Genomic DNA, 71,774 nt, shown 5'->3' with positions numbered 1-71,774 from the left:
GGCAACTACGCTTGGACCTTAGGGAAGCCAGGGTGGCAGCCACCTCAGCCACCACCTGGGATGGAGGCCGGGCTGTTCAAGGATGAAACCCCTCATGGATGAGTCTCTGGAAGGCTCCATGACTCAAACTTCCACCCACAGCTGGAAGCCTGGCCATCTTTGTTTTGTTTAACTGAGCAGGAATACTCCACTAGCTGAGTGCTTACCACGACAAACACAAATGTCTCTCCCGAGCCCTGGCTGTCCGAGGGGTGCCTGCAGCCCCACGCAGGCCGGTTCATGGCCAAAAGCACATGCAGGGAAATAGTTTCCAAACCCCAAAAGCAAACCTGAAACTGGATCCGTACAGACAGGCTCCTGGAGCTCAGATAGCAAACCTCCTCCTCCGGGTCTGATTGCAAGCCCAGGGCTATCGTGGGCTATCGGCTCGGTTTTTTACCTCAGCCAAATCCGAAACGTGGACTGATGGAGGGGGCTTAAATAAATGTATTAAATAATTTTTTTAAAACCCCAAACAAACAAAAATCTTACGAACACATGCATTAGCATACATAGATTAAAGTACCCTTCTATGAACGCGCCTACAGCTCGCACGGCAGGCCCCTAGCACTGGAGCTCTGTGAGGGCTGCAGCTCGGCAGCAAAAGGCGCGGGGACGCGGCGGCCCAGCGGCCGCCATGCAGCGGCTGCGCCACTTGCGCAGGCCCCGATGTCCTGCGCGGCGTCGCCGGCAGCCCCTAGCGTAGCAGCGTTCGTGAATACCGGTGCTGCACTGCGGCGGTGGCACGGCGCAACCAAACCTCCTCCCTCCACCGCCCACCCCGGCCCTGGCACCGCCCCCTTCCTCGGCTGTGATTGGCAGGACGGGTGGAGCGGTCGGTGGCGATTGGCGGGTGCCGGCGGGAGGTGGGGTAGGTTGCGTGAAGGGTGATAAAGTTAGTGGGGCTGCCGGGGAGCGCCCGAGACGCGGCGGCGGCGGTCGGCGCTCTATGGAGGTGGCGGGGGGAGGCGTCGGGTCGGTGCTGCTGCTGCTGTGGTGACTCGGAGACTCGCCCTGTCCCGCGCGCTCCCCCCTTCCCCTCCCCAGCCCCGGTCCCCGGCTCCCTTCCCCTCCCCCCCCTTCTCTTGCCTTTTCCCCTGCCCTTGGTAGCCGCCGGGACCCGGGGAAGCTGACAAGGCCTTAGGGAAGGTGAGAAATGCGGGAGCGGCGGAAAAAGCGCGGATCTGGGGCCGGGAGTGAGCGGGTAGTGCTGCAGCTGCAGCCTAAAATGGCGGCTGCCCGGAGTGGCCGCCATTTTCTTGTCAGTTGCTTGTCTGTTTCTCCCGCACAAAATGGCGGCCCGGGCCGGCGGTCACTCCCGCTACCGGCTTTGCTAGCCTCGCCGCTCCTGAGCGAAGGGGTGGAGGAGCTCGGCAGCCCCCGCCGGGCGCGGGGGGGGAGGCTGAGCAGCAGCCTTTCAGGTTAGAGCGAGGGAGACGGGATCGGGCAGTGCCTGTCCGTACGGGCCATGCCTTTAGTGGCCTCGGCTCGGCTCCGGCATGGTGGTCTAGCCGCAGTCTGCGGGCTCCCGCACTGCCCCCCAGATTTCCCTTGGAGGGAGAAGCCGCGGCACACATAGCGGGCTGCGGTCTGAGGATCCACATTGCTGGTGGGGAGGCGACGAGAGGATTTCCTAATTTTTTTTTTTTTACTATTGTTCATTGTTTTTTTTTCTTGCGAGTGGAGAGCGGGCTGCCGAAGCGCCTCGTAAGCCGCCTCGCCCTTGTTTCCTGTTTGGGGGCTCGGGCGCCGCGGTGCGGGGCGATACCACCTGCTTCCCCCTCGCGTCTCCCGGGGCTGCCGCCGTGGTGCGGGGGAGCGGGTCCCGCCCGGCGCCCTGGCGGAGAACAAAGAGCCGGGCGGGCGCGGGCAGCGGGCGGCGCCCGCCGGGTGGGGCGGGGGGGCGGCGGCGCCGCGCGGCGCCTGCGGGGGGCGCCCTCCGCGGCCGAGCCTTTTGTTCGCCGCCGCCATGTTGTCCCCGCTCCGCGTGCCCGCGCCGGGCGGGCGGGGGACACTCGCCGCCCTCGGCTCTGGGAGGGCTCCGAGCGCATCCGGGACACCTCCAGGCGTCCCTCCCCCGGGCGTTTCTGTCCCTGTGCTCGCCGTTCTGCTACGTGAGCGATGCAGTGAGGTTCTTTAGGCAAGCTGAAAGTTGAGGTGGTGGGTGGACGGTGCCTTTTTCTCGTTATTTGGTGGCTTAGTACGTCATTTGGACGCAGAATACACGCCTTTTACTGCATTAAGCGTGCGTTTTGTTGTTGATGCTTTTAACTTGAGAATATGGCTGTTTTGTCATTATAAATCATAGTTTCTAAATCACGTCAGTAAAGGACTCGCTGTGCTGTTTAAAAGAAAAATAACTTGCGTTCTTTCCTGGGGGTTACTCTTGGCTTTGGATAAACGTAAGGGTTTTGCTCAGTCCATGATTCCTTGTCTCTTTGCCCTCAGCCCCGCTAGAAAACATGGCTATTATGATGAAATCTGCCTTTCTGTGACCGTCCCAAAGTATTGCGGGAATGAAAGTTTTCTTAATTTTTGTAAAGTTCAGTGTTGGAGGGTTCTCATTGTTAAGAAAACATTTGTACTTTTTAAAATTAGATGCTGTGGTTGATAGTAAACAAGTATAATATGAATGCTTGGTTTGTCTTTCTAGGTTTTGTTTTTCCCTACCCCGTCAATTTAATTTTATTCTTTTGAAGATTCTTCGTTGTCAAGCCGCCAAAGTGGAGAGTGCGATTGCAGAAGGGGGTGCTTCTCGTTTCAGGTACCATTTGTTTGTTTGATGAGTAGTTAGCAATGGAAAATCTCCTTGGAGGGCATCCTTAATTAGTGTAATGTTTATACCAAAACTGAGATGTTTGGACTTACCCAGGATTCCATGGTTGTTTTTAACAGTGCTTCTTCAGGCGGAGGAGGTGGTAGGGGTGCACCTCAGCACTATCCCAAGACTGCCAGCAACAGGTATGTCATCTTGCTCTTTGATTTGCATGATTTCAAAGTCAGAGCGTGCTTGATAATGAATGTAGAACTGAAAATAGACTAGCTTTAAAGTTGTACCAGAAATACCTACTGAGTTAAAGACCTTTAAACGTTCTCCAGTCTGTGCCCTTTAAAGTGTACCTCTTGGTTGATAGGCAGTGCATGGGGTTGTTCATGTACTTACCTTAAAAAGTGTGGAGTGTATTTTTGGGTGCCAGGTGTTGTTGTTGAGTACTTTTCCATGCAGCATATGTTGCGGTGTTGGTAGGGGTAATTGTGTGCTCTTAACAAAGGAAGTAATGGAATTGGTTTGAGTAAGGCATCACTGAAAGATTTAAAGGGCAGTTCTTTAAATCACTTGCTTCTGTTTTAACAACTGTATTCTTCAAAATTTTGCAGCGAGTTCCTGGGGAAAACCCCAGGGCAAAACGCTCAGAAATGGATTCCTTCACGAAGCACTAGACGAGATGACGACTCCGCAAACGACAAAGAACGACATGATGCAATCTTCAGGAAAGTAAGAGGGTAAGTTCCTTACTGAATTACTTCTTTCCTTACTGTTTTTGTTCGCAGTGTGTACCTAAGAAATGGGCTGGAGAAAATGACGATGTGGGCCTTGAATTTGGGGGAGGTGTGTCCTTTAGCAAGGAACCAGCCTCATAATCTAGCAGCAGAAAACACTGAAAGTAATTCTTGTAAGCAGATTAGTATTTTCAGTGGTACTTCACAATCTGAAGATACAAAAAAAAAAAACCAAAAACAAACCAAAAACAGTTGAGTGGAAAATTGCACTTTTCAATTGTTAATAGACCTCAAAAATGAGTGGAGTCTAAAGTGACATGTAGCATGCTTACAGTATCTGTATATTCTGATTTTGATTTTTGTTCCTCTTTAGCATACTAAATAAGCTTACTCCTGAAAAGTTTGACAAGCTATGCCTTGAGCTCCTCAATGTGGGTGTAGAATCTAAGCTCATCCTAAAAGGGGTCATACTGCTGGTAAGCTGGTTGCATTTATTTTAACTAAAATTTTCTTGCATGCTAAAAAGCAGAGAGTTGGTTTGTTTTCATGGGATACAGAAGTAGTGTGAATAATGCTTTTGTGTATTGGGATTATCATACACCATGTCCCACCCATGCTTTCTGTGTAAAAAAGGATCTACTGGGGAGGAAGTAGGTTTAATGGTTTGGGCTTCTCATTTAGAAGTCTCCACAAAGACTAAATGTGATTTGGGTTCTATGATTATCTTTTAAAATCTGAGGTGTGAGTTAGCCATTTTATTTGCTTGACGTCCCCTTCCTCTTTTCCTGAGGAGCAAGCCACTTGCTTTTGGAAAGGCCACCACTGGTGACCTCTGGAGACACTGATGCAACTGTTACATCAGTTTTTTTAAACCAGATCAGATTCATCATATTAACGTAGGTGTTGGCATAATAAACTTGAGGTTTGGTGGCCAAGGATTACAGAGCCTTTTCAGTAGAAAGCAATGGCTTTTTGTCCTTTGCTTCAGCATTAAGATTGGTGTTGGACTATACTTCCTGTGTTTGGTTAAGCAGAAAACAGGATGTTGTAAATGAGAGTGATAGTAATCCATTCTGTGTCTTGTAACTCAGTCTCCTAATAACATTTGCACCCTCCTGCTGCTTGCTGCCTTACTCAACCTGACTCTCTGTAGATCGTAGACAAAGCCCTTGAAGAGCCCAAGTATAGCTCACTGTACGCTCAACTATGTCTGCGACTGGCAGAAGATGCACCCAACTTTGATGGCCCATCAGCAGAGAGTCATCCAGGACAGAAGCAAAGCACAGTGAGTCCATCTCTCAATCTGGAATGGTAAATTTTGCATGCATTTGTAGCTGCCCTGATTAGCTTAATTGTTTCCTTTGTTCTCTTTTTGTAGACATTCAGACGCCTCCTAATATCTAAACTTCAAGATGAATTTGAAAACCGAACCAGAAATGTTGATAGTAAGTTTTAAAACCACTTTAATACAGAATCTATTTGTCATTTTTCCCACAGCCGTGTAAAACAGGCTTCTTTGTTTTCCAGTCTATGATAAGCATGATGGTCCCCTCCTCCCTGAGGAGGAGGAACAGAGAGCCATTGCCAAGATCAAGATGCTGGGGAACATCAAATTCATTGGAGAACTTGGCAAGCTTGATCTTATTCATGAATCTATCCTTCATAAGTGCATCAAAACAGTGAGTATTCAGATTGGGAGGAAGCTAGGAGCAAACCAGAACTTTCAAACAAACAAAAAAAATCCCACACACAAATGTTGATACTGCTTTGTACTGCTTTGATAGTCTTGGAGCAGGAGCATAATGTGACACAAAAATGTTTCCTGATAATTACCCATCCCCTACTATTGCCTTTTGGCATGATTTAAAAGTAAAATCAGCTTTGTTCAAAGCCATAGGAATTGTCTCCAAGGGAAAATAATAGTTTTGCCCAGATAGAAGACATGTGCCATAGGTGCTTCAAAGTGCACACAATTAATAATTGGCAGATCTTAATTTTAATTTTTAAGTCTATTTGCCTTCAGAACAAAACAGTGTTTTCCTATGAGTCAGTGTACAAAGTTTGTTGTGATTATGAATTGTCATTTATAAAATTTTAAGTCCTAAATTTCCCTTTTAATTTTTCAGCTTTTGGAAAAGAAGAAGAGAGTTCAACTCAAAGATATGGGGGAGGATTTGGAGTGCCTCTGTCAGATAATGAGGACAGTGGGACCTAGATTAGATCACGCGAAAGCCAAGGTATGTGCCTATCTAGTTCAGTCATTAACCTAATTAAATTATGTGGCTAAGACTTTTGATTGCTTGAGCCTTCGTATTCGGTATTCATAAGTACAAAGCAGAGGGTTTGTGGTTCTTTTTTTTTTTTTTTTTTTTTTTTTGCAGAGAAAAGGATGGCTTCTAGACCAATTCTCTTGATAGAAAAAGCCAACCTTTGAAATAGTTTTAAGCATCTCACCAGGATGTAGTTAGGGTCATCAGGAAATCATATAAGTGAGATTATTGTTTTTCTAAACGCTGCTTGAAAAGATGTGCCAAGGAACTATTCTTAACACAGCTAGGTGATTGGAGAGATTGGAGTTCGGAATGTAAGCTTAAAATGAAGAGAATTTTGGCTGTGTTGCTTATCTTTGATTCCAGTGTCTTGATGCATTAGATGTTTAAACTCTGTCATCAAGAAGCTGGAGATGGCAGGAAAGGACAGCTTGTTGTATTTATTTCATCTTGAATGTCTTGAGTGAAAATACTCAAGGCGCTGATAGAATTATTCTCACTTGTAACTTTTGTTCCCCCAGTCCTTAATGGATCAGTACTTTGCCCGTATGCGCTCCTTGATGTCAAGTAAGGAATTGCCAGCAAGGATTCGTTTCCTGCTGCAGGTATGATGATTAAATGGCTCCCTGCTGCTTTTTTTTCTTGCAAAATGGTCTTGAATTCTTTCCTAATACCCTGTTCTGTTCCAAGGATACTGTGGAGTTGAGAGAACACAACTGGGTTCCTCGCAAAGCTTTTCTTGACAATGGACCAAAGACTATCAATCAAATCCGTCAAGATGCAGTAAAAGTGAGTGTTGCATGTGAGATCCAGAGCCTGCTTTGGTGCTGTGCTCTTGGGAGTAGTTCTCGCACAGTGTCACAGTTGGCTTAAAGGTTAAAACCAGATGGACTTCTGTAGTTGGGGGCTAAAAACTTCACTTTCTTGGGACTGTTACTTGAAACTGACCAAAACTGTAATTCCTGTTTTAAAGGATCTGGGAGTTTTTATTCCTGCTCCTATGTCTCAAGGGATGCGAAGCGACTTCTTTCTGGAGGGACCCTTCATGCCACCCAGGATGAAACTTGACAGGGACCCACTTGGAGGGCTTGCTGATATGTTTGGACAAATGCCAGGTACCCTGACACCACAGGGGTAATGGGGTGGCTGTGGCTCTGCTGTGCTGAATAAGAACTAAAACTGTCATTTATCTCCTTGCTGATCCAGGTAGCGGAATTGGTACTGGTCCAGGGGTTATTCAGGATAGATTCTCACCCACCATGGGACGCCATCGTTCAAACCAACTCTTCAATGGCCATGGGGGTCACCTCATGCCTTCTGCTCAATCCCAGTTTGGAGACCTAGGCAAATCTTTTCTGAAAAGTCAGGTAAGGAAGCTGTTCGCACGGTGACTTCAGCTTATTTAGAAGCCCTTCCTGAGATGCGTATGTTATGGATTAAAGTCTGCTTATGTTGAAAGACCTATTCATATTTGATTCTGATAACTGATGCTCAGCTGATACAAAAATTCTAAACCACTTTTTAAATAGCACAAAAGATGCAAGAAAGTACACTTTTTAACTGCAAGAAAAGGTGCATGTGGCTTTGGTGGGTCAGAATGGTGTGTTTTATTTAAAAGATGGCCCTGTTTTTAGGGATAGATGCTACTCTCCCACCACCCCTGCTCCTTCTTTCTCCCTTCCTGGCAAATAGAATCTTTGTTCCTCTGGTCCCTCTGGTACTACTTACCAAATGATGTACGCCACTCCATCATCTGCACTTCTTTCTCTATATCTCCCTTTCTGAAATAGGGGCAAAGCCAACTCTACCATACCCAGAATCAGGGACTCTTATCCCAGCAACAAGGACAGTCGAAGGATATGCCACCTCGGTTTTCTAAGAAAGGACAGCTTAATGCAGATGAGGTACATGACATGCCTACATTATTTAAAGCCTATTCTAAATATTGCCCAATGATTATAGCAAGACGCGTTATTATGAGGACTAATGCTGGAACTCTTTCTCCTCCTCCTCATTCTTCTCCTTCTTTGTCCCTTCCTCTTTCACCTTTTACCCCCCTCACTTTCCTTAGGGTATCCAGCGTCCTATGAGCAAGACTGAGATATGAGGGCAATTTTTTGGGGTGTCCTTTCCTTCCCACACACTTCCAAGAACACTACTCTGACATCAGTTCCCATGCATCCTATTGATAACAAAACATTTAATTAAAACTTCAGAAAATCCTGAACTTTAGAAACCCTGAAGTGCTGGACCAGGTTAATTTTTTTTTGTTTTCTTTTGTTTAGAACTGGCTAATAGGCAAAATTTCAAATGCAGAGTAAACTGCATTGTGATTTTGAGTGTTAACCAGACTTGTATCCTGATTTCTGAGCAATTTGGTAGAGTTTGATTTTGGCTGTAAAATACATCAGCAAGCATGCTGATTATCTTCTTGGGTCTCTAACATACTGCATCTAAAAGGAGCATTTCCAGATTTTTATACTAGTTGAATTAAATGCCAGTAACTTGCTTTTGGGGGAGTTTTAGAGCACATGTGACTTAATCTGTATTTGAGTATTAATATTGTAGAAATGGAGTCATGCTTCAGTGAGATCAGTTGGAGTGAGTCCATGGCTGTGTATTGTTGGTCAGAATACTTGAAACAGTTTGAGTTTTTCTTTGACTTACTGTTTACAGATTAGCCTGAGACCTGCTCAGTCTTTCCTGATGAATAAAAACCAAGTGCCAAAGCTTCAGCCCCAGATAACAATGATTCCTCCCAGTGCTCAACCACCACGCACTCAGACACCGCCTTTGGGACAGGTAAACACAAAAAACTCCTGCATGTTTTTGGCTATACTTTCCTGTTTGTGCTTGGAAAACTTAATTTCAAATGTGGGGAGAGAGAAGTCTTTGCACAGAGCAGGACTTGGGAAAAGAATGTATGAAAGCAAACTAATTTGAGCTCCATCTGCTTTTTTGTGTCTTGTATTGTAAAACTTGATATAAGCAAAGGTAGATGTACTACAAAGAAACCAATTCTGGTGTCTTTTTCAGCCGCCTCAACTTGGTCTTAAAACAAATCCACCACTTATACAAGAGAAGCCTGCAAAGACCACCAAGAAACCACCTCCTTCTAAGGAAGAGCTGCTTAAACAAACTGTAAGTTCATGTGCAGTAGTGAATCTTAGTGCTTTGGATGTGATCTTCAAAAGAATGTTTAACTGTGCTTCTTTCCTCTCCAGGAGGCTGTTGTGACTGAGTATCTGAACAATGGAAATGCTAATGATGCTGTCAATACTGTGAGAGAAATGAGAGCTCCGAAACACTTCATTCCTGAGATGCTGAGCAAAGTAATCCTTCAATCTCTAGATCGATCAGATGAGGACAAAGAGAAAGCAAGTACTTTGATCAGCTTGCTCAAGCAGGAGGGAATAGCCACCAGTGACAACTTCATGCAGGTATTGTGGTCTGATAATCTTGCAGTTCTTGTTTCTTGGCTCTTCATGGTGTTAAGCTGCTGTAAAGGCAGTGTGCAAGTATTTTTTAAGTCCTGCTAATCTGAGGAGGTAAAAATAGTACATGAACCTGTGAGGGGCACAAGAAGCAGTGAAAGGAAGACACGCAGTATTTAGGCATTCAGAACCTGGAATCCTCTTTGCAAGTGATTACAGTATGAGTATTGTGTTGCACAGGAACAGAATTACTTAGGAATTTCATCTTGTGTGTTTACTCTTTCTTAGGCATTCCTGAATGTATTGGACCAGTGCCCCAAACTGGAGGTGGACATCCCATTGGTGAAATCCTACTTAGCACAGTTTGCAGCCCGTGCCATTATTTCAGACCTGGTGAGCATTTCCGAACTGGCTCAACCACTGGAAAGTGGCACCCATTTCCCTCTCTTCCTGCTCTGTCTTCAGCAGTTAGCTAAGTTACAAGACCGTGAATGGCTAACAGAATTGTTCCAACAAAGCAAAGTGAATATGCAGAAAATGTTACCAGGTAAGATTTGCCACAGAGTTCTTCTGTTAACTGATCTAGAGCAAGCAAGATGTTCTAGTTAAGCCAGAGTAAATAACATGCAGGGTTCTCTTGGTGGCATTAGCTGCCATTATTTTTAGGAATGATGTGTCTTAAGGGGTGGCTGGAGCATGAACCATCACTTGGAGCTCTTGAGAAGCACTTAACACGTGTCTTTATTTCCTTGTCAGAAATTGACCAGAACAAGGACCGCATGCTGGAGATCTTGGAAGGGAAGGGGCTTAGCTTCTTGTTCCCGCTTCTGAAACTGGAGAAGGAACTGCTAAAGCAAATAAAATCGGATCCATCCCCTCAAGCCATCTATAAGTGGATTAAAGATAACATTTCACCCAAGCTTCATGTAGATAAGGGATTTGTGAATATATTGATGACCAGGTGGGTTGCTGTTTTGATGTAGTTTAGGTATTTGTTTGGTTAAGCTACCAGTAAGGCACTCATTCTGTAAAGGCTCAAATGTGGCTCTGCAGAAATCGGAGATGCAGTACGTGGGGAGACAGTTTGTTCTGAATGAACCTTCTCTAGTAAAATGTCATTGTATTTGAGAAGAAAGGCGAGTCTCCAGGCTTGCATCAGTATGTGAAGTGTTTTCTTGGGGAGGAAGTCAAGACCCATGTGTTTTTCTAAAATGTAGAGCTGTAACAAAGGTGGAACAAGGTGCACTGTCAACCACAGTACAAGTCCCTGTGCTTGCTCCTGACTGCAGGTGGAAGCAGGAGGATAGATGCACTGATAGCTATCTGAACTTTATATATGTCAAGTGCTTTGATCTCTTATTTCATAGAACTTAGTTTGGCTTGCTTTCTGTCCAGTTTCTTGCAGTATATTTCTAGTGAAGTAAACCCACCCAGTGACGAATCGGATTCTTCATCTGCTCCATCTAAAGAGCAGCTCGAGCAGGAAAAACAGCTGCTTCTTTCCTTCAAGCCGGTGATGCAGAAGTTCCTCCATGACCATGTTGATCTGCAAGTGAGTGCTTTATATGCACTCCAGGTGCACTGCTACAACAATAATTTTCCAAAAGGCAAGTACATCAAGGTCATGCTTGAATTGGCATGTCCCTACATTTCTTAAAATTCAGCAAGTGGTTGAGAAGGTTATAAAGCTAACAGAGTATAAATTGACTTTCATAGGCATGTTACTGCGCTTCTTTGTTCATTTCTATGACATGGAGATCATTGAAGAAGAAGCCTTCTTGGCATGGAAAGAAGACATTACTCAAGAGTTTCCAGGGAAAGGCAAAGCTTTATTCCAGGTAGACTTGGTTTTTGTTATTTCTGCTGCACTGGGGTGTTCGAGAACTTTTGAAGTGTCTGAGACTTGTAAATATCTAGGAACTGCATGGAATATTTCACTAGAAAGGAGTTACAAACAAGATGACGTAAATATCTCCTCTTTTCCAGAGGCCTGTGTGTAGTGCAAATGTGACTGAAAGGTTTTTTTTAAAATGAGTTGGGGGGAGGAAGATGAGTGTTCTATATAAGTACCTAATGGGGAAACAATTCCTGCTCCCTTAAACCAATTTTGTGTAACTGCAGGTAAACCAGTGGTTAACCTGGCTGGAAACTGCTGAAGAAGAAGAATCTGAAGAAGAAGCTGACTAAAGAACCAGCCAAAGCCTTAAATTGTGCAAACATACTGTTGCTATGATGTAACTGCATTTGACCTAACCACTGCGAAAATTCATTCCGCTGTAATGTTTCACAATATTTAAAGCAGAAGTATGTCAGTAGGATATTCTCTGCAAAAGGTTTTTGTAGTATGTCTTAATAGTCTACAATAAAAAATATTTTAGAGTATCTTCAATGTTTAGATAACAGTGTATTAGCAGCATGCAATAATTACATCATAAGTTCTCGAGCAGAAGCAGTCTGTTGCAAGGGTCTTCTTTGCTGCCAGTTATCATAGGCTGTTTTTAAGTTAGAAACTGAATAGCAACACTGAATACTGTAGAAATGCACTTTGCTCAGTGTAATACTTGAGTTGTTGCAATATTTGATTATCCATTTGGTTGTTACAGAGAATCCTTAACTGTAATCGATGGTTGTTGCCGTAATAGTATATTTGCCTGTATTTCTACCTCTAGTAATGGGCTTTATGTGCTAGGTTTTAATATCCTTGAGCCTGGGCAAGTGCACAAGTCTTTTTTTTTAAAGGAACAGTTTACTTGCACAAAAACTGATTGGCTGAAGAGATGGTTTAATGCCCTTTGGAAGAGGTTTTTGTGGGTGTGAAACATGACATGGTGAGAAATTTGAATTGGTCCCTCTTACAGTACTGAAATTAAGTCTATTAATTTATCAAGACATGTTCATGCCCTGATTTTATATACTTGTATCTATCAATAAACATTGTGATACTTGACTGGTTTCTGAATGTCTCCCAGTAGAAAAGCTTTGGCTGATGACTTGTTCACTTAAAAATGAAACATAAGTGGGAATTGCCTTAGGTTGCAACCATCCGGAAATTATTTTTACACTCCTTGTCTGGATATGCAGATGAATTCTAAATAAGGTGACAGACAAGATGAGACACTACAGATGTGTTGTGACAGGAGGAGAATGATGGAATTCTGCTGAAGACATGGTAGGGGTTTGCCTTGTGGTCCAATGTATGCTTTATCAGTGAGTATGTGCTTTTGACTTGGTTAATGCTTTGAGCTTCCCCCCAGGCCACATGCATGTTTCTGAATCAAGTGGCACTGTCTAATAGCTGCCTGTTTCTTAAATTGGCAAAAAAAATGCCTACAAAAGAGTTGAATGAAGTTGCATTGTACAGGCTTGAAATGTCATCTATTAAATACTCAAAACACCTTACTTCCTAGAACCTTGTCCCCAGTGAGTTTTTTTGTCCTCATTGATACTCAAGACTTAACTTCTTCAAAGGTGCTGTATTTGTAGTGGCTCCTGGACTCTGGAGCTTTGTTTGCCAGTGGTGTGAGTGCTGTAGTCTGTAAACTGTTACACAGCACAGGAGGTGAAGAAGTGGAGCCCAAGAAAAGGACTAGAGCTGCTGCTAACTAGGCTTGCTTTGAGGAAAGGGGGAGTTGGAGTTTGCAGTGGAGCACCTTGTAACACTGCAGCTGGGAAAGCCGTGGTTTGCTTTGAAGGGCTCCAGTCACAGCTCCTCTTGAGTGTTCATTAGCCATGGTCTGTCAGGGAGTTCTGCTACTGCCTGGAGAGCTTCTGTGCATTGTGGAGCCCAGGAAAGCCAGGGACTGTGCTCTGCAAGCCAAATGACATAACGGCTATTGAACCTGAATTGCTGGCAGGATTCATGGCACTGTCCCTGCATTTCAGAAATGGGGTGTATTCAGCAGTTCAAGGAAGAGCAGGGGATACTTGGTGTGGGTGGGGTCCAGTTAAGGGACAGGAATGCTTCAAATGCAGTGCAGTGGCTCGATGTGATGGAGCTGCAACTCCTGGGTGGCAGTGGTGAGCACTGACATCCTGGGGCTTCCCAGAACACTTAGTGATATGATGTTCCTCTGAAACTCATGACTCTTCCCTATCTATGGAGTGACGTAGTCACTGCTAGAACTAGACTGGTGCAGACTTCACTCCTCACTCTCATGCAGACTCAGGTGCATGTGTGCTATAGGCACTGAAGTTCTGCAGTTCAATCCTCGTTTAACAGGATGGACAAATAAAAGTACAGTTACAGGGTTCATTTAATCCTAACTATTTCAATATTCTGTTCTAGAATTGCTTTTTGAAGTCTAATAAGGTGCTGTGAAGTGAATTTTGCCATTGTTTCACTAATAGTGTTGTGTTTTCCCAAGTTTGTCAGTTTCTCCTTGAACTTTGCTGTTACTGCTGGTTGGTTTGGTGTTGTGTGGTGCTATAATACTTCCTGTGTACATGGTAATCTGTACGTGGAGCATGTGATGCACTTTGCTCCTGTGCATTGCAGAGGAAAGATGGGGAGGAACCACAAGGCAGGAAAGAGTGGTTTCCAACTCAAGTTATATCAGAGGTGAGAGGAGAAGGTAAAAGGATGTGCAAGTAAAATTTTGAGAACAGATCCAGAATCTGCAGCTAAGCTTTTCTGCCACATTTTGGAGAAGGCTGAGCTGGCAGCTCTGGGCTCCTTGACAGAGTAACTAAGCCTTGTACTCTTGCCCAGTCTGACATGTCCTTACTACAACCTTATGTACCTGTGCATGGAGGCTTTGCTGCTTGGCTTGTTTCTAACTGACCACTGAGTTAGGAACTCTGGTAGAGAAAACTATAGAAAGAACAACTGAAAATGCAGAATAGAACATAAACAGCAGAAAATGCCACAAAAAGGTGAAATTAACATCACATGACTTGGAGAATCCTCATGCAGTGTGAACAGCTTTGGGTTCTTCAAACTGGTGTAAAAATGGTGCTTACTGCAGTGTGCACAGCAAAGTGGTCTCTCCATAGATGAGGAGAGGTGGTAGCATCTTCACAATCTTTACTGCTGCTGAAGTTTTTAAGTGCTCAAGTGCAAAACTTGTGGCTAATCTGGAACAGGGATGGCTGTTGGTTGGTCTCACTTCTGTGTTCCTGTTGACTATGAGTGGCATTGTACTTGAAATGTAAACAGAGTGTTTAATTCTACACAGTAAAGTCACAGTCAAAATTAAACCACTGTAACTGATGAATTATAATGGCTTCTATTAATATTATTTTTGTTAAGGGTTGGGTATAATTATACTGGAGAATTATACTGCCAGGAGCATTGGGAGAAACTACGTATTATATGTACTTCCTACCACTTATAGCAACTCACTTGATCCTCTGAAATTCTGAATTAGGTTGTATTCAGGAGCCCTCATCCTGTCAGATGTGGGTTGGATTTTGAGAAGGACCTGTCATGGTGAATTCTCACCTGCTCCTAGAGAGTGTCACAGTTGGACAGCTGCTGCCTTGTCACTGATCATAGCAGTAGGCCATCATCTGTCCAAGCTGCAGTGGTACTTAGGTATGAAATCTGAGAATTCCAGGAATGTGTTCTGATCATTGAATCCTGGAAAATCATCTAATTCCAGCCCCCCTGTGATGTGCAGGGACACCTCCCTAAGAGACCAACTTGCTCAAAGTTTCATAAGCCTGGCCTTGAACAGTTACAGGGATGGGGCGGCTACAGGTTCTCTGGGCAGCCTGTTCAGTGTCCACCACCTTCATAGTAAAGAATTTCTTCCTTTTACCTCACCTAAACTCTTTTAGAAGCCATTCCCTTTTGTCCTGCCAATACCCGCCCTTGTCAAAAGTCCCTCTCCAGCTCTCTTGTAGGAGAACCTTACACAAACTCAACAACCCCAACTTCAGCCTCTCCCCCTGGGAGGGGTGTTCCAAATCACCTAAACAGGTCCTAAAAGTCAAAACACCTTCATGCAGTTCTGTTTCTTGGGGAACAGTGCAGGAAGAAGCCTTACAGTTTGTGGGAAAAGGAGGCGGCTTGGGTCCAGAAAAAATTTTTTAGGAGTGGCTTATCTGGCCTGCTTTTTTAGTAGATGGAATCTTCCCTCTGAATGCTATTTGGACTTCGAGTGTTTTTTCCCCAGAGCAGTGTGTAAATCCAAACAATTGGATCATTTCAGTGCACTCCTGAACTGTAAAAATTTAGAACACATCTGAACCATGAATTATCGTGGCTTATGTTGCAACCCAGGCAAGGAGCTGCAGAGACTGATTAAAAAAGAGTCTCTTGCCAATTCATGCTTATTCTCAAAAGTGAATTCCCAGGGAGCTGGTACCAGCAGCATGAAGGGTGGTGGGCTTGTACTCACAGGTACCTGAGAAACTCCCATTTATCAACTGTGGTTACCACAGTGTTTGCTTCAAATGCTGCTCAGCTGCAGCCTTGTCTGGGGGGTGTGCAAGGGCTTGGGCTATGTGGGACTACTGATGTCACAAGGATTCCCCTAAATTTGGGAGGAGATCCATACTTGGAAGCTGATAAATAGCCATGGTGTATCTCCTATATCAAATGATTTAAATGAACATGAGAAGGGACAAGAGTGTGAGTCTAGTGGCAGAATGGGTCAAAGTGTCACACAAAGGTAGTGGCTTTTTCCCTCACCTCACATAATTCTCCTGTAAATTGATCACTGCTCCACTTTTATCTCCAATGGTGTTGGCCAGAGAACCAGAGCACACAGCAAGTCTTGCCCAGCAGGCAAGGATGGGCTCAGTTCAGGGGGCAAGGTCCTGTAAGCACAGCTCTAGCCTGGCATAATTGTATCTCCACACATTGCATCTGGAAAAGCAAAACAGAAACAGCAGCTGGGCTGGGATCTGTGCACTGCGACAGCAGAGGGAAAAACTGCACAGCTACAGTTGCAGGCATCAGGGTGTAACAGTAATTTAAAGGAGACTGTATCAACATGGCTTTGAGGTTTTTTTGTGCCAGGGGTGTTCTACATACAACACAAGATATACCCCAAAAAAGCTTGTCAGTCCTTCAAATGTCGCTGTATTTGTTATCCAGCAAGATACAAGCTGGTTACAGTATCTCCCTGGATACTGGCATTTCAGAATAAGCTTCACTTCTGAAAGAACAAGAATTCTCTCAAACAGGTTCAGGCCTCTCCCTCTGACAGTCAGGGACTAAGATTCTTCAGGCAGGAGTTCCTTGAATAATGTGCCTTTTAAGTGGTGCTGTAAAGGCACACAGGCTTGTCTGGGTTTGATTTAGGGAGGCCACATCCCTTTCCTTTAAGGGAGGGTAGTTGGAGAGGAGCGAACTGTTATTTTTAATGAGTTGATGAAGCAGCCATGGCAACAGTTACACTTGGCATGGATACATGGCTGGAGCGAGGAAAGCAGCCAGCTGAGGGGATTTTTATCTTCAAATATTTTGCAGTTTAGAACAATGTCAATCTTGCATTTAGTTTTTGTTTATGTTAGCAGTAGAAGTGCTTGAAGGATCTGATGTGTGAAGTATTCCCAGAATTATATTATCTAAGAAGCTGTGTAAAACCACTTAACTTTGTGAAAGGAAAAGGGATCTTTAACTGGTTTGATAGTGTGGAGGAGCTTATAGTTTGTTCTGTTACAAAATGGATGCTTCTCTTTTTGGTAGGACAAAGTGAAATTTGAGAAGTGGAAGTATATAGAGTTAAAACTGAAAGACAGGTGAAGGCTTGGTCTGCCTTTCTTTAGGGATTTTGTTTAACCCTTTAAGAAATGATTGCATGTTCTTTCAGAGACAGCTGCCTCCACAGCAGAGTAACAAACAAGGCTCCAGGCACATGCAGCAGGCCAGCTTTGTGTTCCTTTCCAGTTCCTTCCAGAGCCATAAAGCAGGGGAAGGATTAAAGCCTTGGGTTTTTCTATTTGTAGAGATATACACGCATACATATTATGAATATCCCCATTTATCTTTATTCCTTTTATTCCTCTTGGAGAAATGCCATTCAGTTACTTGATTATTTTAAGCTTAGGTTGTTAATATTTCTGAGTAACAGTAGAAGCATTAGTCCTAATCCCTCTTCCCAATATTGACAACAAAACAGGAACTGGCCTGGGCTTCAGCTGCCATGTTAACCTTAAACAGCCCCGTGAGCTGAGCTCAGAAAGGCAGGGCTCCCTCAGTTCCATACAAAGAACATTTTTAAAGTCAAGAGAGCCCCAGCCAGGCCGTGGGGAAGAGGCCCAGCACGACACAGCCATGAGAGGCAGGGTAGGTGCACTGCACTGCTTTTAGGCTGTACATAACTGATTACTCACTTCATCAACACAGCAGTTTCATTTCCTGCTCCAGTGAAGGTTTCCATGGTGACCTCCAATTTCCCTTCTATAGGATTGATGTAATTTAATTGGCAAGACCATGAAGTATTTAGCAGTGATGAAAGGCCCTTCATAAATTCAATTAGATAGATATCTCAGTAGATGCACCATGCAGGTAGGGACCATAATGCAGTAAAACCCCAGCATGTACCTGCAACAGGTGAAACCTGTCAGTGGGAGCACACTGACTGTGCCAGTCCAGGGGCTGGAATGGCTCTGATAAAACACATCAGTTAGAAATACAGAATGTGCTATCCTATCCTTGTGGAATTCTTGCCAGTGCAAATTCCATAATAATCTTCATGAAGGACTGAAGTGCATATCAATTCAAGAATAATTTCATATTTTACATAATCTCCTCAGACTCTACACACTTTAACTGGTTTGTGAGGGGAAATGTCATTGATTCAAACTCTTCCTTCCCCTCTTGCTTTAGGAACGTGCTGCTCTTTGGATTGAACAATATAAATCCAGGTAATCCTGTTATTTCTGACATCACATGAGCTTTGGATTTCATCCTTCAATAAGGAACATCAAAAGACACTATAAACTGAGTTGAATCCTGGTACTACACCTGTTACCTGTGCAGTAAGACATAGAACCAACAACTAAATTAGACACTAGCACCTGGAAAGATGGGAATGGGCTTCCTACAGAACATGGCTCAGGCTGAGAGCTCTGGTTCCCAGCACAGGCACCACAGAGGAAGAGTCTCCCTGCACTGCAACACCACAAACACTGTGCTGTCTCTGTGTACTCACCCCAGCACCTCCAGGAGCTCCCAATTCCCAGATGCTGTTTGCCAGGCACTTTCACAGCTCCACAAGAAGTAATCCTTAGTTTGCCTGACAATCTGAATAAAGCTTGCTGTTGGCATTTGCTGAAATGGCAGACATAAAGCACAATTTTGGGAGAAAAACCCCTAAATGTAACAAAAAAAACCTTGTAAGAGCACAATTAAGAAGGGAACTGATAGATGGATGCCAGCTGTATTTATGCCTGCTCTGGGAAATCTCCCTTTCAGTTACTCAGTGTGATAAAGGTTCATGTAAACTTGATCCTACTGGATTGGTCTAGGGAGGAAAGATTACATCTAAATGGGAAACTAATTCAAGTGAATAACAAAGGAAACATCTGAGCTCCTGCAGTGCTGGGTGGGATTCCTCTTACTTAACTATCCAAATGCTGGGTGTCTAGACATCCACACACTCCGGAGGCAGCAGACAGAAACAGGTTCCTCAGAGTGACTCAATCCTCCTACCTTACACAATTACCTTGGGATGGGATGATTTGCCCCCTGGGGATGCCAGGCCATGGGTGTCTCTCTGCAAGGTGTCTAGACTGCTAATTTTTAGATGTCTGAAGATAAATAAAATTCACTTAAATCACCTGGCCCCATAACACTGTAATAAAACATGTCATTGTTGCTAGAGGAAAATTTAAGAATGTGATTGATCCAGCCCTTTCTTTTTTTTTTTTCTTTTTTTTTTTCTGATGACAGTATGAGATTGATGCAATTTGGAAATCAACGCAGTAATTTTCTCTATACAGCCCTTGCAGCAACCCATTTAATTAGAATTGCAAATTTAGATATAAAACCTGTAGGATCAGGTACAGGAAATGCATACAGCTCTATGGGAAAAAACAAATCCAGCAATAAACATAATGAAAATCTTGGCCATAATATCTCTCAAGGTCTCTGAAATTATTATTTTTTTAATACTGCCTTTGAAATGCCCATTTTATCAAATTGGTAATCGTTATTTACAGAATTATTTTGTCTTTTTGTTTTTCCTTTTTGATTTTTTTGCTTCTGGAGACTTCAGGAGTTTCCCTAAACACTGGATCTCTGCACCTCTAACCCACATTCCTTCCCCTTCTCTCTTTGCCCTGCTGAAGGGTGTCAGCCCCATTTCCCTACAGCCTCTTCAGCTGCTGCAGCTCTGAATTGCTGAGACAGCTCTCTCTGAGCCCAGGGGAGACAATTATGGAATTCAGAAGCAGCACAAAGGAAAATAAATGCACACGTGCTTCTCCTCACATCACCCTGTGCTATCTCCTCCTCATTTCCCACCCTAACCATTCAAGGATGTGAGATGAGTCCACCAAAACCTAAATCCAGAATGTTTGAATTAGAAATCTTGACAAAGTAAATTCTGGGTTGTTTTTCCTTGCTTATCCAGTTTTGTATCCCCGGGGCACTTCCCTTCAGACATCCAAGCTTTTCGCTGCAGCCACAAAGGCTGAACATTTAAAACAACAAACAGCCAAACAAAAAAACCCAACCAAGACAATAAAATAAAGCAAAAAATCCTAAAACACTGAGGAGTGTTTAGTTCTCATTTTTCTTGCAGGTGAGGCTCAGAGAAAGCAGCAGGTAAAACAAGAATCAGGATCAAACAAGGTGGCAATACTGAATGCAGAACTTGATGCTCTGCTGCTCAGGGACAACTGCATAAATCAAAAGGAACTCCTGGGAAGCAGACAGGAGGTAAAGAAGCCCTGTAATCTGACAAAACTCCCTAGATTTATTAATGTATCAATACCTTTTATTTAAGAAGCTTGCTTTGCTTTAAATTTAGATTTGTCCTCCCCTGATTCTCTCAGCTGGATTTTTAGCTTATTCTTTTCATGTTCCACATGAGTGTTCGCCAAGATAACTCTTCATTATTCTGTGCAGTCCCAGCTTGCTTTCAAAATAATCCTTTTCACTTGACACTAATCATGGCTGTAATTTCCTTTAACTGAAGTGACAAGAACATTCCCTTCTACATCTCTCAACTTCACAAGGTCAATCTGAAATTATAGAGCAGCATTTTAGTTGTGAGATTAATGTTACCAACTGCTTTTGTTACAAAATGAAAATTAAAAAATCACCAAATAACAAATTCCTGAACATTATTCCCAAGAATGGGTGTGGATTTAGCACATTTGTTACCAGGGGCTAGAGCAGCCCCCGTTGCCTCTCAAGACACAGCAGTTGACAGGGAAAGGAAGAAGCACAGCCAGGACACGGCTTCCCCTGCCCTTTCCTGCCCACACTCTCAGCTGAATTCTGCTCACACTGTTGATTTTTAGGCTGACTTTGTTTTCTGGTCTCATGAACCACTTAGAGCATCCACAAGGAAGTGTATTCCATGTGTTGACCCAAATGGCCATCTCCCTCAGAGAGATGAAAATCAGAAGGATTTTTGCTTCAGGAAAAGAAATTCTTGGCTATGGAATAACCAGCCCTGCTGTAGCTTTTCTCCTGTACCCCAAAGTTATACCATTGGTTCACTTTAGTCATGTCAGATTTACTAATTCTTAAAAAGAAATCACAGAAATGCATCCTCTTCACTATTAATAGAAGCAATGTCTGCATTTGTAGCAGTTAATAGTTGAGAAAGCTGACCAGGGAGTTCACAGCAAAGACCATCACACCCGGGCATTAAATTAAACCCACATGCAAGACAGGAGGAAGGATGCTAAATATTAGGACAGGACCAGAAGTCTAGGGAGACACAATCACTGGACTGTACCTAAAGCAGCTCTGATTCTCTGACTGGGACATCTCTGAGCCTGCACGTTTGTCTAGTGACATTTTTCCAGAAAATCCACATAATATCTGGACTTTGAGAGGGTTTTTCATGGCTTTTTGGTTGTGCACTCACCCCCCACTGCCACCCCCAGTGATTGGTCTATGGTAGTTTTGGGTTTGTTTTTTTAAACAAATCATCACATGAAGTTTTCCCAAACAAAACAAATGCATGTGATTATTTGGCAATCTCAGTGATTGAGCAACTACGACCACAGCCTCTGCTGAAGCTCTCCAGGAGATATTGATTAATTGCCTACAAAAAGTACTCTGTGAAAGCAAAGCAGCTTCATAGCAGTCTAATTTGGACAGGAATTGAATCAAGCCTGGCCAAACCCCAGCTCTTCAATGTGATCAACAAGGATGCATCAACAAGGATGGTCAGCTTTTAGGCAATAAAGGTTTAATTCCGTAAGACAATTCTGGCCATAATTTGTTTTCAAGTCACACTCTTGGCCAGCACTTCAACCTTTCTAATAGCAAAATTATGTGTTTATAGTTTTCTTTATTTAAATTAAATCATTCAAAACCAAAGACAGATCTTTTTTGCTGGACTTGATCTTATGAAGAAGGAGAAAGAGGCTATGGTTCTATTACTAATCAAGCAACACTGTTTGTAATTTTTTTAATCAAGGTACAATTTATGCTCCAAAAACCTTGCAGATCAGCCAAAATTCAGTAGAGCTCAGTAAGGAATCATCCTTACCCTGCCCCAAAGCAGCTTCATGTCAGTACTACATGAAATGTGGTCTTGATGTACAATCTGGATCCCACAGGTTCACCCACCACCCTGCCCACCGTGTTTTCTTACACATTTCTCAAAAGCAACATCAAAGACAAAAATGTATGAAAGCCCTAAGAAATACAACATCACTTCAGCTGGGATACAGCAATAGGACATTCTGCAAAAGTACAGCTGAACGGAACTGCTGCTGTTTTGGGGCAATTTAGGCCAGGATGGAGAACAATTTAAAACTTGCAATTCTTTTTCACAGAGAATCATTTCTATGCAAATATTATAGATATCATCAACCTCTCCCTTATGTAGAGCTTGCACTGCTGCCAGCTGAGGTGAATCTTGGGTTCTTCTGGGATCACAGCACAGTCTGGAATGGACAAATCCCTTTAGATCCTTGTGTCTTTTATGTTACATTTTTCCTATTTTTAATGTATACTTCACTTGATTCTACTGTTACAACTTACACTCTCTGGTTTTACAGTTGGATAGATCAATAGTTCTTGCACATGCAGTGAATAAAATATCCTTTCCCTGCACTGTTTAAAGGCAACAGAAATTGAAACACTCATGGCAAGGCAAGTGTCTCTTGGGGCATTAATTATAGACAAGCGAGTGCAGAGCAAAAAAACCAACAGAGAAGATCCAAAATAGAAATATAGAGACCCAAGTAATTAAGGATCAAGACTATAAATAATATCTATCTAAGCACTGATCTGACACATTATTGATTTTCTTTCCTTCCTTGCCCCTTCCAGTAATACCATTCTGTTTATATGGCAACCCCTAATTACCTCACAGCCATACCTTGACTACTGCCTGGACAAACCTTGAGCAGCCCAGACTGCAGCAGAAATGAGGAAAACTCCAAGAGTTATGGGTTCAATCTCCTGCAGTCTGTGCCAGTGCCCCTGATGCACTGACCATAAAACAAAACAGCTGCATGAAGATGGAACTGTCTGTATGAATATTTGACTAAAATCACCACCTCAAATTTGTGCATGAATGTGCTTTATTCTGCAAACCCAAATGGGACCCAATTTTTCTTTCCTTTTTAGTGTTAGTAAATAGCTGCTGACGATGATTCTTCCTCTCCAGCTGGTCTGGGACAGCTTCCCAAAATTAAAAAGAATGTTACCTTTTGGTTAGACAGATTCCCATGAGAATGGAACACACACTGGAATAATTTAGCACAGCATAACAGATACAGACAGTTTAGAGCAGTTCAAACTCTGTTGAAAGCTGGAACAAAGCAGTTATCTATCTTTAGAGTAGAGATGGATGAAGAAATATTTCATCTTCTCTGAGGCATCTTCAGAATTGGTAGTTTATTGTCACCAGCTCAGAGCAAGACTGGTATTTATTAGTATTTATCAGATTAGCTCTGCTTAAAGGAGTCTGTGGTTCAGCAGTGTCTGTACAGCCAGAACCTTCAGGTGCAAAAGTGAGAAGACTCCAAAACCAGTTTTCTCTAATAGAGTTGTGGAACCAGACAGAGGGAATATAGCATTACATGAGATTCTTCTTAAATCACAACCTCCTCTGTCCTATAGAATGAGCAGCCACCAAAGATGAGCTCTCTTCTACTACCTGTGTGCCCTATATCAGAAAGTCACTTTTGAATGAGCAGATACAGTCTGGAACATTCTGGCTGAGACCTATCTGTCACTGAAGATAGACTGTGCAACCAACTCACCTGCACCTTTGACAGGTGGCCCTAAGAACCAGAGTGGGCCCACAATGCTCCTCAAAATGTCCAAGAATGTTTTAGGTATTCCTCAGTGTGTCCAAGAATGCTTTAGCTGTTGCAGTTAGCATGTGGGATTTGCATATGAGAGAGGCAAGAGAGGAGATTAAAGTGCTAAGAACTCTGAAGGGTTCAAAAACATTTAAAGAGCCAGAGCATTGCTTGGAGCCTTCCAATGCAAAAGAAAACACCCCAGAAGTCACTGCCACAAACTCACTCTCAGGTGCTAAACCCCCCTGTTTTCCCCAGCTAAACTGGGCATTTGTATTTTAATCAGCAAAGGCTGGGTGGGAAGATATGAAATTCTTGAATGCTGTTGAGCCAAACAGCACTGCTGGAGTTCAGGCAATAGCACAACAATGTTGGGGGCATCTCCAAACAGGGAGATAAAGGGACATGCATTGTGACAGTGATTGCAGGGGTCCCAGGATGAGGGAAGAGACGAGAATCTTGACTCCATGTTCAGAAGGTGCTTAGCTAAGAATAGAAAAAGAATGAATAACAAAGGCTTGGACAGCTAGACTGTGATTGGCCATTAATTAGAAACAACCACATGAGACCAATCACAGATGCACCTGTTGCATTCCACAGCAGCAAACAATCAGATATTGTTTACATTTTGTTCCTGAGGCTTCTCAGCTTCTCAGGAGGAAAAATCCTAAGGAAAGGATTTTTCATAAAACATGCCCATGACAATGCATAAAATAGGGATGACACATATTTAGAAGCAGCAATAGGGACTCTTTAGCATTTATCATTTCAAATGGAGGTAAACTCAATCAAGTCTGCCAGCCCCAAATACTTCACCAGCCCCAAGCTCTAGAAGCTGCAGTGAAAGAAGTTTTTGCCTCAGGGCAAAGGAAGAATTAAAAACAGGAAGAAAACAACCCAGAGGCACTTAAAGAACAACATAGCTATGATGAGCATTCTTAATCTCTCCAATAGTTATGAACCACAGGTAAAAAGACATTACAAGCTGCATGACTACACATGAACTGTACCTTCTACAGTGCAGCCAAGACCAAAAAATCCTGAAGTTCTAAGTATTTCTAGTATAAAATATGAAGCTTGAGCAGATGTGGGCCAAAAGTCACAGACAGGATGGAAATAGTACTCATTTTCCAGTATACTGACTTTGAATTTCTCTCCTAGGTATTCCCATATCTGCTATTCCCTTAGATTCTCTCTCCAAATCAAATCCTCTTCTGCAAAGCAATTAGTGTTTAGATAAATAACAAAATACTATTATTGGAGTAAGTACTTCTAGCTATGAGAAAAATGAGCATTCAGTTACACACCTTTTTTCACATCCATTTTGCCAACTTTTTTTGTTACTCACATTAATACTGAATTTGTCCCTGCTGACTGCTGCTCCAGCTGTAGGAATTTTTCCAAGTTATTTCTGAGCTCCAGATTTATTGACTGTAAGGCAACTACCAATATTTAACAACGGAGTCTAAAAAAACTGCAAAACAAAGTAAGGAGGAAAAAAATAAGGAGCAAACTTGTTCCAGAAAGCCTGAAAGCCTTAAAAGAAGATGCCATCAGGAATGTAAGTTTAAAACTTTGCTGCAACAAACACTGCTGTAAACAGTGAAATATTTAATGTGGAAAGCAACTTAGACCCAGGAAGTGGCATTTCCTTATATAAAGAACCGATATAATTTTAGCTGTTGTACTCCTACCATAGGTCTTGCCTTGTCCAAACCCTTCCTTGGCAGCACATTCCCAGATATATTCCTTGTTTCTGTGTAGACAGAGCACTGTGGTTTTCTGAGTTAAATGAGGAGAAGTGGACATTTGCAAAGAGAATGATCGATTTACACAGAGATGCTTTGTCATTCAGCAATGACAGCTACTCCTTCCCACCAAGTACTGACCTGGAAAAGCTTCTGAAAGAGAAAATTGAGTAAGTGGATTAAAAAACCCAAGAATTTACAAACACACGCCCCAACCAACTCTCCTCTTCTGCCCCTCCTCCAAAATCGCCCCAAAACTGAAATGCCCAATCCAGCAACCTTTTTTTTTTTTTTTTTTTTTGGTCAAGTTACACTTGAAATGTTCTATGACAGGCCAAATCTACAAATTTCAGGAATGAGAGCAAATTCTACATGCCTCTTTCCTCTTGTATTCTGGAGATTATGTGTTGCTCACGTGTCAGGACAGCAAAATGCTGATCAGCAACAGAGCTCACCAGGAAACACTTCCTGCAGCCATGGAACTGTGGATTGAATGGATGCAATCCACATCACGCAACTGTGGATGCAAAACACAAACTAGGAATAAAGCACTTCTCTAGCAAGGCAGTGTTACACTTCTAACTTGCTATATTTCATCCAGGAATAGATTACTGCTAAAAATAAAGGAATTTAATAGCTGCAAGCCAACCACCTACTTCAGAAGGCAAGGAATGCTGCCAAGTGAGAATTACGGCAATGTTATTCCACCACAGCACTTTCAAAAAACAAGCATTAGAAAATATGAATTAAGCTAAAACACAGCTTTCTCTCCAATTACAGCAGCACATGACTTTTTATATAATCTTAATCTTCCCATTAACTTTCCTCCTCAAAGGGAAGAAAAAAAAAAAAGACTTCTGGTTTTTGGCGGCTTTTTGATTCCTCTTTTGCTACATAAAAGCAGAGGAATAGTGAAGCAAAAGCATCCCTTGTCCCCTTTCTGTCCCTGTTGATTGGCCTCTCATACATCACACAGTTCAAGCTGTATTAAGTCGTAACCTCTCCTTACACAACTCCTTTCTGTGGAGAGACAAAAAATACCTCTCACAAGAGATGTCTGAAAATCCCTGTTATTTTATGCTTCCAGAAAGCATTTCTCTCCAGCTGGATGTTAGGTCTGAAGATCCACATAGCACTTCTTCATCTAGAGCTATCTTTAGCCAACACAAAATGTATTTTCTGTACATACAGCATCAAACAAAATCTGCAGACTTTTCACAAGGAAGACAGAATTAGGAACATGATAAAGCTATGACAGCAGAGGTGTATTTGAGGCGGAGAAAAGTTTCTAAGATCCCATAGTAAGTGCTGTACATCTTTTTCCTTCCTATTGTTAAGAGCTGGCTATTCTCACACCTGCCACTGCTGTCTGTGCTCCATTTGTTTCACCTTGCATGTATCAGCTTTCCTTAGTTGCACCAATTTCCTCACACTTTCCACAGCCTGGTAAATGAAGCCATGTGACATCAAGTATTCCCACCTCAGCTATCCACTGGTTCCCTGTGCTTCTGGGTCATGATTCAGCTTTGCTCTGACCCAGCAAACATGAGGGTTGTTCTTCTACTCTGATGCTAAATTTTAGGTAAGAACACAGATAGAAACTGATATCAAACTTAGCCACAAGGAGAGACTTCTCGAGTGTTCTGCATTCTGCTGTCTGCTATAGTTACCAACAGCCCATAAACACATGAACAAACCCATCCACAATGAGAACAGCTCATGCTCACAACAAACCAGAAATAGCAGCATGGGAAACTTCACTTTCACTTAGTGCTTCAAGTGAACTATCAGTAGTGACAATCCAGGCCTACTAAAAACAAGGCCATACAGTCTATTAGAACTGGTAGCAATACACTATCCAGACCTACAGAATCTTCTCTTAGCAAATGCTTGACATAGGAATTAAGGACCAATGAAAAAAAGGAAAACATTTCCTTGGACTGGTACAACTGATTTTTTTCAGAACCACAGAGAGAAATCCAATTTAGTCTACAGCACAGCAATTTTTCATTGTTATTCCTGAACACATTATGCGAAAGGACTTAGTTCCAAAGCCATGTACTTAGAATACAGGGAGGACCACTTCCTCCAAATTCAACTTTTTCAGGTATTCTGCTTATACCTTCTAAGGAGTAAAATAAATCACTCCAAGCAAATAAGCAAGAACATTTTATTGTGACACTTGCAGCTTTACCTTTCTCAAGTAGTACAGAATTCTCCCAAATGTCTTTACCAGCCAATTTAAATATTTCATCTAAATCTGCATCACTAGTTTATAAAATTTCTCTAAGATCTGCACATTTTCAACTGATTTAACACAAAAACAGAAGTAAAAGAACAAACCCTTGAAAACATAAAAACTGCATTGTGGCACATTTATTCTTTAATAGAAAGTAAGAAAAACTTCCCTACTGACCTTTATTCCGAGTGAGGAAAAAGATAAATATCCATAGCTCTTTGTTGCATCTGGTAGGATTTTAAGATCCATCTATGCATCTTTAATCACAGAACAAAGTTTCAGCCACACTGAACCACCTAAGGAGATTTTATGTTCCATAGTTTTTACATGCATTCCATCCTCGGTGTGCTGACTACAGGACAGAGATTCTGTGTACCTACAGTGGTTTAAATTTAAAAATACACCATAAGCCAACTTAGAGAAACATCCATTAGTAACTAATAGAAAGAATCACAAGAAGGTCTCACAACAGTTTACTAAAACATTAAGGTTCTTTAAATCACAGTTTTGAAATATAAAAATTCTATCTCCCCTGTAACTGAGATGTATTTACATGAACTTTTTAAAAATACGGTCTGTAATTCAGCTCTAATCGCTGTCATCCGAGCCCCCTTCAGAGCCCTCATCATTAGATGCCTCTGGCTCAGACTCGTTCCCAGAAGCTCTGGCAGACCCCTCGTGGTCAGAGCCCCTCTCGGAGTCCCTGTCGGACTCGGCGCTGCGCGAAGCCGGGCGCGATTCGTTCTCGGAGCCGCCGGAGGCGCGGCTCCTCCCCGACTGCACGGACTCATTGTCCGACTGCTCCGACTCCGAGCGCCGCCTCTTCCTCGGGGACCTGTCACTGTCAGACTCCTCCTCGGAGGCGCGGGCGCTGGACCTGCGGGGACTGCCGGCCTCGCTGCCAGACTTGTTCCTGTTATCGGAATCGCTGTCGGAAACAATGCGCTTGCTGTGCTGCTGCTCCCCCTCCTCAGAATCACTGTTGCTGTTTCTAGCGTGCCTGTGGGGAAAAGCAGAGGGGAAAAAATGGTATTAAAAGGTGCTCTCTTTAGCTGATAAATAAACCAAGACACTAGGATTTGGGTAATGCTAGTTTCAAAAGAATAAGTGGAATTATTTTGCACTGGGAAGGGATGTTGCAAAACTACTCATTATCTTCATGTTATCTCATTAACACTGCATTTTCTCTGGAAGGCATGCATTGAAACTCTAAGTTCATACAAAGTTAATTAATGTTCTTACCCATCATCAGCAATTTTGAGTTTGTCCTCATCAGAAGAATCATCACTTGATGAAATGATGGCTTTTGATTTGATCTTTCCTTTCATTGAAGGAGGCAGACGCTCTGGTTTGGGCTGTATAGGGGGAAAACAAAGGGCTGCTTGTTCATGTGGCACAGGGCCCAAATATAGAAACATGTCCAGAAAACCAGACAAGCTTTAAAAAAAATTTTCCATTTACTATCACTTAATTCTAGATGGCTTTGGAAATATCCTTTTCATCCTTGAAGCAGCAATAGCAACAGGGAAGGAGGATAAAAATAAGCTCTAAGACCAGCTGGCTTCAGGAGGTTTTGCCGAAATTTTCAACACTAATAAATCTCTCTTGACCAGGGTAATGCTGAACTCCAAATGCATATTTAGAGAGTGATGCAGTTATTCAGGGTTTAACTTACAGCCTTCTTTTTCTCTGCTTTGGGTGGACGTCGCTTCTTAGGCCGCGGGCCATTTTCGTGTTCTTCATCATCACTCCCCTCCTCTGCCTTCTGGGGTCTTGAACAGAAACACATTTTATATGGCATAAAGCATAATGTTGCAAAAAACCCTTTAAAATACAAAAATACCAGTTTCAAGAAATGTCCAGTTAATCAGGTGTTACTTCTTTTGCAGAGTGGTTGCTGAAGTCTTATAAAGTGTAATGTGTTAATAAAACATAACCATGCGACATCTTGATAAGAGTTTGCTTTTAAACTTACAAAAGACTGCAGAGAATTTACTTAAAAGCCCTACTATTGCTCAGGGAAGTCTAGTATTAAATTGACATTAATAAATAAATAATTAATTAAAGTATCAGCTACCTCCTCCTCTTCTTCTTCTTTCTCTCACCCTCCTCTTCTTCCCCATCCTGTTCACTGCCACTGCCCTTCCTCTTCTTTTTCTTTCTAGAGATGGGCAGATCTTCATCACTGTCATCATTGACAAACTCATCAAACTCCCCTGCTCCTTTTTTGGAACGCTGTAAGAAACACAGACAACACAACCTATTATTCACATCCCAGTTACAAAGCTACCAGGAAACACTTCAAAATGGAAATTTAGCTGAACATGTTCTGGAAGAAATGAAAATACAAACCTTCTAGAGACTATGGCAAAGTTGGCACTAGAGAGGTATAATTTAGAAACTGATTCAGAATTGGCACATAAGATAATCTTCAGTTATTTTAACAATTGAACACATTTTAGTGAGGCCACCACGCTCAGAACTTTTAAGTATTAGTTTCTAATTTTGACATTTTAGTATTAAACCTGTGCAATTTTGCTCAGTAGAACCTAGGAGTTTGAAATTAAAAACCTGTCCTCCTGCAGGAGACTATATATCAGAAGGGGAAAATTAAGGAGGTTTAAAAGAAATAAAAAACAAAAAAAGAGATTAAAACATTCTGTTCTACCCTGCCTCCACCGCCACCACGTTTTTTCTCCTTTGATCCTTCTACTTCACCAGTGAACATCAGAATATTCTTGGTCTTTTCCACATATTGAGCTCTTTGTTCCAGAAGTTTCTTCTGCTCTTCTTTTTCTCTCAGGCGCTTCTCTTCCTGAAACACCAAGGAAGCCAACCATTACCATTGTATTTGCACCCCACAGTGATTATAACAGCAGGCACAGAAATTATTTGCTGTCAGGAGACTGGAAAATTGCTTTTTGATGCTCTGTGTCACAGCAGAAGATGCACATGGGAAAAAAAAAAAGTTTTCTACAAAAAAGCCCATGGTAGAATAGGTAAAAGTCTGATGGCAGAACTTCTGGCACATCTATTTTATTTCATTATACAATTAAATATTTCTGAGGCTATGGGAAGTAAGAGCATCACCTGTTAACTGCAATATTTTCAGCTAGCACTTACTATGACTAAGAAAAACAGCTACTAGGTACCACCCCAGAGCAGCAGGAGCACATATTGTCAGTGTGTGCACTTATAAAATGCAATATACAGAATTTAGTGGAATGAAACCTGTTCTTTAAGCAGTTTCTGGCGAAGCAGCTCCTTCTCCTGCTCCTGCTTGGCACGCAGCTCCCTCTCCTCCTCATCCTGCTTGCGTGCCCGAGCCACATGATACTGGGCCTGGCTCAGTAAGTCAGAGCATTGCCTGCAAAATCCAAGGTTCTCGGGTAAGGCAAGGTGGCAAACACAAAAAGAAATGCTTTTGTAAAGTGCCTGCATCACAACACTACATTCATATCCCCAAGGAACTAAAAATAGCTACCTGAAATAACAGGAAGAAGAGCAGTGCAGATTTTTGAGTAAATTAAAGCATTTTTAGTAAGCTAATTCATCTTCCAATGGATCATTACAGAATATATTGATTCACACTTCAAACATAGCCAATTCATATACAGAAAACCCACACATGAACATAAAAGGAAAAATGCCAACCAATTTGGAGAGCTTCAGAAGTATGGTTACTAAGAGCTTGTATTTAATCATAACAACCTAACAAACCTTCTCAGAAAGGTAGGGCAAAATTCAAGCTTAAAAAACCCAATAGTGTGAGAGTTAAGGTTGCATAAAGTGTCCAAGTCACACAAAACATTAAAACAAGGTGCTTTCAACCCCCTCTTAGCTGATGCCAAAATGACATTTCTTTTAATATTGAAATTTTCTTCTCTGCACAAAGTGCTTCAGTGATACCCATTCAGATGTACAGTGCAGGATGGCCAACACATGGTATTTGTATGACGCTGTGGAAATCTTACAAGAATGTGCAGAAGTGAAACACAGGAAAAGAATGAAACAGTAGTAGGGAGTGACCCAGAACTTGTATTTCTACTGTTCTAACAAAATGACAGTTGAAATTTTGGAATCTAGTTTTAATACTTAAAAAAACCCTCAAAAAACAGGACAAAAAGTATTCCCCTTGGAATCTGAATGACTTCTTTGTGGGTTGTTTTTGTTTAATTTTTTTACCTGGCTTCTGTAGCAGCAAGTGCCAAGTCAAATCTCATCTTATCACCTACTTTACTCAAGTAACTGAAGTACCTGAAGGAAATCACAAGAAATGAAAGAAAGCAAAGACAGCATTACTTACATATTTACTGCAATTTTGCCTTAAAACAAACCATTTAGTCCTAAATTACAAACCTGTAGAATTCAACAGATGAGGAAATCCCACCAATTTCCTCTCTGCCAGCACCTTTTAATACAGCACCTTTTAACAGTTAAAAAGTGCATTCAGAATATGCCAAATCTAAAGCATTCTAAAACCACTCTGGAGAGGAAAAATTCTGCAGAGTGTTCTGAGATTTCATTTGCTGGCTCCTACTAGTAAGAACATTGCTGACCCCAAAAGATTGATTTATCTGTCAAAGATTACATGCCTGAAGCCAGCATAAGAGAAGGAAGGGAAACTTGTTTTTCAAAAATCCTTTCAGAACAGCCTCCTTGACCTAGTGGACAGGCCCTTGGGATACACAACAAACTTCCAAGTAAGATATGATGATCAGTGCTTTGAAAAGTTTCTCAAATTTAAAAGAAAATGACTTCTAACTTTCAAGATTGGCACAGTTTCTTCCCATATACCCTCAGACACATTCCAATGAAATCTTTTTGTGCTAGACTCAAATTCTTGGGTATAGGAATATAATAATTCCTTGCTTGAGGTCTAGACTATGGAGTATTTTCCAAAAATTTTAGTTAATAGGCAAAAATAAATTCATGCAACTTCTTCAAGACAATAAATAACAAGCTTCTCATTAATTTTAAGTCAGAACTTTCATCCTCAACATAACAGCAGAGCTAGGAATGCACAAATCATGCACCAGCTACGCCTAGGAGCAGGATAAATGGCTGAAAGCTCTGTTCAAGGATGGTGACGACTGGGTCAGATGAATCACACTGGTGTCTGCACAAAATTTTCTATTACTGTTTTTTAAACAGAACTAAAATATCTCAAATGCACTTAGGAAATTGCTTCTGTTCTTAAACTGTGACAGTACTTGGGCTTTACTTACCAAAAGAAGAGTGAAATTAGTCTTAAGGGACTGCCAGTCATTAATTATGCTTATGTAAGATAAACAGATTTGCTTTTAAGCCTTATAGTTTGCTTTGAAAGAAGTCATAAAATAGTATTCAAGTTGTAGAATAATTGTCAACATCTTTTCAACTATGCATTTCTGGGAAGAAGAGCATCTTGGTCATAGCAATAACAAAACTCTTTGAGAAACACATATTGGCACCTGGTCAAACAAAACTGGTTCTGGAACAAAAGATGAACACACAGTTTTGTCAGGCCCCATATTCTGTTTTCCTACTAGAAACTCCAGAAATACATAGTGCTTTGTAGAAGATGATTGCTCTTCTAACCAGATTCGTGTTCAATACTGCAAGTACACTGTAAGGGGACAACAACATGGATTATAAGGATTAGAAACAAATGATCTTTACCTGTGGGCCAGCTCCAGCTCTTTCACAGCATTAAGGACTTCCTTCAGATTGCTTTTTTCATCTTTCAGGACAGAGGTAGCAAGTCTTTGCAGCACTAAAGCCACATTAAACATGAGGACTGTATCACTTGGAGCCACATGCCTGGCCTGGAAAAAACCCATGTTTTTAAGATAAGCTACGTGATACAGAAATGACATAAAGAGAATAAACACCATTATTTCAACCCCAGACCGCCAAATTTAAAGAAACACAAACACACATCAACTAACAGTAGTTTTATTCTGTGATCCATGATGTTCTAGATCCATACCTTTAACAAAGTTTGTTTGCATTCCTGTAATTTGCCACATTTAAACAGAGCCCGGGCCAAATATAACAACACTTCAGTGTTTTGATGCTTATAGAACTTTCTGAGGCAGTTTTCATACTGAAATAAAAGGAAAAAAAAAATCAAAGTAAGAGGCAACAGTGGTCTCTTATTTTGGTTAGCTAACTCTAGTAAATGTTACTATTCCTAAAAAGCATTACTGCTAATATGCCTTTTGTTTTCTATAGAAGTGTGTTATGCTCCATGGGTGCCTCCTTTTCACTGATTGGAACATTCTCTCTCCTATCCCATAGCAAGTACCTGATTTTTTCTAGAAATTGGCTGCAGCCCAGAAGACTCTGTAGGTCTTAAGTACAAAAAAACATTTTTAAGTAGCATTTACTGCAACAAAGTCCAGCCAATATGACTCATTTTAAGATCACACAAATATTCTCCACAGTATGTGGGGGGAATAAATGATCTATTTTCTTTATTAATATCAGATATATTACAAATTGAAATATATTTAATATACTAATTCTATATATCTGATGCAATTAGTTTAAAAAAAAAAAATCAGACTTTCCAGATAACTCAACTTTGCTCTGTCCACCCAGCTGAGGAACTTACCCATGCCAAGGGATATCAGTTTCTCTAAAGTGTAAAAGATGACTTGTTACTATAACTTCTGTGGGTCTAGAATTAAAGGCTTAGAAGATAGCAAACGTTATCATTTTCAGTAAAAAGCACCTTCTGTTTGACGTATTCTTTTCTCAAGGAACCCTTCACCCTCTCTAAGCCTCCAAAATAGAAAAGAATACAAAGTAAGTTTTATTTGCAGATCAAGTACAGAAAAATTGCCCCGAACTGTAACACCTGAGGTTGTTAGTCTTGGATCTCACTGTGTTGTGAGCACCTTCAGCATCCAAGATTTTGTGTTTAGCTCAAGCCTGCCTCAGATTTGTATGCTTTAGGGTAGAGAACTCAGTAGGATAATTATTGTGGCTGCAGTAAGCTGGGCTAGCAATTTCAATTTGTCTCCCTTTGAGTCCAATATAATGTATTTCACACTGTGACTGCATAGCAAAACCCGGGGAACAATAAAACACTTCAGTAAACAAACACATTTCTAATAACACCTTTTCTTAAATAAATTAGCAAATGAGTAAAATATTTTTTCTCCCAAATCAATAGATGAAAGCGATACCCACTTCCCCACTGTAATTCACTGCTTAAACAATTGCTAAAATGAGATTTTCATTAGGCTTTTTGTCAATAAAAATAGTCAAAGTGCTAAAAAAACAACAGACCCCATTCAAGCACAACAGAGCAAATGTGGCTGTGTTGCCAAAGCTTGCTAACAATAGTTCACTGGAGGACAGTGACTACTGAGCTCCTGAGCATGTAAGAAAGGCCCAGTAAACACTTCTTTATTAAGCATCACAAAAAGCTTCAGAACAGCTCTGAATGAAGTGTCTTTGAGCCTCAGTAAGGACTCATCTTACATGACACAAGTTTGTTCTTGGTTTCTGTCCTGTTCGACATATGCTGTGCTTTTAGGCTTATTTGTATGCTTTTCATCAACTAGTTTGAGTCAATTTACTTAGAATATGTTGACACTTGAACATTTACTTGCTTGGGCAGGTCAGGTCAAACTAGCTGACCTCAACAGATTTCTTCTAACATGAATTATTTTGTAATTTTAACTGTGGTGAGTGAAACTACAGCCCAGTCAGCTTTTAAGACAGCTTTTAAAGTATTCACGTGGTCATTTACAAGAACAAAAATAGGAATTGTTGCTATTTAAAAGAAAACCCCAGCAGCACACTGTATTTACTTACTTTGGAAACATCTGCATGTAAATCACATACACTAACTACACTGACTGAAATGATCAGCTCTGGCTGATCATTTATTCCACAACCAAAATTCTAACCCTGCTACCAAAAAAAGTATAAAAGATGATAAGTGCTTTGTTACCCTCCACCCACATTTGGCAATCTGTTACTAAATCTAGACTTGATAGCCAACAGCTTGTTAGAAATAGGCCTAGAACTTGTTAAAACACTGCTCAGAAACTTTCCCAGCTGCCCTGACAACAGAAAGACATCTAGAAGTCATGTGAGCCAAGAAAGGAGGTAGTTCAATGTGGAGATGTTACCATTTGCACAGCACTGATGTACTGTTTCTGCTCCACGTAGATATGTGCCAAATTCAGCCACACATCGCTGATATCTGCTGTGGCCTCTCTCACTTGGGCAAAAACATCACGAGCTTCACGGAAATATCCTTTGTGTGCCAAGACAGCTCCTGAGGGGAGAGGAATATGGACAGTGTGAGCTCCCAGGTTCATGCACTGTGCACGCCTACCACAGAAAATTCAATGCTGCCTCAATAAAGTGCCCCTTCAAGAACTGACATAGCTGCCATTTCCTGGACTCCACTCTACAGTGCTCAGGCCCTGAAAAAACAATTCTCTATTAAAGCATGAAACTTAAGAATATTACCACCTCTGAAACAAAACTAGAGTCTGATATTCACCTATGCCATTGGCAGCATACAAATTCTTTGGGTCATTTCTGAGGACTTGCTTGTAGATGGCTAATGCACGGTCTTGGTGACGTTTCTCCTGCAGAAAGAAATGCCCCAATTCATCACTCACTTCTAAAGTGGGGTATTAAAAGATCTATCCAGAGGTTTTATGAACTGGAAGATGCCAAACAGACATTAAGAAGAGGTTCTGAATAGATAACAACGTATGAAAATAAACAAACAAACCCACACACAGGGCAGAGAGATGCCCATTACCTTTTCTCTGTCTCTTGTGGGTTGATGGAGAGTCTGTAACCAGACGTTGCCAAGAGCCAGCATGGAATATGTATCATTTTGTGTGGAGGGCTGCTTCAATATTCTTTCAAATTTCTTCTGTCCCGGACCCCACTCTTGTTTAGCCAAATGAAGATTGCCAATCAGAGACCAGGCATCTGGATGATCCTAAATAAAAATTCACTCTAAGTTACAAAGAAAAGGAAAGTTTTTTCCTTTGAAAGGGTTCTTTTTCAAGTATAAAGTGTTACTCTTCTTAAACATAATTCCATATTCAAAAGAGCCCCAAACAAAACACAGAGAGCAGATCTGGCAGCTCTCTCTTCCTCCCCTAGTTTAAACAAATTAAAAACGCAAAAGGAGGAAAATTAAATTTTAAGTTAACTTATTATTTAGAGTGTTTTAATGTTAAACACTTATAGGGTTACAAACCTGATTGATTTGGAGTGCTTCTTTAAACCAATCAGAAGCCTCATAAAAATTCCCTTTATCCCTGGCCATAGCTCCCAAGCGCAAGTAGCCTGAAAATAAGGATAGAAAATGAAATAAAAATCAGGGAACAGGTTAAAGACATCTTGCACAAAGAAAATATTGTTCATGCATCAATTTCAAAAGCAATCTTTCTCTTGATAAGCTAAGGACAGCCAACACTAAGACACCTTTCATATTCTATTCATAACGAGAAATATGACGTGAAGAGGAACTTGCACCCATGATGGCCAGACGAAAACTGCAGGTTTTGAATAGTTAAAGTATTGTGAATGTGTTAAATTGGCTTCATAAGTTAAAGACAGCTGAAAAACTGCAAAGAAATAAGGATCCATCAGTTACTTAATTCTCCTCCCTCCACTTTAAATAGCTCTCCCATCTCCACAAGCTTTGGGAAGGGTATCTGCAGGTGACAATGGAAAACAAGCAGGGAAAAGACTACAAATCAGGCTGGGGCATGATGAGTGCTGCAGCTTGTGGCAAATGGCACAGGCTACTCAATGTAGTCAATGCTTCTGTGAAAACAAGGGAAGACAGACATAAGGAGAGCAGAAGACACTTTCAACCAGAAGATTTTTTTTTGTATTATAAGGATGACTGTAGAACTGAAATACCAAATGTTTCTTACAATCAACGTAATTTGGATGTTCTCTCAAAATATTTTTATAGAGCTTTTCAGCTTCATGAAATTCACACATGGCCTCATAGAGCCTGGCAAGGTTGTAGGATGTTGTCACAGAGATGGCATTGTAGTAATGTTCATCATGCTCAGCCTCTGCTTTTGCACGATCCAGCGACGCCAGGAAGTATTTCTGAAGTACAGAAAAGAAAAGAGCAATGAAGCACTCCAGAATGTCCTCAAAGAAGAACTTCAGTGTGACAAAGAAACACCATTCAAACTGTGAGTAACTGCATACCTTTGCTTCTCCCAGGTTTCCCAGCCTGAAGTGCAGGGCACCCACGTTATTCAGGATCTCTGGAGGGACATCAGCCTGTACTTTCTCCTGCAGAATGCGTGTGGCTGTTCCATAGGCTGACAAAGCACCCTTTGAAAAGAAACAGAAAATGAATGAAAGGAAGAGAATGAGCTCAATATGTTCTTATGAAAAGCACACACACAATTCACCAAGTGAGTATTAATAGTACCTGTATATCAGTCTGTTCTAGAATTTGGGCTAACTCAATCCATGCCTCTACATCATCAGGATATTGTTCCGTGACTTTCTTTAAATGCCCCTAAAAAACAGAAGATAATTATGACACTTCAAAGACACACAGCCTGTTTGAAAAAATGGAAAAAAAAGAAAGAGTGAAGGAATTAACCTTAACACTAGAAAGATATACCATACAGAAGCAAACATCCTAAACATCTGCACAGTAATAAATCTGCATTCGTTTTCTTCCTTCATTATTCTATTCTTCTGTAGAACAGAACACCTGCTTCAAGTCTTAGAGAAACAAAGGCTATTACACCAACATGAAAAGCTAGAGAAATATCTAACATTTCTTGCATTTATCTACCCAACATTAGATTTAAAATACATTTCATTTAAAAAAAAAGCATCACTGCCCTGCCAGATAAGCTCAGACAGGACAAGTGCTTTCTGGAAATCACTGAGAGCTGATTTGCTCTCTTCAGGAAATCCTGAGCTAACTTCCCATCTTCAGACAATTTTATATATATATGGAAAGAATTCTGCCCTTTTCACGTACCAAATAGAGACATGAGGCTGGAGCTTCTCTAAATTCCTGGACATGCTTTACCCAGAGCCCAGGAGAGTCTTAGTTCTGCCCAGAAGCTGTGACTCTTCACAGACAGGAAAACCCCTCATGACAGCCCATATGAAATATTCCACATCTACAGCCACCTAACCCTGAGTTTTATTCAGCTTAAGGAACAATCAGATTCCAAGTCTGATTTCCAAGTTCTACTCTTGCAAATGAACATGATGCTGGTGGAAGGAAAACTCACCTTTGCAATATCCCGTTTCTCCTGGTCTTCTGAAGCTGCATAAAGAGATCCAAGGATTTTCATAGTTTCATAATTGTTAGGGTAGGCTTTCAAGACTTTTTCAAAGCATTGTGAAGCATTCTCTTTGTCCCCTCGATAAATGTACATTTGACCCAATCCAAAAAACGGAAGTACAAAAGAAGATGAGGCAAACTGAGTGGCCTGGTAATAATACTGGAAAGCTTGATCATAATCTTCCTAATTAAAAGGAATTAAATGAAGAACAGTCAGTGTTTTTACAGGCAACCTGTGAACGAACTTTTATAACAGAAACTTTTTAAAAATGTGAGCTCAAAGGGGACTTTTAAAAACTGCCCTACCTGCACATGAAAAGACCTCGCCAGCTGGTAACAGCTCTCTGCCTGCATCGCTTCCACTTCTGTGTTATGGAAAGCATGAAGAGCCAAGTGTTGTACTTTACCATAGTCCTGACAAAAAAAAAAAAAAAAAAGAAGTTAAATGAAATTTTGAAGTCTTCACTTTATTTATGGTCAAGTGGTTTTATGATTTAAACATGGATAGCTGGAAAATATGACAAAGCTTTAGTCACAGCACTGACTAAATAACAACAGATTTAGTTTTAGCTGTTACTAATCTTTTCTCTACTTCATGTTTTAAAGCATGGAAGAGTGAGGCAGGGAAAAAACAAACGAACAAAAACCTCAACCAACCAAAAAAACCAATCCCAAACATTAAAAACCCAAAACACCTTCAGGACACAAAGTTGATTTTGATTTAAGTAAGTGTACCTTTCTTGGTTTTCTTGAGAAAGGTACATACAAAATTCAGGCCCAAATTCTCACACTTCTTTATCTAGATTAACAGATATTAGGCACCTGATGAAATGTGTTTGAATCTAACACCAAAATTCTTACTGTTAAGAGGTTATCAAGCATTTACCTGTAAAATTTCAGCGATTTCTTACCTTCTTGAAAAAGAAGTGATTAGCCAAGTGATTCAACACCATTGGATTACTGGGATCAATTGTGTAAGCCCTAGAGAGGAGTTGAACACCATTCTTGATGGAATCAGCCTAAATGAAACATTGACAGGTATCAGCAGCACCTCAGTATCTGTATCTTATTACCATCTTCAAAACCATTTTTCAGTCTAGGCTGCTCAGGATTTCTGACAACACCATACTGAGCTCACAATAAAAGTAAATTCAGCTACCGGCTTTTCTTCCTGCAGCATACAGGTGGAAAATAGGAAATGAAACTAACACACAGAGATGGAAAAGAGCACAGCAGGACTTTCTAGGGGGAAACAAATAAAAGCAAGAAAACCCAAATGACTAGGTGTTGATGTCCTTTGATATGTCACACTCATAGCCTGACAGCTTTCCTTCTGCTCCTTCTACTGTTCTGTGTCCCCAGTGCCTGTCTGGCCAATGTTTTACCCAATTCATTCAACAGTGGAATGAAGATATTTTCATGTTCAAATTCTAAACAAAATTAAAACCAGTGCAAGTTTGAGGTGTTTATATAGAAATATTATTGCTTCAACTTACTCTTTTCTAAAGAAGCTTTACACCTTAAAGAAAGCTTCCCACAGGTAAAAATGTGATTTACCTACAAGTTCAAATCCACAACTGATAAAATAATTGTTCTTTATTTAGGACAACCATGAAATCTGTATCACAAGCATGTCAACTTAACATATACTTATTTCTGAACAGAAACACCAAAAATGCTACCAAGGAATCATCTAACAGCTGTGCTTTACTCTGTAATTATGATGTGAAGAAAGCTGTCTTATTGAACAGATTAGGTTTTAAGAAGTTAAAACATAACATGAAGACAACTAAAAAATCAATTTCAGTTTGAACAGGTGCAATCTTTCCAAACCCAGCATAACAATACATCTGGATAAGGAAATATTGAATCTTTCCTGCTTTCATTTTCAAAGGTTAATGCGGTTTATAATCACACTGTGCATTTGTCCAAGTTCTCCAATACCTTGAGTCTCATGTCCAACTTCAACCCAATCCAGTAGATGGGTAGAGATCCCAAAGCTCTAAGTGCTCTCATTTAAGAAAAATAGATCAGACAGACCTCAATGTGAGCACAGTGTGCTCTCAACCCTGATCTGACATCATAACATCTTCTAGGAGGAAGAAACATTGGAAATATCTAAGCACAAAAAAGATACCAATTAGTTTGATACTCAGAGAGGCTCTTTTCCCCAGCGTTCTCCCTTCCCTGTGTCAACTCTTCAATGTTACTCTAACTTTTACTACAAAGTTGTAAGAACAGCTTGAAGTAAAGTACAGATATTTCTTAGAACACCAAACATCTTTGAGTGGCTCAGCTTTTAATCACAGCTTTTTGAATCTTCAGGTGAGTGGGCTCATTCCTTAACTTCACTGAAAAGATCTTCAGGAAAAGAAAGAGAAAGATACCAAATATTATCACCTTCTCATCTGTGGAATTTATTAAAATTTGACTTCAGAGTATTTTTAGTTCTTTCTGTAGTTTCATGAAAAAACCTCTTATGTTTTTTCTAAAAAAAGCCTTTTTTTTAGTTTCTTCATGGAAGTAATAATAGGGTTTTTTTTCCCCTCACAAAGCAGTAAACCAAGAAATTTTCAGATATTCTGTCTGAATCTTCTTTCTATAGAAAGAAGTAGTATAGTTCTATTGACCTATAGAAAGCAGCACACTAAATTTTAGCCACATACAATTATGTAACAATATTAATTTTTTAAAAAACCCTTAAGGGTCTCATCCTCCAGTGATAATATCTGAGATGGTTAATCCACTCTAAGGAAGTTATGATCCCAACTAAGCTATATTTGCATGTATTTTTTCTAGTGATACAATACCTAGAAAGGTGGATCACCACTTAATTGTATTTTTATCAGACCAGTTAAAATTTCTTCTTGCCTACTCATGCAGCATGTATGCCTGAATGTAACTTTGAGACTTGTTTGAAAATTTGCTCTTAACTCCTGAACTCCTAAAAAACTTGTTCTAACCTCCTGGGAATATGTCTTTTACCTTGACTTTCCTTCACATATCTCACCATAGAGTTTTATTATTTTAAATGAAACAGTTAACCTAGCACTGTTTTTCTGTACCTAACTCTTCTATAAATAAAAGAATGGAAGATTTTTAACAACAGAAGAAAGCTATTCGGAATGTGCTGCTCACATCACAAGCACTATCTATAATATCATTCAACAGTAGCCCGGACTTAGAATTATTCAACCACAAAAGTTATTACCCATTTCAAAATTGGGCTATCTTTGAAAGGATAAAAAATTTGCTTCTTTTAGCTAAAAGAAAGTGAACTGAGCATGGATTCCTGCTAAGTCAGACCCACCTCCTTATTATTGAGTTCCAGAACAGCCAGTCCCACCAAGGCCCCGACACACTTGGAATTCAGCTCCAGAGCCCTGCTGAAGGCCAAGCGAGCTTTTTCCAGCTTGTTCAGCTTGACGAAGCAGTGGCCCATTCCCAACCGAACCTCGGCTAGAGAACAACATGACACCATTCAGAATCCCAAAGTTCCAACTTTGTGACTTTTTTTTTTCACAACCTAGAGTGAAAGCAGAGTTTTTCACAGTTCCTTAAGGCCTTTAAAGCTATCTAACAATTTGCTGTTTTTTAAGGCAGCAGCCCATACTGAGCTGGCCACAAAATGAACTTGAATGTATTAGCAAGACTTTATTTCTTCATAAACCCCAGAACACTGATTTATCTTCCACAGATTCCAATGCCAAACAAATAAAAAATTACTTTAATGGGAATGTATTAAAAAATAATAGAGAAAAGCATTAAAAATTTGCCAGATGGAAGGGCTGGACATTTCTTAGGCAAGTTAAGTTCACCCCAAACTAGCAGGTCTTCAGAAAACACAGATGAATAAACAAGTTAGCTGGCATCTCTCCTCACATGATCAACTGATTCACATGCTGTTTATCATCCTCCAACTTCCATGACCAACTACAGATGGACTTATACAGAAAATTCATATCATACTGCCCTATCAGACTGCTTGTGATCTAAGAGTACAGAGAATTTATAAACAGCAGTTTCAAACCTGTGTCCATTAGAAAAAGGGGAACAAAGGAAAGATGTTTGTTGAAAAGTAAGGCTTTTGTAGAAATCAATCTTATGGTAAAGCAGACCAGAGAACACACATCAACTTTGCAATAAATCTTTTCTCAAACAGGTTATGGCAAAGTCTACCACATCTCTCAAGAGACTTTCAAGTTGTTTTGATCCTAATGTAAATACCTTGAATTGATGTATCTAAATCCCATCTATCACTTTTACAGCATTAAAAATAACTTTCCCATATTTTTACATAAAGAAAGTAATACAAGACCAGGAAAACTCACATCATGCACTGTAAGTAGAATTTTGCTTTTTATGTCTTGTTTCATTGCTGTCATGTCATTTCTGAAGCCTTATTCCAAGAGCTTACAGAGAAAGAAATTCTGCAAGTCTTGAACAGTTCCCTCCCCCTCCATACAACTTTAATTTCTCTTACATGCAAAATCCCATTTTCTAATACCTCTTTAAAAGGTAATACTCCAAAAAAGAACAGTATTTTCCTAAACACAACTTCCTTCTCTATATATTAAGAGATACTTCAAGTCAATGAATGCCTAAATCCCTCTATAATGAGGGTTGGGGTTCTTTTGACAGATATAGACCACAAAAATGCCCTTTGAATTTGAATTAGGAAGACCTGAGTTACTTTGCAAGCACAGCAAGTACTTTCTGTCTTACCTGGGCAGCCTGGATTGGTACGCAGTGCTTTCTTATAGTAGGCAAGTGCTCCTCTATAATCCTTCTTGTTGAAAGAAATGCATGCCTTACCTGTTAGGACACACCAGGAATAAAACAAAGATTATAAACCAGAAATTCAAGTATTATTTGGTTAACTTGTGCTATGCCCATTTTCGAAAGTTACAGTAAAAAACTATCAGAAAATTCAGATAATGACAACTTTTATTAGATTTGATAATGTCAAGTATATGAAAAAAGCAAACATGAAAACACATTAAGTTTACATTTTCATATTTTTCTGCAGAAACTTAACTCCTTATTGGTCCAGAGGAAAGATACTTACTGAGACTAGTAAACAACTTAAAATACAACTGTACACTCTGTTGACCCCTCACAAGTGGTAACCTCACCCTTAACAGTGTCCAGCTTCATTGCCACCACCAGGGAAGCATAAATAGCTGGACTGGATGCATGCCCATGGGTCCCAGAAAATGCCAGTTAGCATTGCATTTTTTCCTAGCTCTTCCACCTATGTGTACTTCCCAAGTTTGAATTAGTCTCTGCTATGTGTGTCTTGATCACATTCTCTCCACAGACACCCTCTTAAGCACATAATCCATTCCAAAACTCAACCAAAGACCAGGTTTTTACAAATACCCATAAACTCGTACCGAGTAGGGCAGGAATATTATTTGGAGACTGGTTGAGCACAAAGTGGAACTGTGCATCAGCTTGGTCCATCTTATCACCTTCAAGCAGGCAAAAGCAGGCTCTTCCCAACAAGTGATTCTAGACAAGGAAAAGAATTTGCAAAACATTTATCTTTGTAAAATATGAAGTTTGGACTATGTGAAAGATTAATTGCCTTATAATGCCTTTTACAATTAAATTATTTCTCTTACATTTATCAAGCAAGAGAATACCAATCCTTCCTTCCCAAACTCCAAAGTTGACTGAAGCAGTTCTATCAGGTGTGCCAAGCTAGACAGAATTATTCCTGGTGGCACCATGCACATTTCAGATACAAGTTTTGCTTATGTGTGACTTTAAAGCCTGAGCAGTTTCCCGCTTCCCTTTAGTGAATGAATACTTGTTTTATTTACAATTGCTAATTTACAAAAACGTTTTTTTTGATCAGATATCAGTTTTACCTGATCATACATGATGATTTTGTCAGCCATAGTGTACAGCAGGGTGGCCTGGGTGATGAGCTCCTTCTTGTTGTCTTTGTTCTTCTCCTTCCGAGCCTGCTGTACATAGTAGGCTGCCAGAGTGTCCAGACATGTCATCTGGTCTTTCTCGTGGTCTCTGTAGTCCAGGTTGCCATCGATGCGGGCAGCTTCCAGCAGCTTCACAAAGTCTTCTGTTTTGCCTTGCTTGTAGTACTCCAGCTACAAAACACGGTTTTAACAGACAACACCACCCCAGTGAGTACAGAACACACCAAGCTGATGCTTTAGGTATCACAGACACTTTTTCTAGGATGTAGGGATAAAGCAGAAATAAATGTAGGTATCATCAGAGAAAGGTTTTCTGATAATGCCGAATATTTTTCAGTCCTAGAATCATTAAATGGCCTGGGATGGAAGGGATCTTGAAGATAATCTTGTTCCAACCGCCCTGCCATGGGCAGGGACACTTTCCTGTTGCTCAAAGGCCCATCCAACCCACCCTTGAATACTTCCAGGGATGGGGTATCCACAATTTCTAAGGGCAACCTGTGCCAGTGCCTCACCACCTTAAAACACAACTTTTTGAGCTATTTATAAGTGAAGAATCCACTGGTCTTCCTCTCTGACATTCTGACATTTAACCATACTTTCCACAGTGTAGATATTGCCCCCTCCTTTGTTATGAAGCACATAATCAAAGGCACAAACCAGAAAAATTATGGATTGAGGGAAAAAAACCCATAGAAAGCAACCCTCAAGAGGCACTGTTTCAGAAAAAAAGAGATTAAATTTAAATCCTAATATGCATATGTCAGTCAGAAACATCTGCCCTAGAATCAAAGACTGAAAGACCGCATAAAGTACCTGTTTGGAACTCAGTTATCACTAGTCATAGAGTATGTAACTGGAAATCATGATCTGATTATGTGACTACAGCGTTTAAATACACAATTTGTATCTATACTGACCGCTAGAGCAATCCATATGTGCAGCTGAGTGTGCTCCTGTTTCAGTATACTTATCACTTCATCACCCTCGGGCAACTGATCGAAGTCAAGCTCAATAACCTAGAACCAAAAAACACAGATCATCTTTTCACAAAGCATTAAAAACATCATCTGTCACTGAGCTCAAAGGAAACTGGACCTGTCAGAGCACAAAACATAAATAATTATTTGTGTTTAAACAAGGTTATGGACAAAGAAAGGAGATAATATATTGCATTCTGTACAAGATAAAAACGATGGCCTCTCGTTAGAGAAAAGGCAAACCAATGTTTGGGATACAAGTGAGGGAGAATAAGCAGAGAGCCTAATTTATCTTCTTCCACTAGGGAGTTCATGCTGAGAATCAGCTAATAATCAACTTGACTGCACACTGCTGACCTTCTAAAACTATCCCTACAGGTAATACAGAGATCTAGCTCAGAGACAAAATCTTCCAAGTCATCTGGTGTCAGAAAATCAATACCTAAGACTCAGATTCCTGAAATTTTGTAAAATCATCTTTATGCCTTAGGAAATTAAGAGACTACTGAAGCAGCTAAATTTCTGAATATTCACAACTGCAAATGACATCAAGAACCTTTTCATCATTCAGGCATTGTTTCGTGAGTATTAGTCTCCCATGTTGATCTAATCTTCTGATATTATAAAATGAGGAAAAAGGAACAGGTATTACCCAGATGGGATATTTGGGAATGTAATTTAACTGCTTGTTAGTTCACCTTACTCAGCGATGCTGCCTTTAATAATTAGTCATCTGTGTTACAAGTCAATTTTACAGCAAGAAAGAAGTGTGGTCGTTGTACCCTGATTACCAATGCTGGGACTCCTCTGCAGGCTGAATTAGAGCAATCCAGTTTATAAAGGCTTCTAGTTTTGACTATACAAGACTTTAGAACACCAGCAAAAATATTTCTGTTTAACTTTGTTGCATTTTACTTTTATCTTGCATAGTACGTCCTGTCTGACAGATAATGGCCTTCATCCATTAACTAAAATAGTTATGAATGAGAAATAGGTATTACCAACACAGTAAATAAACACGGAAGTAAAAGAGAGCAGGAGTGGGTGGGGGGGTATTTTACTGCATTCCCTAGTGATCAATTCAGATCTCTGGGATCCAAGTTGTCCTAGCCTGAACAGCAGCACCAAGATCACAATTCATGTTGACACCTCAGACAGAAATTTCTGTCACAGAAGAAAATGCCCTTAAACATGTAAACAGCATAGAATAAAGTAACTTCGTGAGACTTAAAACCTCAATGGCAGTCATACAGAAATTTGTTTCTGTATATATATTTGTGCATATATAAATGTCTCTGTGTACACATATATATGTATACATGTATGCGTATATGTATGATATGTGTATATATTTGGAAGAGGAGGGATACAGATGTTCACAGAGAATATTCTTCAACCTGTAAGCATTATGTTTCAATACCTTACTTAACTACACTATTCATTTAGCATCTGCCAAAGAACGATTTAACGTCAAACTTTGTTATACAACGCAAATCTCCACACACTCCTGAACCTTTCTAACCTTAACCTTGGCTTGTGACAGTGCACCTTAAATAAAGAAAAGTTTAAGTTTTCAGCTCCACGGTGAAATAACTTTCTGAATCAGTCCCTCTGCCCTGCCTGTGTCTATGCGCGGTTTGAGGAACACCAAGAGACCCTGGCACACCGAAGCACGGCGCGACCGTGGCCGGACCCGCATCCGCGACCCCGCCACGGGGGCTGCGGGCGACACTCGCGCCCCGAGCCCGGGGCACAACCACGGGCGGCAGCGGCGACCGCCCGCGCCCCGGCACGGATCGCCCTCCCTGCCCTGCCCCGCCGCCTCCCCGCGCCCGACTCGCCTCGTCGGTGTCCCGGAGCGGGATCTCGATGGAGCCCCGCGACATCTTGGCGACAGCGCTGCCGGAGCCGCCACTCGCCGGGCCGGGGCCGCCGCGCGCACTTCCCCTCACGGCAGCGCCCGACCCGGACGTGCTCGGGAACGGGGCGGAGCGGGGCGGAGCGGGCCGGGCCCGGCCCCGGGGCGGGGTGAGGGCGGTGTCTGCTCGTTCTGACCCGCGTCGCACGCCTGGCCCTGAGAATTGTTGTACGTACAGCTCTGGATGTCCGAAAAGCTGTGCCGGGTGTCTGTGCGTACGCGCACCCAGCGGAAAATGGAGCGGGTTTACCTGGGTGAAGCTCCCTGGGCTTTGGGGCACGGCTCCCTCAGGCGGCGCCTCAAAAGCGTCAAAGGTTTCCAAATAAACGCGTTTAAAACGTGTGGATTTTCCCCATCTTCGTGGGAAACCGTTGTGTAAATCTAAATTTACATTATCCGACTGACTCAGCTGGTGTAATACTTTTGGTGCGCGTTTACAATTTTTCAGCCTCAGCTGGGCCAATTATATTGTAGTTAGATGAGTGTTTTTAATGACAAATACGGAATGTGGTAACATTGGAGCCCTGTCTGTGTGAGGGACTTGGCCTCACGGAGGGGCAAAGTAAAGAAGGAATTCCACAATTGGGCTCCTAATTGTGTTTTTTCTAATTATGATAGCAGATACATTGCATATTTGGTTCAAACACAGAAAGCACAGTAACCTATGATCCATCTTGGTTATTTTTACATTTGTACCAAGGGGAAAAAAGGGTAGGAAGACTAAAAGATTGTCAGACACATTTCTACAGAAATTATTTAAAAAAACCCCCAGCCTCCAATGTTATTCATGCAGCCTGTTAAACCCTAGAGCCAAGTTGATTTTGTCCTGTAGCTAATCGTCCACAGAATACAAAACTTTGAATTAATTGATAGTCACGACTGTAAGTCATTAAATTAGTTAATTTTATTTTAAAAATAAGTATGAATTACTATAATCCTGTATATTATAGGGGTAATGACTAGATGACTTGCAGTGTCAGCTGTTTTGTGAAGCCAAAGTAAGTATAATTTTTTTATTACTTAACATTTTGAATGTGACTTTCTGATTTTTCTTTATGGACTAATTCTGAACTGAGTTACCTGCTCCAACGCATTGTACCAAATATTTCTTCTACTCTTTGAGTGGATTTCTTCCATAAATACTAATTTTAGTGAAATGTGTCAGGAAAGCAGAGTGATGTTGAAATTTATGGGAGTGTGTATTTTTTGCACTAAAAACATGCCAGAACCAATGTTATGCAGAGCCAGATGCTAATTAATAGAATTCCTAAGCCTTCTTTTCTGATTTATAAGCTGATTTTTCAGAAATAAACTACTTTTTAGATATTTTAGTTAATGCTGAAGCTCTTTGAAAAGACAGCCTGTTCCTGAGTATTTGTTCACCAGTGGCTGTAGAAAACTAGATTTCCTAATGGACAGAAAATTAGTTTTAATGAAAGATTTTATAGGGTCAGACTTAAGAATATTAAGCCAAAGTTAAAGAAGGAAAACAATTCTTGCTCTCTGGTAAAAACCTATTACACACATTTTAAATAGTTTAAAATTTTATTACTGTGCTATTGACTTTTACATTGTTTAAAGCAGGAGGACTCCTTTTCTTTCCATATACACTCATAACAATAAGTCACTGTTGGCTATGTAGCATCTCTTTAGTGTGTAAACTATTGCTCTAGTGAAAACAGCTGGTTTTTTTCACTTTATGAGTGCTTAGGGACATTTCAAGGAAAGAGGCTTGTTTTATGCTGTTGTCTTTTGTTTTTATTTCATGGGATTTTATTACTGGGGAAATTGAATTTACTACTTTTAAACTTGGATTGTTAAGAAGATCTTGTTAAACAAGAAAAACCAATATAACAAAAATAAGATATAGCAAATTGAAGTTTCACTTGTGATATATGTTATATTCAGTAAAAAACAACAAACCACTCTGGAAGCTTCATGATCATATGGAGTTATAAACCTTTTTCAGGAATGAAAACTGAGCTTAATGAAAGTACTTTAGTAGTACTATAAAAAAAGACCTCTACCTACCTAACCACCACCCTTTGCAAGCAAACTACCATTTGTGCTTGAGGTGCACATCCTTAAATAAATGAGCCCAAATTAGAACCAGCTGGGTGTGGGCACACAGTTTGTGGGAACTGGGAGTGGGGCTGTGGCTGAGCCCCATCCCTAATGGGTTACAGCTGTGAAAAGCAGGTGAGCAGTGTTGGAGGTGATGAGCCATGGAGTGCTGAGGTGTTACTGACCTGTCACCAAAGGGAACAGAGGGCACACAGGTGCAGTGCATGAGCAATAAGGGGTATGAAAGGTTGGGCTGAAGGACAAGAAGGGCAGTGGCTTGCAGCCTTCTGAGCTGATTGGGTGTCACTCTGTATGGTCAGACATCTGAAGCATTCTAGAGTGGTAAGGTGTTACTGTGTATGGGTTGGAGCTTTCTGAAATTGTTTGATGATGCTCTGTGTATTGTGGTTGTCTCAATTGCAACATATGCTGCAACAGCTGGGTGGTCAGAGCAGGCTCTTTTAGTAGCAAAATATCCTAATTTTTAAGATGAAAGCTCTGAGCTGTAGGTAGGGCAGTGGTAGAATACACCTGGGGGCTGCTGTCCAGGGCCATCAGAATTTACTAATCTATTTTAGGCCCTGACACAACACGTACATCTTGAAAAGATAGTTAGCAAGCTTAGTAGAGTGCTGGGCAAACTGGTTAAATGAGAGCTGAAAATAGGTTTAATGGTTATAATTTTTTTTTTTAATAGTTTAATATTGTGCTAGTCACAGAGCCTGCTGTATAAGCTGTGTATCTCAAAGTTGCTAGTTTAAGGAGTTAGGATTTTCTACCCTGACACAATACGTACACCTTGAAAAGGTAGTAAGCTGCTTTAGTAAAGTGCTGGGCAGACTGCTTAAAAAAGTGCTGAAGATGGGTGTTATTTTTTTAAAGTTACTTTAATATTGTGCTAGTTCCAGAGGCTGCTGTATTAGCTGTTTATATGAAAACTATTACTTTAAGGAGTTAGGTTTTTCGATCCTGCTGGCAAGGAATGCTGAAGTAGGCCATATTAAATTGATTTTGAGCAATGTTATGGGTATTCTTTTCCTTCAGAACTACATGAAGCGTAACAAAACCAGAGCTGTAAGGATGGTCCTTACTGGTTAATTTTATGTTTCACTGGAAGGTGTCATGTTTTTGCAGACCAAGAAATATTTTTTGTAGCTACTAAAGCTGCAGTGTTTTATGCTGGATAAGAGGATTAGTGTCTCTTATTACTACTTTTTGTTTGTGTTTCATCAAATGATTATGTTTGCCTTATTTAGCTGATAAACTTAATTATGTTCTATTGAGTTAGATGATTACCTAAATCTACAGAATCATTTGTTCAATTTTTGTTAGGTTTTGCACAGATAGCCATCCACCACCTCTGTAAGGCATTTAGTAGGTATAAAAGTGTGGCTTAAAAAAGTGAATCAGAAAAATAGTCCAGTCTTAGCTTTGCTTCATAGGTTTTCTCTTAGAAAACTTGAGGGAGGCAGCTGTAGGATGCAGGAGACTTTTCTTCTGTCCCCTCTGGGGCTAGTGGGAAATGAAGAGTGCCATGAGAAGTTAGCAAGTGCAATTCGACAAAGTTAATTTTTTTAATGCTTAAATCCTCCCCAGCTTTCTAAATCTAAAGCTGTCCATGCAAGTAGAGTGTCGTTATTGCCACCTTCTGGCAAGCACAGGGGTGATTCCTATTCACCGTCACTATCCAGTGTTGTGCTTGCAGAGAATTTGGACTCACCTTCTGGAGTTTGATATTTTCTCTACTTATAGCTTTGCATTTTCCTGGTGGAGTCACCTTTTTGGCCTTGGCTTAGCATTTTCCAAATTGTCAAACACGTTACTTTTTCCAGGAAGATGTGATTGATAAACACTGAGTTGTTCAATGAATTTTATTTGAATGATAAACACCTCATAAACAAAGAGTTACTGGATAAAGGCTGATTATTCCGCTGCTCCTTTCTCTTCCTGGTGAAGGCTGTTTTTAGGGATTATGCACCAGCATTACAGGTTTAAAATGCTTGTCAGCAATTAATAGGACAAGTGAGGATTGCACAAAAGGCTGTAGAGTATCAAATGACATTGCGAGTGACATTCTATACCAAAAATGTGATTTTTGGTATAGAATGTTTGCTAGGAAAAATTGGTGTCTTTAAGACTTTAAATAGAGTTACACCTAGAGAGAGATTAATTTTTTATGAATTTACTTATGATGAACTTCAGAAATGTTGCCATTCTGTGTCCTCTCTCTTTTAGAAATACTTATTTTACAGAAGCTTCTACTTGTTCAGAGGGAAACTGAAAAGAAACAAAAGTTTGAGGTGGAGACTACACTGATTATTCCTTGCCAAAGCTTTCGTCCAGGAGGACTTCTGAGTTCTGAGACCGCCTTCTTTGAAATGAACAGTACATTTCTAACACATTAAATCATATTAATGTTTCAATGGAAATGTTAGTAGCTAACCCAAGAACAACTGAGATCTAGCCTCTCCATCATCCTCTAGTCTTTTTGATTAAATTAGTATACATGAAATGCTTGTAGTTTTTTTGACGGGTACTTGACCCTAAAATGTTGGCATTTGATAATGAGACTTGTTTTTCATAAAATGCTTAGAATAAAATGCTATCCCTATTCAACAGAATGTTACTTGTGTACTGAAAAAGGGAAGAAAATACTGCAGAATAAATATAGAATTGTATTCTTCTGGTAGTATAATGGTACTTTGGAAACTGTTAGCAAGTAGTGGAGGAACTTAATCTTATTTAGAATGTATTCTATTTGTGTTATATCCCTTTTAAAACAATTCTTTGCATTCTGAAATCTGTGCATGCTCTCTAAAACCCAAGTTTCTAACAGAAAGCTTAGGGAAGGGAAAACACATTATAGAAGCAAGGACTTGAGTGCAGGAGTCAGTTCCAAAAATAACAATGAACATTTGTGCTGAAATTCTCAGGAAGGATGAAGTCTGAGAATTAGCCTGAAGATGAAGAAGGCTTATGGGAATATGTCAACAAATCTTTCTTTGTTTCCTGGAGGTGACTGCTTGTTTTAACATCCTTTTCATTAATGTGATTTATAATATAAACTCTATACTGACTTCTATACATAGGAATTAAATAGAGAAAACCAATTGATTTTCATGTATCTAACATCTAAAATCCTTTCTCCGATAGTTTACTTTTCTTCTATGTCTCCTTTATTTTTTTCTCTTACAGAACACTTTCTACATTTAAGCACTGAAAGTGACAAGGTTTAAACAGCTCAACATCCTTACTTTTTGTGGGCACAGTCCTGTCCTGCCAGATGAGATCTGAATGATCTGTTCAATTTTGCTTCTCCCCAATGTTTCATTAACACTTCTTACTTTTCAGATAGATGTCTTTAATTTTTCTTGGGCACACAAATAACTTTTGCTCCAAGGGCAAAGACAATAAATATATGGGGGAGAAAAGTAATAATTCTAATTTCTTTCCCACTCAAGATGGAAACTATTATTCTACTGGATCCAATTACTGCTTGTAAAGTAGGAATATTATCTGTCATTTATTTAATCCCAGGAAGATAATGTGCACTTTTCAAACTTGGCTTTTATGCCAATGATTCTATGTTATGTCTTAACACACATCTTGCTAATAATGCAAAAATATTTTTTATCATCTTATATTGGGGATGAAAACAATCAGATTACTTTAAAACTCCAGTGTAATAGCACATTGTGTATCTAGCTGTTAATTAATTTAAGAAATGTCTGTTCTGTGTTCCTCCCTAGCACTTGATGTGTTTATATGCACGTTCTTCTTGGAAGGCTGGGGACATTTTGTTCGGTGACTGAGATGTGATGTGGATGGATGCCATGCTCAAAGCCTGTTTTCATATCCCCTATCAACATGTAAGTTTACAATTAACTTGATCCATGCAAGTAGAGTCATTTATTCTGGACTAAGCAGAAGGCTGGCTATCTTCTTGAATTAAGGCCTCAGGTTGGAAGAGAACCAGTAAATGTTATCAGGCAGAAGCAAAAGTTATTTTAAGATGCAAGGAGGTACTCTAAGGAATGGTTCACTAAATCATTTGGGACCTATTTCCACATATCGCGCTGCGTAGATGCTCTTGCTCAACTTCTAAAGCCATGTGGCAATGGGGTAATGGTGGTGTGGGAGCAGCAAGAAGTATTCACTTAAAAGTAACTTGAGTACCTGTTAAATGCTACTTCCCAGAATCAGGTAACCACACTTAGAGAGGAAAAAATGTACAGTTGTAACTTTTCAGGGATTCCTTCTCACAGCATCTTCTAGAATTGGTATTCTGTGGTAAGTCAGAGTGGTTATACTGGGAGATAACTGGATTTAGTATTTCCAAGCTGTGTTGTTGATGGAATCTAGGCACAGCAGTAACAAGCTACTACACTAGAAATGCTGTATGGTGAACTGCCTGGAAATGTGGGGATTTGCACTTAATAGAACAATATCTACCATCCTCAAAGTGAGTAAGATGAAATAGTGTAAGGAATTAAATTGTTCTCTCTCAGCAAGATGCGTGTAGATGCGTGCCTGGAGTTCTGAGCTGCTTTCATTTGCCAGAGCAGTCAGGTACTGTTGGTGCCTTGCAGTCCTTGCTGCTGGAGTTGCCACCTATGCTGCAGCATGTTTATAAATAAAACCATTTCTAGCTGCAAGCTCAGCCTGCAATGGAAAGTCAAGTTGTGTTTCTTCTGGCTTGCACGTTACCACTAGGAGAACTACTGCTGGCACTCAGTCAAGAATTCTGTTGATTCAGAAGCCAGTAAAGAAACTCTCAGGACTGTGTTGCCTCTGCAAGTATGAGTAAAAGTTTATTTATATCAGTCAAGTGACTATACAGAGTACAGATCAGACCATTCAAATGAAGAAAAGTGCAGCTTTCACAAGTGACTTTCTTATCTTGCTGGGCTCTCATTCGCACCTTAGCAGATAATTTTAGAATCTCAGGGTACATGTATGGTGATTCATAATGTGCTGGAAACACAAAACTTCTTAGAGAAATGCCTTTGACTAGTTAATAACTAATTATGGTTTAGGCTTAATTCCTTTGTGTTAATCAAATATAACAAAAGCAACAAACCCCATTCTCATGTTTTTACTCAGATGTGCTTCTAATATTGAGTCATTTTTTTTAACAGTGCCATGGGTCATTGTGTTTTCTAATATAATCTTTAAAAAAACAGGTTTCTTTCTTAATTTAACTGTACCTGAGGAATACAGTGCTGATAATCATCTGTCTGAAACAGTAGTGATGGAAACCTTTCAACCCTTGTGGTGATCAGTTTCATTGCTTAACTTTGCTGTTGGATTTAAAAAAAAAGTTTAGCCTGAACTTCCCTTGCTCTTCTGTCCCATTCAACAATGCACAGAACAAGATGGGGGTTTAGCTTTCATTAGTGTAAATTTTATTTTCCATGGGCATGTAAACAGAGCATTTCTTTGTAAACAGATGTTTATGAAAGAGATTTAAACAATATGAAGGGTACCTGAAATCCTTTGAATTCATATATATGTCAGCCATGTCACTTCTGCAAATATTTTTTTCTACTCTCTTACCTCTATTATGAAAATACTTGTGTAACTTGCCCTCAGAATGGTTCAATCATGGTGATTGCTAATAGGCTATTATTCCTGATTAACGAGGGATTACAGTCCATTTAGTAGTAACTCTTACTGGCTACTGAGACTGTAGGAATACAAAAGAAAGAAAAACAGATTTAGAAATGATATGTCTAAAATAAGACCAAACACTTCTACAAAGCACTTAAAAGCTTGGAAATTAGTGTAAAAATTGGAAAAAACAATAATTTCGCCTAGAAATTAAATTTAAGTAGAGTGAAAATTTTGAAGGGAGAGCTTTGACACTCTTTTGCTAACCTTTATAGCAGTTTTAATAAAGTTTAATTTCACACAACTGAAAAACTTCTAAAACAGCCAGTCATACTTGTGACAAGTGTTTGGAGAAGCTCTGTTGTGTGTTGTAATGTTTCTTTTGAACATATATCCATTTTAGTTATGTCTTAAAACCAGTTTTGATGTTGCCATCCTAAGTAGACTCTGCCAAGGGTAAAGACATAAATTACGCCAAAATCCTTTCTTTACTAGAGGTTATAATAAGTTTTTTTCCTCAAACACTTGCAAAGTTTTGTGTATGTAAAACTACAGCTCAGGCAGGTGAAGATGAATGGTTGCTAATTATGATATTCCAGATTTGAGAGGTTTCTCTATCTTGTAATTTTTTATCTTCTCTTTCAAGTTACCTGCATGTACCTGCTGTTGTTGTAGCAAGGGAGGCTGATGGTTCTTTTTGGAGTTTTTTAATGTATTCTGGGTAGGACTGTTCTGTAGCTCTGAAGGGTGCTGTGAAATATCCTAAATTTTAATGGCAGAGGGTGAAGAGACCTGCTTTGACCTTAAATACCCAAACAATTTCCAAACTGACCTCGTAAAGGTGGTGATCACTTACATTCTCTTCCCTGTGCTGAATAAATACTCTGCAATTTTCCTTCTTTCATTTGCAGGAAAGGTGTTAACACATTCCCGTAACATACCCTCTCCATTTTCCCATGCAGATAACCAAGCAGGAAAGCATCAGCAGAGGGCACTATTGAGTTATAAATAGAATAACAATACGTTGACATTAAAAAAAAAAGTGTTGCCATGTGTTTTCAGTTTCCATTCATAGAATCACAGCGTAGTTTACAATGAAAAGGGCTCTGGGGGTCATTGGGTCCATCCCTGCCTCAGAGAGCCAAACTCGAAGTTAGATACAATGAATATGGCATTGGTAATGTTTCTGCATTGCTGGGTCACCTGTAACGAGCTGCAGTCAGGTTCAGTTTTTCTCCAAACCACTTCTGTAGCCATTTGTGAGGGTGGATGCAGAGCATGCCCAGAGCTGAAGCATATTTATTTTGTATGAGTAAGACCAGAAAAAAGTTGTTCTACCATTTCTGTTTCCAAAGTCAGTAAATAGGTTTTTGGATGGTTGCTGCTCAACTTTAATAAAAATAGGCAGTCTTAAAAAAAATCAGTTGTACAAGTATTTTGTCTGTTACTTCTGTAAGGCAAGATTGACCAGCACAGCAATTTCGAAGGAGGTGCTGTTGAAACAGAGTATTGTTGTTGTATGTTTGGCTTTTTTTAAAGTATGGGTTTGTAGTATTTTGTACTCAATAGTATGGTTTTATTTTTTTCCAACCACTTTACTGGAGAGCTGAGGTAGATAGCAACAGGATGAATTTACAAGTGAGTACCACTCTCATTTTTTTTTTCCAAAGATGTATTGAATGTGTGGACAGATTTATAGAAAGCAGAGGCTTCTCCAAATCAGTGAGTTTTATTAGGGAAATTTTTTCTTGTTTTAGTATGTCCTAGCCTGTCATCGTTACTTGAATTAATTCAAGTTCCTTTTTTCAATCTGGTTGCTTATATTAGCTTAAATTTTATTGGCTGAAATGGTAAACTGTTGAATTTTGTAGGATACAGCATTTTCCTTTAGCTTATCCAATTCTGCAATGCTTTTCAAGAGTGTATGTGTGACAAAATTGCAGACTTCCAAGCTGAGGAACAAATGTCTGTTGTAAAATACCAATCTCCGTGCTACTTCAGGGACTTTACTGACACTCATGTCACATGAAAGAATTTCAGATAGTTACTGAAACCACTGGGATGCACTAATAATTTGTTAATTGCCTTAAAGCAAATGTTTCACTACTGTCTTCAGTCTGAGAAGCAATGTTGTTACCTCTTTGTCTCTTCTTTTTTTACAAACTGTTAGTAACAATATTTATTCAGAAAAAATATTTATGATTTTACATATTAAATAGGGCTGTGGGAAAAGGTAACATCTGGTTTTTCTAAATTCTCTTTTCACTTCTAGAAAAGTGAATATTTTAGGTATGGTTAGAGTAACACAAATGTTTGCCTACCCCTATGGATTTTGAGCTAGAACAACTCATAAAGAGATTTTGGACCTCTTAAAAGCACTTTGCCCCTCATTTAATCACCTATGTTTGCATGCTGTTCAGCTAAAATTTTAGCTCCTCTCAGATGCTGAGCTGTCCCTTAAACACAAGCAGTGGGGTTAGTGAAATGTCAGTTTAGATTGCTGGCAGCTCTGCAAACAAATTGGTTTTGCCAGGCAAATAGGCTCCTGAGGCACAGGCAGCTGGGAGTGTTGCCGTGTGTTTGTCCTTGCAGGATGCAATACCAGCTGGTGTGGAATTCTGTGCAGGTTGGAAAGGGCTGCAGGGAGCTGAGGTGGGACTGCTCTGTTAGCAGCAGCAGCAGAGGCAGGGTATGGTGAGTGTTTGGGTTGTGGTCACAGCTTGGGCAGGGTTTATGTGCTCTGTGGTGTTCCTGTAGCAGCAGCAGCTGGATCATTCAGCCACTGGTGAAGTGTTTCCTTGGTGTCACAGTTGGAGGCAGGTCCAGCTGAGAAGGGTGGCAGGGTGTGTTGATCGCTGAGAAGTAGTTTTTGTCTTTGATGAATGGAGATGTTTGCTATATAGGAATAATATAAATTCAGAAAATATGCTTCAAACTAAAATGGTATTAAAAAACCCAAAATTTTTAAAAACTCTGCAAGATTCCTGTTTCAAAATGCTGAAGATCTCTTTTTCAGTTAGGTGACATTAGCAAAGCTTTTATTTTCTTCTATTTTATTTCAAAAATAAAAATTGCTGTTAAACATGCAGCTGAGCAATATGAGTTGTCAAAGAGAGGTAGGCATGAACATCTATGGAGGTAATGTGGTATTTTAGTGTGTTGGAAGATGGTGGCATGGAGCTGAGAAAGTTCTTGTGTAGTAAGTTTTGAATGATGTGGAGGTCTTGGGGCACAGAAGAATTAAAGATCAGTTTAGGACAACTGCTAATGACAACACTTCTCTTCTGAATACTGACCCAAACTGAAGAATGGCTAGGCTTTAAACAACAGAAAAACTCACAGCTGGGCAGTCCCAGAAGTGACAGTGGGGGAAGGGCCCCTACTATCAACTTTTGTATCTCCTGCAGAAAATGTAGCTCAAAAGAAATATGGGGAGAGTGATGAGGGACTGACCAAACCTTAACAATGTGCGAGGTTTACTCTTGACTCCTGGGGTACAGTGATGACCACCACTGTGAACAACAGCACATTTAGCATTCCTGCTGGCAGTGCTTCTTGCAGTGAGTGTTTGGAGTGCTCTAGGTGAAAAGGAATTCTAAATCACACCTTGGATCCATCCAGTTACTGAAAGGAGTTGAGATACATGAAATTATGTGGGAATAAGCTGAGTTACACCTGGCAGACTGCAAAAGGCACAGGTTCCTAGTGCTTTCAGACTGGTACTACATCTACAGAGCAGTAAGTAATGATTTTAGCCCTGACTTTGTGACATCAATGTTACCCTGACTAATTAAAATCAAGCACATAGCACTATAGATCCTTGATGTAACTTCCTGTGTTTTGGTGTTCCTCCTTGCCCTACTACAGACGCTAGCACGTTGCCCTCAAATAGCTGCCAAGCAGTTTTGGACTCTCATTATGAGATTCTCTGTGTATACTCTTAAAAAAACATAGAAATTGCACACCATTGTGTAGTTTTACATGACAAGTTTTACTTTGCCTTTGTAATAAATTAGAGTGAGAGTTTTGTGATTTTCTTTTGTTACATTAATATTATGAAGTTGCAATTCTTTGCTGACTTTTACTATCAGGATGACCAATTATTCTCTTGCTGAGTTTATATTCTGTTGCTATTCTAATGGGATTAGTAAAGAGAAGAGGATATTGTTTATTTTTACTTTCCTCTGTAGGGCTTTGGTATGTGACACTTCTCTGAAATTATCCCTATGTTTCCTTAGGAGTTTTCAGGGAAGACTTAAGTTCACTATTACACAAAGAAGGATGTGATATCCAAGGTGCTGCTCTTGTTTTGCTAAATTGAATTTAGTTCCAAAAATTGTTTAAAATAAAATCAGTGGGATTTATGTCAAGGTTGTTTAAATGCTTCCTACATTGTGGAACAAGTTAGAATGAATTTAAAGTCTTTCATTTCCCAAAATTTATTCTGAAACTCTAAAGAAAAATAGTGATGGAAGGGAATTTCTTATAAACACTTGTAGGAGCACTTGCAAACAATGTTTCTTGAATTCCTGGAATTAAAAGCAACTGTGTGTAGTGCATCTTCCCAAATCCATGCAGCTAATTATCTACAACAAACTTTCTAAAAGCAAACAGATAAGATCAGTATATCTCATAAGAGGAGCTTTACAAGGACGCTCTGCCTCTGATCTGGAAACAAAATTGATGGGAATTTCCCATTTCTTTTGGAAAGACTGGCAGTGGTTATAGTGAATTATCTATCAGTTCTTTTATTAGGGATATGTGGACAGACAGAGCAACTGTATAAAGGTGGGAAACAAGACTTTTGCCATTCTTTCAATTATTCAACCATTTAAAAGAAATAATAAATTACTTTTTGGCTATATTTTCAAAAGGAAGGCCAGTGGCATCTTGGCTTGGATCAGCAATGGTGTGCCCAGCAGGACCAGGGCAGGGATTGTCCCCCTGTGCTGGGCACTGGTGAGGCCACACCTTGAGTGCTGTTCCCAGTTCTGGGCCCCTCACTGCCAGACATTGAGCGGCTGGAGAGAGTCCAAAGAAGTGCAGTGGAGCTTGAGAAGGGTCTGGAGAGTCCTGTGAGGAGTGGCTGAGGGAGTGGGGGGTGTTTAGCCTGGAGAAAAGGAAGCTCAGGGGAGACCTTACCACTCTCTACAGTGACTTGAAAGGAGGATGTAGGCAGGTCGGGTCAGTCTCTTCTGCCAGACTACCAGCGACAGGACAAGAAATGGCCATAAATTGCACCAGGGAAGGTTGAGGCTTGACATCTGGAAGCATTCCTTCTCAGAAGGGGTTGTTAAACATTCAAATTGGCTTCTTGGAGAGGTGGTGGAGTCACCATCCCTGGAAGTGTTCAAGAAAAGACTGGATGTGGCGTGTAGTGCTTTGGTCTAGTTGACATGGTGGTGATCAGTAAAGGGTTGGACCTAATAATCTTGGGGGTCTTTTCTCACTGTAATGGTTATATGATTCTGTGCTCCATACAGTGTGTGCTCTGTAAAACAATATATATGATGAAAAGGAACAATGTTCTGGAGGCAAGATTAGGAATACAAAATGCTTTACAGTCTGAGTGAGAAAAGGACTTACATGGGATTTAAATACTGCGGATTGTATGGCAACTTACTGCAGCCCCTAAAAATTTAAATGCAGTCATGAACTCAGCTGGATGGACAATAAGCAGCAGTGTCAATATCATCTTGCTTTGGCTGCAAAAATACTAAGATTACCATATACACAAGCTTTCATCAGCTTTGTAGAATTCTTGCATACAGTGCTATATGCAGTGCTGCAAGAAAGCTTTCATTTGAAAAATACAAACCTACTACTGAGCAGATGAGGGGGAAAACCACCTGAAAACAGATGAAACTGCTGATTGTTTAGATGTTCCACCTTCTTGTTGTGCTTATGAACTGCTGAATGGTTTGTTAAATCCATTTTACATGAGGGTGGCTTTGAGCCAAGGCCTGTGCTGGAGGCTAGGACATGACAGGCAGCTGCTTCTCCTGGTGAGAAGCTGGAGCCAGCAGTGTGGTGGCATCTCTTGGATTGTGTACCTGGACCATGGTTAGCCCCTCATTAGGTTGAGTCTGGGGAATGAGGCTGACTGTGGCTGAAGAAATGCAGCTTCTTAAAATGAGTTTGTGGCCCAGATGCAGAAGGGTTGGAAGAAAGGGACAGCAAATCAGTGACAGGGTGGGAGGGGGAGTCTGGTTTGCTGTGGGCAGGCAAAACACAGGAAATCCTACCTCACATAAGTGAGTGATGGAGGTGGTGAGGGAAATCTCCAAAGAATGAAAGCTCCAGGGAGATGGTGGAGCCAGTTTTGTTATCGATTTGTAATTGGCTCCCTTTGATGTTGTTTTATAGTGGTCAGATCTGGGAAGCTGAAGGCTTGAGTTTTAGAATCTCAGGTCTAGAAATTAACTCTCTTCTAAAATGGGATCTGCCATACTTATTCTGTTCTTGTAAACTTTGTGTTTGTATGAAAATAATTGAAAGCATGTGTTACGTATATGCTTGTCTCAGACTGTCTTGCCCCATGTTACATCTTAAAATCAGTGGAAATAGGTTTGGAAGCTGTCTGGCTTTGATTTTTCACTTTTGCAGGGTTTTGTTTACCTTGGCCTTTTGTTAAATGTGCAGAAAGAGCTGGTATGTTGAAGGTTTGCTTCAGAACTGTTATGCTCTGGGAAGTTATGCACTGTTGTAGATGACAGTGAAAAGGATTTTCAAGGTGTTTACAGATAAATTAAATTGTTTTCAAATATATTGAGGTGTGACTTGCAAGATCACAGAGTTCTGACAGCACACAAGAAAAAAAGGTAATGCTTCCATGAAAGTTAAGGACAGGCCAACTTATATAAACTTCACAAAAAGCAGCTTACAGCAATTATAGACTTAGTAGACTGAAATATTTTAAAAGATGAAGGCATTCCAAGGCCAAGAGAAGTGCTGGCATGCTTCAGAGCTCATCTGTGTCCCTCTAACTTTTCACTCAGTGTAACAAAATATCTGCTGTATGGGAAATAGAGTACAGGTCCAAAATATCAGCAGATCTGGTAAAGCTGACTGTGTTCTCTGTAGGGAAAAACATCTAGAACTTCCATTAATCATAGAATGGTTTGAGTTGAAAGGGACCTTAAAGATCATGTAGTTCAAATCCTCAAGGATATTTGTCAGACAAGGATTTTAAGATAATGAGAACACTCCAGTACCTGGCAGCACAGATAGAACAATGTGTGCAGGCAGTTGATGTGGTTGAAGCAACAGATGCTCAGAGAAGAAGCTAATTATGACAATAGCAACTTAAAGTATAATGAGGTGAAACATGCAGAGAAGTAGAAGATCTGAGAAGTTCTGAGGATTTCTGAGTACCACAAGGAACATGAAAGGCTATTTAGAAACTCCTTGACCTTTTGTGTACCTTGTGTGATTTGGCCAGTGGAGTACTCAAATGAAAAGGAGGAACTTTTAAATAAATAATTGACAGGCAAGCCAGGTCTTCTGACTGTTGGTGATTCTCATTTTCCTTTTGCTGGGTATTCAGGAGTTGTTTAATTCTTGCAATTCAACAAACAAAAAAACCCCACCAACACACACAGAAAAACAAGATAAAATTTTGAAGAAATATGATAAAGCTAAAGTCCAATATTTGGCCTTTTTTAATAAAGAAAATTTTTAAAGCTTCCATGTGGAATTTACTGGTTTAGAGTTAAAGCTGAGTTTTAGTGAACTAAGCATTTGTAAATGGAGCCTATTATAATGGAACAAGTAAACACCTCTAAATGATTTATTGCTTAGCTCTTTCCCTGCCACTGCTGCCTCGTGTCCTCCCACCCTATGCAGACTTCCTGACCCTGCCACTTAGCAGGGTACTAATGAGTGAGCCAAAAGAGCTTTGCCTTGGCACAATTCTGTTGGCTGCATTTGGGTTTCAGTGATGAAACCCAGAGAGGAAACAGAACCCAAAAGCTCAACAGTCTGGCAAGAGTGCTGTGAAGCATCAGATGTGTAAGGCATCCTACTACCCTCAAGTTTTCCTGAGACAGTTCTTTCCAGACAAGTTGGGAGGGGTAGAGTGGAGCATGTTGTGTGGTTGGATTTCTTGGTTTGATTTTTTTTTTTTTTTTGTTTTTAAATCCAAGTTTGAACTGCAAAATCTTTAGTAAGTTCAGACTTGAGCTCTCATAACTGATAATAAAGCAGCAGTGTAAGGATTTGTCTGTGTATCAAACCAGTAAGGAAAGACAGCAATTAGAATTAAATAGGATTTTTGAAAATGGGTAATGTTAGTTTATAATCAAGAAGGTTGGTTGCTTTGTTTTGTCCTGTTTGATTTGGGCTTTTGTTATTTCTTAAGTATTTTTGTTTGTTTTGTTTCCCTAGGAAGTAATTATAGCTGTGTTTTCTTGCTGTTTAACAGGCTAATATTTCTCCTGGTCATAATTAACATGGATGAATTTTTTATGGCAATAAAATCATGCTACAGTAAGTGTAACAAAAATCCATATTCATAACCATGGTATTTGTGAATTTATCTGTAAGCTACAGATAAAACACACTTTTACACATATGTTTTAGTTATTCTTTCACAGACTCATTAACCTGACATATATGTGTCTATTTTTCTAAAGTAAGCAGTTTGATAGATAAAAACCATCTCAAACAGCAGAGAGAGAAACTTGATCCACTGTTAAGCTACACTTTTTTTTCTTTAATGAGGAGAAAATGAGTCATGACTAAGGCAGAGGGAGAAAGAGATAAATAAAAGCTGCTCACAATAGCTGATGATAATTACAAAAAGTACAGTGCTGATCTGGGAATCTAGCTGTTGAGAATAATACATTTAATAGCAACATTCCTTGCTAAATTCATCAGAATGAGTGTCAAAATATTTAATTGGGGCGCAGGCATTCCTTCTTGAAAAAAGCATCTTGAAAGACCTTCTCACTGTGGCCTGTGCATAAAGCTGTGAACAGAACAACAATGTTCATGTCCTCAGTCCCTTGAGGCTCTGTCCAGCTCTCTCTAAACTGAATGGCAAAATTCTTGCTGGCATCACTGAAGTGGAGGGGGCCTCAGGTATGTGCATTTTCCCTGTAAACATGCATAATACTTTCTTTTTTTCCTGTAAAGTCTGAGCAGTCTTACCTGCATCCAAAAACATCAGTTGTGGCCTAAGTGCCATTATTTTTTCTTCCTGTCCTCCTCTTCTGCCTCACCTGCAAGAGGCCTACATCCAGTCAGGATCCAGGTGTCTATCTCTGTTCCTGGCATAAATTTACACAGGTTTCAATTAAATGTAGGATTGCCACCCTAAAGTGTAAGCGCATATAAAATTTGAACTTTCCTCCACATAAATTTATTCTTTTACCTTAAGTTTATAGAATTTGTATGTTAGTGTCTAGTAGTGAAAACTGGTTATTTGCTTTCAAAGGGCAGTGTCAAAAGGGACAAAATTGTTGAGATACACTTGCTCTTTCTTGTTTTGGCACATAAGGTAATAATAACAATGGCTTTGTTGGAAAATTGTTAGGACAGCTGTACATGAATGATAAGTTACATGGACTGGATTTTAATGGAAGTGGCTTTTTGTTCTCAGCTTTGCTTCTGTTTAATGTGAAGGGAAGCAATGCAAGCTTGTTCTTCAGTCATTTGCAGGAAAATATAGAAGTTTGTTGTTATTGCTGTTTTTGTAAACAAATCCAAACAACTTCAATGAATAATGGAGAGAGAAGGAGGAACAGGCAGGGTGCTAACTTCTGATCATACTTACCCATCTGTGTTCTGTAACAGTGTTCCTCATTTAATTAACAGTAGTGCACAAAGATCATAACATTGTTTCTGACACTGTAAAATTAATACTTTCCCTGCTCTGAAGAGCTGGCAGTCTAAAAATGCTTCTTCTTGATATATTTAGGCAGTAAGAATAATTTGTGAGAAATTGACCTAAATAATATTACCAAAGAGATAGCTTTGCTAAGTAAAGCTGGTTGAAATATTTAAAAGAATGGAGGTGCATTGTCAAAGGGACAGATATTTGCTTCATTCTCCAGAAAGCTCTTTATGCATGATTTGGTGCACAAATACCTATAGGGTAAGTATTTCAATAGTGCTGGATGAAGTCTTAGAAACTACAGTGTAACAAATGGGTTACTGGAAAAAACCCTGTAAGGTAGCAAAGGTCTCATTTGAGATGTGAAATAAACAGTTTTGTATTTTAGGGAGAAGGAAGATATTGTAATAAAACACTTTTAATGAAAAGAAATACTGATAAATAATGCTATTCTATTTATGCAGCAGAAAAATCTCAAAATACAGCCTGTGGTCTTGAAAAAAAAATCAAATTTAACAAAGGATTTGTCAGAATCCAACTATTACTGAGACTATGATGAATTAGAATAATTTTTCTGCTATCTTCCCAGGCCATGTGAACTTGAGTTCCCAAAATAAATCCAAATCCAAACTGAAGTGTCATCTCTCTTTCATACCAGGTAAAACCCTTTAGGAGATGTATTTAAAGCAGTAGAGGGAAAACTGTAGACTTGGCTGCAAAGATTTCAAGCAGCCCAGTTGTAGCTTTTTGATAGTGAAAAACTTAGAGAAGTTTCCACAATGCCTGCTAAAGGTTAAAATCCTTTCCAAGCACTGAAGGAGAGCAGATGTTCAGCAGGTAGAATATTAGTCAACAAGATAGAAATTAGTCTTCCACATAAAATTACCAGATAAATATATTAATATGTTGGACTTTAGGTATGGAAAATTAGAATGATGCATCCAGGGAAATGGACAAAAGATATCTTGTTTAGTTCATTGAAGCATATGTTAAGGAAGCAAACAACTTCATGAATAAATTTAAAAATTACTGATTTGCTGAAATGTTTTGAGTAGTGCACTCATGAAATTTCAATAATTTGAAACTTGTGTAAAGACTTCTATTAAAACAAGTAGAGGATAGTATTCTTTGAATAGGGATACTTCTGCCCTGTCTTAGCAGGAATAAAATATTGCTACTTCTTAACCATACAGTGCCATGTGAGTCATTATGCAACCTGCTTTTTTCAGGTGACAAATGCCATAATTTTACCTTGACAATAGCTCCTTCAAGCATAAGCAGGCAAAAGAGTTGTCACGGATATTGCATGCTACTGGTAATAATTGTATCCCTCCCAAACTTCAAACAAAACCTACTAGGGCGCTGAGATTAGGTCCTCAGAAAGTGATATTTAGAAGGCTTTTTTTGCTTAAAGCCTCTTAAGCAGATGGTAACTGGTGCAGTTGTAAACTTGTGTTTATATGTTGTATTGTTTGTATTGGTGCCCTGAATTTTATAAACAATTCTTATTAAAAGACGTTCTTCTGGCATTGTGCTATCCCCCATTGCCAAAGATACATTTTTTCTAATGTGTTTGGATTTGTATTATCCTCATTTAAAAGGAAGGAGTGAATAACTTCTATAAGCCTTCAGAAATCTCTGTTAATGTCTCATGGCACTTGCTGGGCCTGTATCCATGTTTCTCTCAATCTTTCCCAGCTCTGTCTGTCCTTGGGAACCTACTTAAGCAATTGAATTTTTAAATTTTGTTGGGAATGAATGGAATAATCACATGTGGCTTTATGGTTTTGGTTTTGCTTCATTCTTCCTGCATCATGGCAAAAGAGAAGCTCTGTTAATCACAGCGGTGTCTTCCAAAACATCTCAGCTCAAAGTTTTTCTTCCCTAAGCTTTCAGCTGAATAGGATTTACACAGCTGACCTTGTCACCTTTTAAAAGAAAATCTTTACTTGAGACTCTGGCACAAACCCTAAGTATGCAAATGAGTGCTGGTATTACTTTTGGATCATTGTTCTCTGAAGCGTGAATACACCTGGGAAGTAAAATCAGTAGAATGTAGAAGCACATAATAAGAGTTTACAAAAACCAAAACAAATACTACAATCCAGCTGATAGACAGATTTCATCTTTCTGTTCTCTGTTGGAGTCTTTTCAGACATTATGCTTGCAGTTTTTAAAAACACTTTCTTCATTGAGTCTTTTGGTTTCATATGAATTAAAGGCAGTCTGCAGTTAAATGGAACCTGCTCTTGTTTTCATCTTGTAAACAAAGGAGATGTTTATCAGCACTTGTGTATTTCACTGTACATTTTTCACACTGTAGAATTTTCAAGGCATTTGCTGCTGTAAAACTGGGCCCATTTTTGAAGAGCTCTAGCATTAATTGATTTTGCTGGTAGAGGTGTAAATGGGGTGCAAAGTAAATTTCATGGGATTTTCTCATTATTTTTCTGAGCATCTTTGCTGAAACTAGCTTGCAGCAATTTTAAATTATAAATGGGTGTTCTAATTTCTCTCTGCCTTGCAAGAAAAATTTAACAATATGCAATGTTATTATTGTAACAATATCCAGTATAACAGTAGTGCAGTTTTAATGTGTGAAGTAAAGTAATACAGTGCATTTTAGCAAATGCTTTAGGTTTCTAGAATAATTTTTCATTGTGTGTTCAGGTATTCAGTTTCCCCTTATCTTGAACTGAAGCTTCCATGTGCATGATGTTGTTCACATTAAATATACCAAATCTGTTCACTAGCATTGGATCTGAGGAAAAAAACAATATATTAGCATGTAAAATGCTTTGAACATTGGAGGAGTACTGTATAAGAAGCAGGCAGCTTTCAGATATGCTTTAGTCAGTGCTCCTGTTGTATATAGCAGAATTTTAGTGCCCTGGGGAAAGATTTACTAAGCATCAAACCAATTTCTTACATTTTCTGATAGAAGTCACATTTCTGAGTTTAACAGAGAGCTGACTTTGAATTGGAAAAATAGTTATCCAATTAAAAGCTGAAAATCACAATGTCAGGAATGTTAGTTATTCTGAACAGAATAGTCAGAAAGCTGAGGAAGAGGAAATTAAAGATAGCTGAAACAATGAAGATTATGTAAATTAAGAAATTGAACGCTGTTTGGGATGGCAGGCAATATTAGAGAAACAGTTCAGGACAAGAACTCTTAATCATGTGTTTTCAAGCTAAATATATGAGTGATAGTTGAGGAGAAAGGTAAGACTTTGAAGACATTTGGAGTTGAGTTACTTAGTGCAGTGGCATTGCAGCTGTCCCATCCCTTAGAAGATTTTTTTTATTTCTTAAACTTCTTTAAAAAAATGTGTTTAACTGCTTTTTTTTTTTTTGAAATGTGCACTTATTGAAGGACTATATGATGTGGTATGGATGGTATAAGCCAAAAAGCTGGGCATTGTAGCACTTAGGCTCCTTGTTTCTGGCTCTGAACTCACACAGACTACACATGAAGTCTCTAAAATCATCCTTTGTGGTCAGAAATGTTTGGAGATGGGGTAGGAAGGCTGAAGAGCATGTGGCAGCAGCTCTCAAAGGCTCACTCAGGAGGTGTCACAAGACACCTGCTGGAAATAATGAAGTGCGTTCTTACCCTCAGCTAAACAGAAATTGAGACTGATTGAACAGATTCTACCATGTGAAGTAAAAATTCTTTGCTTAAACCTCAGTGAGGAAAAGCTGGTACTTCATCATTCCTTAAACTAGAATAAGACTCATGTATAACATCTTTTTCTGTGAACCAAGGCTTTAGGAGAGGTTTAAAATGTCCCAAGGATCAATTTAACTTTTTGCTAAACATGCACATGAGTAATGTTCTCATATAAGATTATAGCAGATTAAATTTTGAACTGATTCTCAGATGCCTTTGTCATTTAGCTGATGTAATGGCTGCTTGATTTCCTTTTTTAGTTGCTTGCTACTTCAAAGCACTTTATTGCTCTGTTCTAAAAATTCCATTAATTTATCTGTTGCTGCCTTTTATAGTCTCAAAAGAATGTCAGCCTTGCTGTGAGAAATGCAAGTACTGAAGGGAGGTGATGAAGCAGTAACTGTTCTCCTAAAGAGTCAGCTGCATGTTTAGTCCTTTCTCAGGATTGTTTTTGGAGGTGCTCAAGACAGAGCAGCCTGTAGAAACAAATGTGCCTCAGTTTCAGGCATACACAGAGGCCAGAGCTGATTGCTGCTGGTTGTAGCTCTCATCCAAGTGAGGTTTAGTAGAGGAATGTGCTGGTGGAAGACTGGGAACTGCAGCTTGTTATTTATAAATGTGTTTTCTCCTCTTTTTTTCATGAAGTAGAAAGAAAATACCCTTTGCCTCTTGAATTTACTATTCAAGCCTAATTTATTGAATATACACTTGACTCTAATACCAGAAATCAGTCATCTTAGCAGTGTAGATACTTCCTGAAACTCTGGGCATCATTCTTGCAGAGCCTTCTTTTTATTCATTGCTTTTTTTCTGGATAACAAGGCCACCAAAATACTTACTCTGTATTACATCAACTGTTAAAGAGAACATTGATAAACGTTAGCTTTCAGCAAGTTTAACATGTGATCATTGACTATTGTGACTTTCTTCACTGAGTTTGACAGCTGAAGGCCTTTGCCTGGTTTTTGAAAGCTGAAGAAAATGAATCATTCTCAGACTGGAAGTTTATGCTCCCTTATTGTTGGTGTTTCAATAGCAGTTAGAAAGTTCATTAAGCGATGCTCATTATTTTTGTACTGCAGGGTCTGCTGTGTAGTTGATTCTGTTGTTGAAGAATTTAAATATTTTCTGCATACTCAGGATAACCTTGTGTTACACACTCATATTTAATATAGCTTTATTAACTAATTTTTTAACATTTCAGTGTAGGCTCTCTTATATGTTTTAGTAGTCTCCAGGAAGAGAGCCCCCAGAATCACAGAATACTTTGGGTTGGAAGGGACATTAAAGATCTAGTCCCAATTCCTTGCTGTGGGCAGGGACATCTCCCACTAGACCGTGCAACACAGATAACAATCCAGGCTGGCCTTGAGTATCAGGGATGGGGAGTCCCCAGTGTCTCTGGGCAGCCTCTTCCAGTGCCTCATTGCCCTTACAATGAAACATTCCTTCCTAATATCTAATCTAAATTTGCCTTCATTCAGCTTATTTGAAAAGAAATCTTGAAGTAATTTAAAAGCTGAGTTAAAGGTTGCCTTGTGTGAAAGGAATAATTTAGCTTCCATCTATTCCTTTCTCCTAGGCCGTTGTAGTCTCTTTAGATGAGACATCCCAGCCATTTCAAGTAATCCTTGTATTTACAGAGATGAAATGGTGTAAGCTATTCTCAATCTGTAGCAAAAGCTGTTCTACTTCATAATTAATAATGAAAATATTCTTCCCCTTTCCAAATACTAAAATGGCATCCTCTGTGCAGAAGCTAATAGCAAGGTATTTTGTTTCTGTTCGCATGTTGTGTTTGTATCAGGAGGGGTGTGTGGGGGCTTTTCTCTTCTGCTGTAAGTGTGGAAAATGCTATCAGGTTTTCCTGGTCTTGTATCTTAAGTTTCAGCACAGTAATTGGGCAGTAGAATGTGAGCTGGTAGTGATTGAGCATGTAATCAAGCAGGGGAAAATATTTTTGCTTTCTTGGAAAGGTGAACTACAAATGAATTTTGAAAAGGAAAAGAGAATAAGTGTGTGGACAGGCTGTTCCAAAGCTATGCTTTATCTGGGATTCCATAAGAAAAATCAGCATTGTGCATATTTGTGTATTTGGAGGGCTCTGCTTTGTACGTATTTGAAAGCCAAATTTATTCCTATGCAAGACCCATAGTGTTAAGCCCATGTCTTAACTAGGCAAAATATAGTTAAGGGAATAAAATCTACTTCACCTTGTGCTTTTAAACCTCTATTAATTAGATAGTTATGGCTGGGAAGGTAAGCTTGGGAAAGGGAATGAGGAGCTAACATTCTTTAAAAAGGGATTTAGTTTCTTTCTGTCCCTCTTACTTTCTGAAGAACTTCCCAGGGGCATTTGACTTTGCTTAAATGGATCATTGTGGAAGGACCAGCAATCTTAGATATAAACAGCGAGAACAGAAATTTCCTCTCCACTACTCAAGTTGGTGCACTTTAGGAAGAGAATGAGGTAGTTATAGCGTGCTAGGCTGTGGGAATTGAGGGTAAGTGTGGGGTGTTACTTTGTTTCCTTGCACTGTATTTATGTAGGTTAGCAGTTCTCTTGTGCCTGTCACCTTAAAGCCTATTTCATCTCCTTCTAAACAGCTCTTCCAGGCACTATCTTGGATCTTGGAGATAATGATTCTGAATGTAGATAAATTATATTTTTGCACCCAAAACACAAAATGTAATATTGTAATATCCTTTTTTTTTTTTTTTTTTTTTTTTTTTTTTTTTTTTTTTTGCTTTGTACAACAGTCCAGTCAGTTTGAGATCTGTTTTGACCAAGATGTGATTTAGATCACAGGTCATTC

At 39.9% G+C, this 71,774-nt stretch overlaps 2 protein-coding genes across 2 annotated transcripts; one reads left to right on the top strand and one right to left on the bottom strand.

The window, feature by feature from the left end:
* Positions 1 to 2,160: 2,160 nt before the first annotated feature.
* EIF4G2 (eukaryotic translation initiation factor 4 gamma 2) lies at positions 2,161 to 12,191 on the top strand (the record flags this gene model as incomplete). The annotated part of the gene is made up of 22 exons (XM_084208716.1): positions 2,161 to 2,165; positions 2,693 to 2,803; positions 2,935 to 3,000; positions 3,418 to 3,543; positions 3,914 to 4,016; positions 4,694 to 4,825; positions 4,919 to 4,985; positions 5,068 to 5,219; positions 5,667 to 5,777; positions 6,332 to 6,415; positions 6,501 to 6,599; positions 6,784 to 6,925; positions 7,017 to 7,177; positions 7,601 to 7,714; positions 8,487 to 8,612; positions 8,847 to 8,951; positions 9,035 to 9,250; positions 9,533 to 9,791; positions 10,001 to 10,205; positions 10,640 to 10,851; positions 10,961 to 11,082; positions 11,366 to 12,191. 22 exons carry the CDS (start codon positions 2,161 to 2,163, stop codon positions 11,429 to 11,431), a joined length of 2,784 nt encoding a protein of 927 aa, XP_084064842.1. The 3' UTR covers positions 11,432 to 12,191.
* Positions 12,192 to 27,542: 15,351 nt separating this feature from the next.
* Positions 27,543 to 47,819, bottom strand: CTR9 (CTR9 homolog, Paf1/RNA polymerase II complex component). Its single transcript, XM_084207773.1, has 25 exons — positions 47,700 to 47,819; positions 45,799 to 45,897; positions 44,810 to 45,049; positions 44,330 to 44,447; positions 43,659 to 43,748; positions 42,244 to 42,392; positions 39,845 to 39,952; positions 39,240 to 39,347; positions 38,881 to 39,117; positions 38,055 to 38,144; positions 37,826 to 37,954; positions 37,537 to 37,720; positions 36,852 to 36,940; positions 36,402 to 36,587; positions 36,135 to 36,222; positions 35,755 to 35,903; positions 33,597 to 33,713; positions 33,287 to 33,432; positions 31,811 to 31,882; positions 30,857 to 30,992; positions 30,294 to 30,440; positions 29,703 to 29,860; positions 29,301 to 29,397; positions 28,868 to 28,980; positions 27,543 to 28,625 (listed from the first exon to the last, which is right to left on the bottom strand). Exons 1-25 carry the CDS (start codon positions 47,742 to 47,744, stop codon positions 28,214 to 28,216), a joined length of 3,507 nt encoding a protein of 1,168 aa, XP_084063899.1. The 5' UTR covers positions 47,745 to 47,819; the 3' UTR covers positions 27,543 to 28,213.
* Between the last annotated feature and the right edge of the window lie 23,955 nt (positions 47,820 to 71,774).

Source organism: Fringilla coelebs (genome assembly GCF_963513975.1).
Source record: "Fringilla coelebs genome assembly, chromosome: 6".
NCBI lineage: Eukaryota > Metazoa > Chordata > Aves > Passeriformes > Fringillidae > Fringilla > Fringilla coelebs.
This window is presented reverse-complemented; position numbering and strand designations above follow the sequence as displayed.

Coding starts and splice junctions, on each gene's coding strand:
- CTR9 (XM_084207773.1), bottom strand. CDS start 47,744: ATGTCGCGGGGCTCCATCGAGATCCCGCTCCGGGACACCGACGAG. Junction 45,050..45,798: donor ACATATGGATTGCTCTAGCG/GTCAGTATAGAT, acceptor CGTGTTTTGTAG/CTGGAGTACTACAAGCAAGG. Junction 35,904..36,134: donor GTATGCTGCCAATGGCATAG/GTGAATATCAGA, acceptor CTCTCCCCTCAG/GAGCTGTCTTGGCACACAAA.